At 46.5% G+C, this 72089-nt stretch overlaps 2 protein-coding genes across 2 annotated transcripts; one reads left to right on the top strand and one right to left on the bottom strand.

Moving 5' to 3' along the window:
• Positions 1-15036: 15036 nt before the first annotated feature.
• FBXO15 (F-box protein 15) lies at positions 15037-55345 on the bottom strand. The gene is made up of 10 exons (XM_060170789.1): positions 55232-55345; positions 48064-48174; positions 43925-44029; positions 40172-40414; positions 39396-39605; positions 35878-36004; positions 34618-34700; positions 33511-33653; positions 17085-17209; positions 15037-15622 (listed from the first exon to the last, which is right to left on the bottom strand). Exons 1-10 carry the CDS (start codon positions 55309-55311, stop codon positions 15353-15355), a joined length of 1497 nt encoding a protein of 498 aa, XP_060026772.1. The 5' UTR covers positions 55312-55345; the 3' UTR covers positions 15037-15352.
• A 720-nt stretch (positions 55346-56065) lies between these two features.
• Positions 56066-63488, top strand: TIMM21 (translocase of inner mitochondrial membrane 21). The gene is made up of 6 exons (XM_060121186.1): positions 56066-56627; positions 60117-60179; positions 60275-60372; positions 62627-62700; positions 62787-62892; positions 62988-63488. Exons 1-6 carry the CDS (start codon positions 56327-56329, stop codon positions 63081-63083), a joined length of 738 nt encoding a protein of 245 aa, XP_059977169.1. The 5' UTR covers positions 56066-56326; the 3' UTR covers positions 63084-63488.
• Positions 63489-72089: the final 8601 nt, after the last annotated feature.

Here is a 72089-nt window from a genome sequence, read left to right as displayed (position 1 = left end):
CAAGAGCTATGTTCCCCCAAAACAAAGCTATTAGCTTCTCTGGACACACACGACCATAAAATGTGCTGGGAGCAGAGATTTGGACACAATTTCCAGTATTCATTTGCCTCTAAAAATAACTTGCCTCGTCCCATAATCAAAGCACCGCTTTTCCAACGGATGTACCAGAGATTTAATTGTTTGAGTCAAGTCAGGAGAAGACGCGTAGCTGCATTTGCTTCTACCAACTCACTTGGATCGCACATTTGTTGACTCCCTACCAGGTGACAGACGACATCAGTGCATCCCAGTAGCTCCTCTCCTTTGATGAAGGGTGAGGCCTCACCAGCTCAGCGTGCCCTGTCTGCGGGCTCCGTGAGCTCGCTCTCCTGCTCAGCACCCACCTGTAAGCGCCACCCTTGAGGTCACTCTGCAGGTGGGCCACAGGGTCAGAGCCAGGACACAACAGCCTTCACTCCCTCGTCGGTGCGCAGGTGGTAGCTGGGAACACTGCAGCCGCAGTGCAGCCACAATGCTCTCAGCTTCCTAAAATGGAACGTCCTCAGCTGCATCCTGGCTCCCTCATCCACACGGCCAACGGCTTCCTTTCGAGTTCCAATGCTTCGATTGCGGAGGAGAAGGGGGAGGATGACGCGGCAGCATCCACGCCATCTGCAGCTGGCTGTTATATATACCAGAATCCCGACCCCAGGATCCCATCACTGGCTTCCTTTCACATGGAACAACGTCTCTGAGATTCCAGTTCAGCAGGTGGAGAACAGAGTTACGAGCCCGTTTTTAATTCAGGGGGAGTTTCGATCTGCTCACTGAAAGCTGTCCGGGAACTTTCATTTGAGCTCTGATGATTTCGGCCTATCTTCAAGTTAAATAGACGTTGGAGGGTGAAAACAGGGACTTTACTGTTGAGCCGTAGACCAATTTTATTACAGGCTGCGGCAGAGTAAATGCTGTAAAGAGGCAGGTAATAATTTGTACCCACTCCGTACTCAGTAAACACTGGTTGTGTTGGATTCGATGACTTGGGAAGGAGCCTGAACAGAAGCAGCTCTCCTCACTCTATCACAGCTGTGGTTTCTTCTGTATTTCTCGGCACTGGACCCTGTCCTCCACTGGACTTTCTAAGGAGGCACATTATTAGCTCCACTGGGATTTCTCCTCTCATTACTGCGCGATGTCAGACTGCACGCTGCACCAGTGGGACAGGAAGAACACAATTATCTACCTGGTGGCCTTGATTTACAATTCAGAACTCTCAGGAAATACTTTCCCAGAAAATTATCTTTGTTAACGTTTCTAGCGGAAGGAGGGGGAGACGGAGTTTGCGGGCACAAGATATGCTGGTACACTGAGAGGTGCATCCGGGTGCAACCAGCGGCTAAATCCACACCTACCTCTACCCCCGCTTCCCCCCGGCAAATTCTATGCAGGGAGGACCTCTGTCCTGTCGCACCATGCTTGGGCCACACCGGACGTTTTTACTTTCATCGCTCATTGATTTCTTTGGAGAACTCCACTCCGCGGGACCCAGGACACGCGGATTCTCGCTGTGTAGAAAATGCACGATTGCCTGCTCAGAGAGCGGCGTGCTCTGCCCATCATGGGACCACCGAGGAAACAGCACTGAGCTCCTGGTATCGAGCTCCCGGAACGTTCCCTTCTGGCTCCTCTACCCGACCGGCCGCATCTTCCCTAGTCAGGCCGGGCCCTCCTGGCAGCAGGAGACGCCTTGGCTCGGCCACAGCGTGGACACTCCCTCCTTGGAGGTCACAGTTCCCAAGGGAGGCCCTGGCTAGGCTGTGTGCATCCTGAAAGCAGGGAGGGTCTGAGGTATCCCCAGGTACATAGACTAACACCCCCAAGTGCTAGGAGCTTAGTGAGGGTTTCATGAATGGATGAACGAATGAATGAATGAACGCACACATGCATTCCTCTTAGATTCCTTCTGCTAGTGGCAGTTTCTCAGGTGGAAACCTACAAACGTCAGTTGTGCCCTGGTGGACTCAGGGCAGATAGAGAAGGAAGAGTCTTCCTGCCCTGACCAAGCACCATTACACAGGATCGGATATCCATTCGTGGCTTTCAAGAGGGACATTATGTTTATTCAACGAGCACTTAGCGAGTGAGTCTTTTATGAGCTAGACCAGCGTGAAGCTTCTGGGACACTGTCCCAGAAAACCAGCCAGGGTGCAAGTCATCTTACCCAGCCTCTGCTTCTCTTTCTGAGCCCTTCTTAGGACCGTTTCTTGCTGCGACTCCCCACTGCTCCCTCAACCCCCAATCTTCTTGACCGTGACCCCCGACCTGGCTCACTCCACACTCTCCCGGAGTCGGGAGCTCCGTGTAACCTCTCCTCTGCTTTGGTTCCTGACGCTCTGGTGACGACGTCGGCCGTGAGGGGCTGCCTGGAGACCGGTTCTCGAAGTGGGGAGCAGCAGGCTTGCCTGCATCCAGGAACCTGCCGGCAGTGCAGGCTCCGGGGCCCCGCTGCAGGCGTTCTGAATTGGCAATTCTGCGGTGGAGCCCAGCGAGGGCATTTTAACAAGTCTCCCGACTCAGCCGTGAGCTAGACGGTGCGAACCCCGGCTCGAACCTAACCTAACAACCCCGAGACCCTCCTGGGTGACTCTGGCCGAGAAGGGCAGTTCTGGGGCTCGGACAAGCCCTCAGGAGGGACGTGTCTGAGTGGAGACTGCAATCGGGGCGACAAGCACTGGGGACGGGAAGTGGGGACACTGTGCCACCAGGGTCCCCAGGGAATCGGCACCGACGGGAGACAGCATGTGTACGAGTGATTTGAAGGAACTGGCTCGGTTGTTTGTGGGGACTAATAAGTCCAAAATCCATCGGGCAGACCTGCAGACTGGACCCTCGGGCAGCAGCTGTGCTGCAGTCTTGGGACCGAAAGCCACCTTCTCTGCAGGCAACCTCAGGTTACTCTGAAGCGACCGCAAGATAACAAAGGGTCATCTGCTTCACTTAGCGTCAGCGGACCCTAGGTGTTAACCACCATCTACAAAATACCTTCCCAGCAGCAGCCGGGTTAGCGTCGGATTAAACCACAAGTACCCTAGCCTGGCCGCCGTGACACATAAGACCACCCACCACAGACTCCAGGGTGGAGATTTTCTGACGACCAGCATCAGAGCAGACGGTCTCATCTAAGACTGCAGTTCCCCGGGGACCCCAGTCCCAGCAAAGGCAGAAAACCTGAGGTTTCAGCATTACGTCTCAGCCCAAGGATCACATGGCCTGAGGGTAACATCAGATCAATTTTGCTGCCGACACGAGTAACTGAAGTCACAAAATAGTTATTGAACAGCTACTAAAGACACAAAATCAGGCACTGGGGATATTCAGTATGTAAGACAGAATCCTTAACCTGAAGGTTATTGAAAATCATTAGCATAATTATTAAGGAATCTGAGTTTGATGAATATTTATTAAGACATTGTGTTCTTCATTAGCCTATCTACTGCTTTAATCATTTAATTACATTAATTCCCCCCCCCCATCAAGAGAAATAGTTGAAGAATTATGCACGGGGGCAAAATCTCCTTCCCCAACATTCCTGGAGAAATCTGGGAAACAGGACAAGCACTTCTGCTCCCAAATTTCATTAGGAAGCTAAACTGTCAGAAAGTACTGCACAGCGCACAGCGTAAAAAGGAAGCGCTAGTGCCAACTTGGAGGGTGTGGCTTAGACACAAGGCATGGGTGAGGGATCTGCCGCCTCCATCCCCACAGTCCCCTCTGCCAAGTTCCGGGGCACAGACTGTTCCAAAACGTTCCCTGTGCCCACCTAGCAGCTCCACGTCTGTGCAGAAACAGTGGAAAGGGGGAGGATGGGAGGCGGAGTCTGGCCCCAAAGCCACGTCCAGTCTGTGCCTGAGGCCGGAAGCACAGAGAGGACAAGACCCAGGATCCTAAGTTCAGGGCACAGTAAGCTACCCTTTTGTAAACAGAGCCACTCCCTCTAATTAGGGCCTCACTACTCCAAGTGTGATCCCCTGGGAGCTGGTGAGAGATGTGTTAGCTCCGGACCCACCCGGACCTACTGGATCCCAAAATGCACTTTATCGATATCTGCAGGTGAAGCATCAGCATATCAGGACACACCTGAGAGCTGCCAGTGGGCAGACGCGAGGAGGTGAGCAGAGGAGAGCTGCAAGGGTGAGGGACACACCTTCTCCTTCCAGACACCCTTCCTTTCAAAAAATATTTAGAGATTTAAGCCTGTAAGCCTAACAAAACCAACCTAGAGTAGGGGTTGTGCTACTCAGAGGAGAACCTCAGCTCCTGGGAAACTCAGACACCTTGCCCCCCAGCCCATCCTCCACCCACCCCGTCCCTGACCCCACTCCGCACCCCCCCACTCCCTACACACCCCATCCACGACCGCAACACACGCACGTTTTCTGTTGTCCTTCATCACCTTCCCGGGCTCAGTTCAGCCACTGCCTCCAGTCTTCCCTGACTTGGATCAGAGCACGGCAGTTATTAAGTTAAATCTAAGGCAACAGCCGCTTCCACGGAGGGGGGTGCTGGTCTGCTTTCACCCCTCCTAGATAGGCAGGGTAAGAATTAACCTCCCGGCTCATGCCAGCCCTCGCACTGCACCGAGAGGCCCTGTGGCCCACAGTGATCAACTCTGGAATCCACTGCACCTTTCAGGGGTAGGGACAGACTTCGACAACTAAGCGAGTTTAAGAAACCTGCCCCAGGTCACAGAGCCAATGCGTGTCAGAGCCAGGTGTGAGCTCAGACCGTCCTGCGTGGGCCGGTACCCTCCAGGCCAGGCTGCGACGCACGAGGTCTCCTAAACCATGACCCATAAATATCCCTTCCAGCCCCACTGAGAAGACAAGTGCTTGCTGTTACACTTTTGCACAAAAACATGTTTCACTCTATTTATACAGGACGGCAGGAAGTATACACACCTAGGGTCATTTACAAAGGGAAAACATTATGGGTTGTCATGTGTGAAATCAACTAAACTGGGTCCTGTAACATATTAATTTAGAAAAATTAATAACAACGAGCTGTATAATGTACAAACTCTTTCGATGTTATTTCGATAAACTGTGCCCACCTGAGCTGCCAGGCGACACCATCACAGCCTGTTGTCCAGGACTCAGCCACACGCATCGCCCCTAACAACACACAGCAGTACTGACGGCACCTGGAAACACCTCCTGCCTAGCGGGTACCAGCTGGCGATGCATATGCTACCCAGGCACCGGCACGGACTGAAAACGGGAACTGCCGAGATCACTGACAAACATCAAAATGATAAGATTACACCCCAAAAGGCCTGTGAGAGACACTGTAACAATGATAGTATATTTGACTCCACTGAGGGAAAAGGAGAAGAACCCCTGGACTCAGGGGTGCAGCCTGCCCCTCATACCACTTCCCCCCGCCCTCCCTGCTCTCTGAGCCCCCATCCCACCGCCCCGCCCCCCCATCTCCGTTTCTCCCCTCTGACTCCCTCTGCCTCACCTTCTCCCTGGCCTCCACTTTCCCTTTTCACACTCTTGTTCAGAACCTTTCATTGATGGTGAGCATTTGGATAAACGAGCTCCCTCCTCAACGTGAAAATCAGGTCTGCTGAATATTGAATAGGAAACAGCTGGGGATTTCTTTCACATCTTTTTCATACTTTCTTTTCCATTTTCTTTCCTCCCTTCAGGCCCTTTTTTATGCTCTTCTCCCGACCCGACAACCTCAATCTTACACAACAAAAATCAACCCGTATTTGCCTTCCCAGCTCCCGCCCACCGAGCCCGACCCTGGGCCGGGCGGCTCTACAACCGGCTTCACCAGTCAGTGCGGTAGGTCGGTACCGCTTCAGCTTTGCATCTGCAGCCCCCAAGGCAGTGCGTCAGCACCCAGGGCAGCGCCCCGCGCTGAGTAGGTGCACAATAAATGTTTGCTGGGTTTCCTTCTTAGGGTCACTGGTCGTTGCTGAAGGGGAAAAAGCTTTCCCCTCTGTGGTTTAGGATGAATGCCGGGAGGTATGAGCAGGACCTTGCAACAGAAAGGTCCCACGGGCTCTGGGGTTCAAGGAGAACCCACGCGGCTGAACCCCAGAGCCCGCGGGGAGTCAAAACGCTCACGTTCCCCTGCCCTTTCTCAAATTTCATAGGCTTGAAGGCAGCCCTCAGTAGTCTGTCCAAGGAGCCATGTGCCGACTGCTGACACGGGGCCAGGGTTCAAGCCCGCACAGAGCATCAAGGGGGACAGTTCCCTCCACGGTCCAGCCACCCACGGATTGGTGCGGGGACACGCCACACACATGGCGTGATGCTCCCCGCTGCGATAAGGTTTTGAACATAAATCACAGTGATTAAGGTGCATGCTTATAATTCTTAATGTAACAACACCCTTGTGGAACAAATGCAATGGTGACATAAACCCGTGCGATTACTTCACCTGCTCTCTGCCTCCACAATGAAACTTTTAACCCACCTGGGGACTTTCTCCTACAGATAGCTTTGAGAATCACTTTAAAAGATAGTTATAAATGTCCCATAATTATCTCCTCGTGTAAGAGAGAAGAGAAGAGCCTCCAGCTCACGCTGGCCTGTTTCAGGGGCGCGGAGAGCACGTCGTGAATAGGAGCATCAGCTTGGCCACTTCAGAGAGCTGCCGCAAAAACAAATCCCTCCTACATGACCATTCGCTCCACTTACACAGAAGAAAAATCGGGGCAAATTAGCAATTTAGTTGTGGAACAGTGGCCAACAGAATCTTATTACAGAAAGAACATATCTTGTTCTGGAAAAATGGGCGGATGGGGTTTATAGACCTTTATGAAATACCACTTAGTATCTTATTCCATGACAACTGCAATTTCTTGTGCCCTAATCGAAGGCAAGAAATCAATATGCATTGGAAAAGCACAGGAACCAGGGGCAACAGAGGACCACTGGGCTGTAGGTTGTATGTAAATAAAAGATCAGATAATTTTTATTGCAGGCCCCATAGTCTAGTTACATCGGAATTTAACAGTAGCGTTCACATTACCATGACCTAAATTTCAGGTTTTTAAGTGTTTTATTACATTATAGCAACGTTGATAGAATTACAAATAAAATGTACTAGAATCCCATGACTTCAACAAATCAAACTGCATTTCTTTGTCCATTTCTCCTGCTGGTCCCTGCTAAATAAAAATAACTTCTGCATAGCTTAAAGCGCACTTCAGGGAAGAAGTACTCGACATTTGAAATCAATACGGAAGGTTTTAACCCCATCATTTTGACCCTGAGGCTGTTTAGACTCTGTTTATCAATAAAAACATTTTCCTTAGAATTTAGCAAAATTAAATGCCAATAAGTCAACATAATCCTTTGACCAGCTTTCTAGAGCACACAAGTAAACTGTGTGCATATTTTCATTTTCATCAGGACCAATCCCTTTCCATGTATGTTTCACAGCACAGATTTAATGCACTGATTTTGGGGGGTGCCTATCAAATTAACAGTTTTTCATCACTAAGCATTTTCTTACATGCTCATTATTACTTCCAAGTCTAATGTTCTCAGGTGATGATTTAGCTACCATCAGTCTTATTTTGGGTTTACGATTTCCACCAAGTCTAAATTTCCCTAATAATGTATGTAATCAAAATATCACTGCAGCTAAAATGGTCGAGTCCAGACACTCTGCTTTATTTATGCATACATTACATAAATAGACTTCTCTTTTTTCTCGTAGGGGTAATCACCATGACTGACTGAAATCCCCTTAGTAACTTAGATTACTCCTCAGTCTTCCTCAGCTGATGCTTTGAGACCTGCTTCAGCTTCCCAGTAAAAACAACAGAGGTAGGACCACGTGGGATCAGACTTCCTCTGTGCATCTCTGTGGGGCACTTAGAGGCCGGTGTTGGCACAGCACAGGGAAGAATACTCAGCACGAGTTATCAGAAGAGGGAGTATGTTAAGACCTCCCTGGCGGTCCAGTGGTTAAGACTCCGCGCTTCCACTGCAGAGGGTGCGGGTTCCGTCCCTGGTCGGGGAACGGGGAACTAGGATCCCGCATGCCGCGCAGCGACCAAAAAATTAATTAATTAAAAATAAAGAACACAAACACGAGTAAGGATTGTTAAAAATAAAATTAAAAAAAAGAGGGAGTATGTTTCTGAGACAATGAGGGTCATGTTTCTAAAAGAGTTAAAAATGGTGCCCGAGTTGAGTGCCCACCAGGGATGCCGGCACGTGGAAATACTGCCCAGACTGTCTTTTTTTAATAGTGGTAAGAACGCTTAATCTAAGATCTACCTTCTTAATACATTTTTAAGTACGTAATACAGTATTGTTTGTTAGCTACGGGCACCATGCTGTACAGCTGAGCTCTGGAACTCATTCATCTGGTGTATTGATAACTGGAACTTTACACCCACTGAACAGCAACTCCCCATTCCCCCCTCCCCCAGCCCCTGGCAGCCCCCATTCTGCTCTCTGCTTCTGTGAGCTTCACTATCTTAGGTGCCTCATGTAAGTGGAATCATCCAGTATTTGTCCTTCTGCGACTGGCTTATTTCACTGAGCATAATGTCCTCAAGGTTCAGCCCTATGCGGCAGGATTTCCTTCCTGTCTTAGACTGAATACCATTTCATTGTACGTATACACCACGTATTCTTCACCATTCATCTGTTGGGGGATATTTAGATTGTTTCCGTAGCTTGGCTATTGTGGATAGAGCTGCAGTGAACGTGGGGATGCAGAAACCTCTCTGAGATCCTGATTTCAATTCCTTAGGCTATATACCCGGAAATGGGATTGCTGGATCACATGGTAGTTCTATTTTTAATTTTTTGAGGAACCGCCATGCTGTTCTCCATAGCGGCTGCACCATATTACATTGCCACCAACAGTGCACGAGGGTTCCGGTTTCTCCACACCCTCACCAACACTAGTTGTCTTTGGGGGTTTTTTGATGGTAGCCACCCTAACAGGTGTGAGATGACATCTCATTGTTGTTCTCATTTGCATTTCCCTGATGAGTCGGGTTGAGCACGTTTTCACATACCTGTTGGCCATCTGTCTCTCTTCTTTGGAGAAATGTCTATCAAGGCTTCCACCCATTTTTTAAAGCAAGTAATGTGGGGTTGTTTGTCTGCTTTTTGCTCTCGAGCTGTAGGATGCCCATACTGTCTCCCAGAGGCTTTCTTATTTTGCTCTTCACACTTAGGTCTACAGTCTAGCGGGAATGTGTTTCTGGGCACGGCGTGGGTGGGTTCCTTTTCTTTCCTCCAGACTGCCACCTAGTTGTCCCAGCGTCAGCCATTAAAGTCCCCTCTCCTCCTCTGCCCTGATGCCACCTTTACCATCAACACGTGTCTGTGTGCATCTGTTTCTGACAGAGTCTGGGAAGGCTCTGCCTTCTGCTCCGTCTGTCCCTTCTTTCCTTGCACCAAGGGGCACCCTCATACTTCCCGGCTTTACGCCGAGCCTTCCTCGTGGGAGAGCAGGCCCTGCTCCTTGGCTTCTTCAGAGTGACTGGGTTAGTCTTAGTGTTCACATGGGTACATGCCAGTTTCACTGGTTGAAGGCATAACCCCTTTGAACAGCTGTATCCCTGTCGGGCAGGACTGGCTTCACTGCACGTACTTGTTTACGTGATGCTGTCTACTTGACGGCATTTTCTCAAGTGTTAGATGTCCCCGATGGTGCTTATACCTCCCGGAGCAGCGGGGCACACGGCAGAACACAGTCCGCGGATGTGGCACAAGTGAGGCCGCCGGCTTCAGACACAGGCAGGTCCTGGCTTCGTGCACCTCTGGGTGTTTAACCTCTGAGCCTCACTCCTCACTGGATGATGTCACTATCGTACCATCTACCCCACAGGGTTTCCTTCAAAAGGTACCGGTAAAGCTTGTTGCACAGTGCCTGGCACACGATAAGCTCCCAGTTTTTGTAAACGGAAGTTGTTATTATTCATCATGGTGAACTGCTCGCTTTCTCCGCAGGCAGCATTAAGTCGGTGACAGATCACAGGTGTTTCATCTCAAGTCCGTGGACACTTTTCTGAAGCAGACACATAAAAATGAATGTGTGTCTTACACCCATTTCACTGTGACTCAGTCACATGACTGTATGTCAATCAGCAAACACACATTTGCCTTTGGTGCAGTTCCTGGAGTTCACTGTATCCCCTGAGAGGCTGGAAAGTGAAGTGAGAGGCTTAACTAAGGTCAGCAGTCCGGGCTGAGGCTGAGCCAGTTCAGGAAGACTCTAAAATCCCACCTTCCGAAAGCAAATCCCAATTTCTACACATTTCTCAGAGGACGCACTCATCCTGTGTGTCATCTTCAGGGACAAAGCGGCATTTTACGTGCACCTGAAATGATACGTGTGTGAGTCCGAGTCCCCGCCTGAGCAGCCGGCTTCTCTTGCTCCGCTGAAGGGCCCAGCACTGTCTACAGCTGGCCTCTTAGCCCACTGTGGCCCCACACCAGCCCTTCCCTTTCCCAACCTCCCAGCAGTGGGACATGCATCGCGGAGCCGCTCCTGACCATGCCTTACTATGTTACTCCACAGCAGCCCCTCGCTCCTCTCGGCATCCTACCACCCACCCGCTCCACCCCACCTCGTGCTGAGCCCTACCCTGCTGTGCTCAGTGAGCATGGCTTTCAGCCCCAGTGGCGTCTGCAGCCCAGGGCTTGCCTAGCGGAAGCTCATAGAAAATCCACGTGTTACTCCTTGAAACCGCAGGAGACCACAAAAGACGCCCTGTGCTGAAGCTGGATGCCATATTATTCCATGTACAAAATACACGCGGTGTGTAAGACCAACACTTCTGCATGCGGTTTTTTAAAGGCACATTTCTTTACACTACAAACACTGGAAAAACATTTTGCACAGAGTGACCTTCCTGTGTGAACATTTTCTTTCTGCAGCAGTTATAACCATTAGACTTATAAGGAGATGTTAATAAAAATAATAGACAACTGTCAAGTCACGTATAAAAATCATCTTTGCAAAGGCCAGTCAGATCTTTGGTCTGATTTTAAATCTGACAAGATTTTACATGTGGAGTATACTTCAAATAAAAGTATGTCTCTTTGACTGCACACTAGTGGTAGGTACGTTTCTCTGTGTGTAACTCACACTTGTTTCCTTTGCCAACTGCATAAGGAAGGGTTTGCACCCGTTACTCTTCTTGAATTGATTCAACTCAATGAGCCCTGCTCCTGGATCCTTTGTATTTAAGATATCCCAGCATAAGTCCTCTCGCTTTGCAGACAAAGGGGCTTCCTGACAAAGGACTATGATTAGCAAATGCTTTTATTTCGTGTCTGATACCGTAATTTCAATACATATAATACTAAGATGGCCAGACCCCAACAGGGCTAACTTATTTATACTGAGCAGAATCTGTGGACATTCACGACATGCAGAACTAACACAGTGTCAGTATGTTAACTCTTGAGAAATCCCACCTTCCCCCATGTCCATTCCTGCAGCAGGCGGGGTGCGGGACCCACACGGCCCAGGCGGGGTGCAGAGGCTGCACACGCAGGAGCAGGGGCGCAAGAGGCATGAGGCGCTGGGGCCCCGGCAGAACGGAGAGCGTTTCCTCAGGGCACGGCACCCCACCACAGCAAACGGGAAGCGGAGAGGGGGAAGCACGGGCCGACAGGAAACTGGGTTGGGATGTAGCCTTTCTGGGTCCCTCCACTGTGGACTGACTGTCCTCTCCTTTGTTAACAGTACGTATCTTGTGGCAAGATACTCTGAGACTACATCAGTATCCTGTTTCTCATCAAACTTTCACCCACTAACTTAGCGCTGATGATTCTTGCTGTAGTTTTGCCAAATGGTGAAGATGAAAACGTTTTTGAAAACTAAAATTGATAACCCCAGAGACTGGTGTGCAGGGTTGCAAACTGCCGCCTGAAGGCCAAATTCAGCCTGGTTGGTAAATCAAGGTTTTGTTCCGGTAAATCAAGGTTTTGTGGAACACGGGCCCTTCACTTGTGTACTGTCCGCAACTGATTTCATGCTCGACGGCACAGCAGAGTAGGTGCAACAGACACCGTACGTTCCACAAAAGCCAAAACTACCATTGGTCCCTTTACAGAAAAAGTCTGCCAACCCCTGCCTTTGAGAAGAGACTGCATTTATGAAGCAGGTACAGAATGTTTTATACGGAGCTAGAAAAAAATGCGTATAAAGTAAAATCCTGGTCATCAAAATAAAAAAGAAAATTAGCTAAAAGGGTTGAAAAATAAAACTGAGACACTATTACAGAAAGCACAACGAAGGACTAAGAGACAGAAGATGGAAAAAATAAGAGACTTCACAGGATCCACCCAGAAAGGATTATAGTTGATTAATAAAAGTTACAGAAAAATACAAGAGAAAACACTGACAGATTTTTTTAACCCATAGCTGAAGTACACAAATTCTTAGATTAAAATGACCCATAATGAAGGATAAAGACCCACTCCAAGGTACCGAGCATAAATTCCAAAAGCTTCCAGAGAGAAGAGAAAAAGAACAGAGCACATGCAAAGGAAGACCAACCAAAATGGCGTCATATATGTCAAGGGCAACCACAGGATAAATGCTCACGACAAAATGTCCTCCAGGTTCTACGAGAAAATATTCTTCCTGCTACAATCTGTACCCAATGAAACTATCTAACAGACGTTCTCAGAAATTCATGGATCCCAAATGCATCTCTTGTGTCACTTTCTTAGAGACCGATAGAACGCATGCCACTGAAGAAAGGATATACAGCTGACCTCTGAACAACATTGGTTTGAACTGTGCGCATCCACTTATACTTGGATTTTTTTCAACAGTAAATACGACTGCACTCCAGTCTGAGGTTGGTTGAATCAGTTCATACTGAGGAAGCTCAGATATGGAGGGCTGACCTCACGTTATACTCAGATTTTCAACTATGTAGAGGGTCCACATAGGCACTGTTCAAGGGTCAACTTTAAATCAAGAATGAAGACAACATTCCATAAGGCAGGATTCACATAGGAAACTTCCCAGGATGTGGGCTGTCCAGTAGGGCTAGAGAGAAGTTTAGATTAAAGCAAACAAAGGCAGATCTCAGGGGATGAGCCTGGGTGGGGAGAAGTAGTAGAATTTAGAGATTATTTGACATGTTTAAGCATTTGGGGGTGAACACTGAAACAATGACCAACATATGAAAGACTGGACAGATCTTTAAGGAAAATTTTAGGTTCGTTGAAAACCATGTAAGTAGAAAAAGAAGGCAATTACTAATCCAAGAAAAATAAAAAGTTGTAAAAGAGAGAAGCATCCCTGGGAACAACATTATAGACAGCAACAAACCACAACAACGTATTTTCAACTGCAGGAATTATCTGGTATGATGCAAGAGGGGAAGCAGCTGGTGTAAAAGAGAGATATTTTATCTACTGTAAGTCAATATATGCCCAAATTGACAAATCCAGAAACAGCCACAGATTATTTTAGAAATATGAAGACAAATAACAGCTTTACAAAGCTGAACATTATCCCAGACCCGTGAAAGGGCAAGTGGGGGCCAGGCTGAGTCCTCCAGCATCACTTGGTGACATGTGGTGTGCACGCACGGCTTTGGGGAGGCGCCATGATGGTGACTAGCTCGTTCACCCCTCCCCCAACACCGCCCGATAAACCTTCCTTCAGAAGCTAGCTCAGATGGGAAGGACTCCCACCCCCATCAATCTCTGCTTCCTGCACGCTCCCACAGCTGCTGGTATATCCCTTATAGTAGTTTCCATGGATGTAACCAACAGCTACTGAGGATGGATTACGAGCCTGGCGTTGCATTACCTGGACCAGCCCACTGGGATGCAGACAAGTGCTGTAACTGTGAGCTCCCGCCTACAGGTTTCCCCACGGTATTGCCAACGTGAATTACCCGGCTCCCATTCCATCCAAATACCATTCAACCGGGGATAAAGAGAGCAGCACTCTTTCTCCAGGGCTACCTCACTTCTACTACTATTTTCTAGGACATCTAGTCCCGCCACCATCTAACCCAGTGAGTCCAAGGAGTCACCCCACACTATTCTGTGGCTGTTTCCAGTTCAGTCCTGCTGGTGATGCATGGCTTCCGCCACCTGCCTCTCGGGGCATCCTGTCCTCTTCTACCTTCACCTTGAGCTCACGGCTCAAACCACTGCCTCTCCACCCCCCAAATGCCACTCAGGTGGGGCAGGGGCTCCACATCCCCTTGTTGGCAAGACCACGAAGTAGCATCGCCCCGTGCTCTCAGTGTCTGACACGGACCTCAAATTTCTCCCTCCCCAACATCTGCAGCCCAAGACCTAGGACGGCGGGAGGGTGAGGATGGCTTCAGAGCAGGGATCCTTTTTACTCTCACGTTTCTTTGGTTGAGAACCTTTTCTTTTATTGCTGTCTTCAAGCTCTTTATTCTACACACAAACACCTCTCAAGAGAAAACTGATCAGATATTTCAATAAGAAGAGAAGAGAGATAGAGGGGGGAGGAGTTTAATCGTGTATGCCCCTGTGGGAGCAACACCGCATTTCAACGATCACTTCTGAGAACAACTTTAAGTGGGAGATAAAAATATGATAGAAAAAGATAATCGATACAATCTCAAACAAATTTAGAACCAGATCCCTGAAACACGTGATTAGGTGGATGTGACCTCCATTTGAACCCCAGGTGTCTACGGATCCTCCGAAAGCACTTCTGCAGAGGGAGCGTCCTTCCCTCCCCGTCCCACGGATGCAGAGCTGGGTGTCTGAACTGCATGTGCGTCACGCTTCGCTCTTCTAAGGGATAACAACTTCCTCTGATGGTTACAGGTGCATCTTTCCTTGTGAAGCAGGTCACCTGTCTATTTTACTTTGCTTTATTGAACACTACTGTGGCTGTTAAATGCCATGAATACAGCACTTTCTAATTTTAATGAATACCATGAAGTTCACATTGAAATGTATTTCTTTATTTGGGGCTCTAACCAATAAAGAAAAAACCCTACGTATACCACACACACACACGCACACGCGCACACACACACCCTCAAGAGAAAACTGATCTGTTTTCAGTCTGATCCGTTTTCTTGTTTTTTTTAAAGGGTAAGTGCAGAGGAGAAGCAAGTATCTTTTTTCTTTTTCTTTTACATGAATTTCCACTGTGATGTGCTATTTTCACGGTTTTAAAATTTAACTTAATCTTCTAACCTTAACTTTAAAATGACTCAGAAATCATGATTTCTAGTGTGAAATAAGAGGACATCGAACAGACTACTGCTTTATTTTAACTTCCAACAAACACCAAGAACAAAACCAGTCAGTCCAAAAGAAACAAACAGCAACAATAATTTGCCGCCTACTGCTAATGCTCAGTATTTGGTCCCAAACCAGTGGTTTATCTTTGCCACCCGCAGGTAGAGCGCCAGGCTGACGATAAAGTACTCTCCCGTCTCCTCGATCCACACCAGCTCCAAGTGCACCCTTCCCTCCGCGTCTGCGTAGTCCACACGGTACGTCTCCCCCAAGAAAGCAGGGCCGTCAGAGGGCCCGGGAGAGGGTCTCATGCACACCGGGGAACTGAAACACCAGAAGGGTTTCCCATATTCTTCCAAAAGAGTTAAGTCCATTACAGAGCAACTCTACAAAATAAACACAGATGTTCGTAAGTGTGAGGATAAAATGGCCAATTAGACCTGACTTAATAAATGTAGATGGAGCCTCGTCATGAAGGATTAAGTGAAGGAGGAGGGAGAAGAGGGAAGAGAACAAAATTACAGGAAGCGGGAACAGCATGTGACAAGCATGTGACAGTCCTCGGCAGGGGGTGTGGCGGGGAGGTGGGGAGGGCGGCCAGGTCAGCTCTGGCCATCACTGAACTGCTGCGCCTGCGCGTAGCAAGCGGCACCAACAAACGCAGAGACCGCCTTTCCAATGGTCAGAGCTGGGATAAAGCTTTGTTCCCTGTACGATTACAACACTTCCCTTCCCACCCCACAGTGGGAACTGAGTATCTGCTCCTCGATTACCAAGGAATACAAAACAAATTATATTATTTTTATATTATGCTGACCCTTTAAGTCTGCCATGTTGATATTTTGCCTTTCTAGGTCCTCAAGGTCCATTGTGACGTCAACATTTTAGCACGCGTTTTTGTAAGACTCATCTAAATCCACTTTAAAAAGTCAGGTCTGTGCTCCTGAAGACATGAAATAATATTCCTTTGTATGTGATAAATCTTTCCCAAGGTTTAAACAACTGCTCACAAATAACAGAATAAAACATCTCAGTATATCAAATAGCAAGTGGATCAAGAGAGAATCCTCAATGATACTGAAGTGCTTGCTTTTCACGCTCAACAACAACGCTGCTCTTGGCCTCAGCCATCACCCCTGTCACTGTCACAAGGCATCCATGCTTGTAGGCAGAATTAAGCCAGCTTAACTGGGGCCCTCTGCATCCACAGCAGACGCATCCTGTGGAAATCCTGTTCATCCCACAACACACAGATGGAGAGGAGTGACAACCAGGGCACCCACGGGCACAGGGATCACAGGAGAAGCGAGACTGCGTGAGAACCCTCCTCGCCGCCCCCCGCCAGTCCCCGGCCACCACATCCTCCCTCCCCTCCGTGTGGCTGGTTTGTGATAGAGGTAAAAACTGATTTAACTGTTCAAGGAAAAATCTGTATGCTGGAACTTATAACTGCAGTAAACTTTAAGTTGGTGTCCTAAGATGTAACTGAGAAGTAATTAAGATGTTTCTGAGTAAATGTTACTTGCCTGGTCCAACCTACGGCTCCACTCTTTCTCCACAAAACGAACAGCCAGAAGGACTTGGAGGGAACAGAGGCTGCAATCAACACCGCTCAGCAACGCACTGCGCGCCACCTACGCACCAACTCCACCACGCCCAGTGGAAAACGAAAGGCCCTCAATACACGTTGGATAAATCAATCAACTGATCGCCACTGGCTAAGAGGACGTGCACAAATCTTTAGACACCAGAACAATAAATCTAGGACTTTCAAAGCAGCATCATACATATATATCAACAGACACATTTATTATACAGAAACCAGGTACTTTAAGAAAAAAAAATTACCTTTATACAGCCATCAAAAATATTAGTTTTCCAAGAAAGGCCAACTTTTCCAATAAGAGGTAGGTGTTCGGTGCTATTTTTAAAACTTATCACACTGAGCTTCATATATTCATTTTCAATGTATCCTGAAAAGATCAAAGATTTTTAAAATTACTATATGCCAACCAACGCAGGACAATAAGTCAAGATCCCTCAGATCTGCTGCTCTATAAAGGAAGCCTCGTGGAGCTAAGTACTGGGTTCAGGGGTGGAAGGAGACCCTGACACGGCTGACTCGGGCGTCTGGCTGAGGCGAGGGCACTACTATATCCACCTGCATTCCTGAGACAGAGAAATGAGCTTGTCTCAATGGTGAGACGGGGAGATGCCTGGGGTGGACAGGACAGCACCCTGTCACTGATGGGGAGACAGCTACGAGGCAAGGGTTCCACTGATTTGATTAAACAAACCGCTAGGAAAATGGGAAACCAGAGCCGTGGAACTTAAGAAAACCGAGGCCGGAAACTGCACAGAAAAAGGGCATTAAATGTGAGGGAGGGGAGAGACGTCCAGAGAAAGGAGGGGTGAGAGCCAGTGAACGTGGAATGCGGTCAGGGAAGGAGCCCAGCGCACGTCTTCGCAGGACTGTATGAACAAGCAGAAATCCCACCACGTGCTGACCAGGAGCTGAGACCTGAGCCCTGCCCTCCCTGGACCAACGCAGAGCTGCCCGGGAGCAGCCTCGCCACCCAGGGCTGTCACGGCCCAGGTGCACGCACGCCCGGGGGCCTACAGGACGGCTGAGCCCCGTGCAACTGCTTTAATGCGTCCTGCAAAGGGGAGCATCACCCGTGACGAGGTCACAGGCCTTCACTCGCACGCAAGCTTTCTTCAGAGGCAACACCTGATCAAGGGTGAGATGTGAGTCACACGCAGAGCAGAGAAAGGAGAGCAGAGAAAGGCACATGCTCTCCGACCCCATGCTGCTCATTTCATGGGACAAAATAAAACCAGAACCAAGCTGCCCTGGGAGCCAGAGCCCCATTCTAGAAACTCTAGACGGTGTCCTCACGGAAGTGCGGCCAAAAGATCAGGACCAGGACACGAGCTCTGGGCGGGAGCCCCGCGAGGTGGTGCAGCTCCAGCCCTGGAAGGCCTGTTAGCCAGTCTGGTCCAAGGACAGAGGCTGCCCACATTCCCTCCTCTGCTGCTGAGTGCTCAGCGAGAACCGTGCAGCTTCTCAAGCGAGGCCTCGGAGAAGGCGAAGCAACGACATCCTGAACAGCAGATGTGGCTCTGCTCTGCCCTTGGTCACCACACAGCCACGTGCAGGACTGCCGGCTTGTCCTCAAGACATGGCAGAAAGTGGACCCCAAGGTACAGCAGCCAATAACAGCTCAACGGCAATTGTCTGAGTTGATAAACGTGAAATCTCTGTAGGAAGCGAGGACTGTTGCTACTCTGTTATCACCAGACATCCTCCCTGTAGAACAGCGAGAACACTGTGGTATCTTAAAAGGTCAGAGCTCTTCCCACTGACCCTGTGTAACTGCTTGCTTCTCTAAGACAGAACAAGGTGAAGCTCTCTGTACACGTAAGCGATCTGCACACAGAATGCATATGTGAAGGTGAATGCAAATAAAATAGGTCATGTTTTTGAGTATTTACTGTACACCAAGCATATGTTACATACTTTCTGTATAGCAGCTTAAAAGAATACCTTAGAATAGCACTATTAATTAGACACTGCAATTCTCTGAGCTCACAGGTGAGAAAGCTACACGCCGAGAGGTGAGCAGTGCCTTCCTTGCCCGAGGCCACGCGGTGGTCAGCGGAAGAAACGTGACCCAGACCTGTTCTGCGTCTGGAGTCCATGTTACAACAGATTAAAACAGATATGAACATGGGGACACATGATCACCCATTGGTTTCAATACTAGCTGAGAATGTATAACGTAGATCTAGATTCTCATGGAGTTTTGTTTTCATTTTACTGCCAATAGAGAAAAATCTAAGAATGCACAGACAGATGCGCAGGGGAGCCATTTATGGCTCCCAAAACTGCTGCTGATTTGCCCATGCTCACTACCTCCCGTTCCCAGCCCTCCCGTAAACAGGTCGTGAGTGGCCTGGCTCCTTCCCTGAGACGCGCCCCTGCTCACCTGGGTCAGAGTGAGCTGTGGGAGCAGGTAGAGAAGGGAAAACGCCTCTGACAGACGCAGGGGCAGAGGCCCAAGTCCTCGCAGAGTGGGCACGGGCAGCACTCTGGGGTCGACTACTAGGTGTGACAGGGCGATGTTTTCACAAGAGAAGCCACAGTGTGTCACACGTATACAAACGCAGAGTCTAGCTCTTCCAGAGAGATGGTGAACTACTGTATCCTTATACATTCCTGTGCTGCTTAAACCATTCAGAATAAATTCTGTTGCTGGAGACTCTAACTTTAACCTACCAACACGTAAGGCCATCCTCAAAACGCAGAGAAATACAATGCAAGGCTCACCACTCATGGCTTCCCGCGACATGCACGCACAAGCACGGGCTTCAGAGTCGTAAGGAGCTAGTTCCAAACCTGCCCAGGCATTTGCTAGAGGTATGACCATGGCCAAGCTCCAAGCCAAGCAAAATGAGACACAAATGAGAGCACTTTATAAAGCTTTGTGATTAGTGGAACAAGTAGTAAACATTAACATTACAGGGTGAATTGTTATAAATGCCAGACTAAGGTTGCTAAGCACTTTAACGTATTATCTCAACCATAATACTCCCTCTGAAGAGCCAAGCCCACTGCCAAGCAGAAAGATGTACCATGTTCATGGAATGCAAGACTCAACACCGTTAAGGCATCCGTTTACCCAAATTGATATATAGACTTAATACAATCCAAATCATAATCCCAGCAGGCATTTAATAAATAATTTACAAATAAATAATAAGATGTGACAGGCTGATTCACATGGAAATGCTAAAGACCTAAAACAGCCACACAATCTTGAAAAAAAGAAAAATAAATGACTCCAAGACTTACTATAGAGCTAAAGCAATCAAGACAGTGTGGTATTACCACAAAGATACACAAACAGATCAACAATATAGAACAGACAGGTCCAGAAATAGACCAACACTTTTACAAGCAACTGATTTTTGATGAAGACATCAAAATAATTCAATGAGAAAAGAAAGCCCTTTCACAAATGGTGCAATAACAACTTGCTATTCATATGGGAAAATAACATGAACCTCAACCCTTACCTCATACTTCACACAAAAATTAAATTAGGGATGGATCACAGACCTAAATGTAAAAGCTAAAACCATAATCCAGCTGGAAGAAAGAACATCTCCATAACCTGGAGTAGGAAAAGTTTTTAAGACAGAAAAAAGAAAATACCATAAAACAAGAAAATAATAAATTAGATTTCATCAAAGTGAGAAACTTCTGATCACTAAAAGATACCACTAAGAAAATGAATAAGCAAGCCATAGACTGGAAAAAAATATTTTCAAAACATATATCTGACAAAGGACTGTTATCCAGAATATATAAAGAGCTTCTATGGTTGAGAAATAAAGAAACAAATACTGATTTAAAAAAAAAAAGAAAACACCACAAAAGGATTAAAGACACTTCAAAAAAGATACGCAAATGAACAATAAGCACGTGGAAAAGTACTCAGCACTACTGGCCATTAGGGAGAAACTACTACTACCATACACCAGATGCGCTAAAATCTAAAAGACTAATAACATCAACGGTTGCCCAGGATACGGAGCAGCCAGAACACTCACACACAGACGATGGAGTGTGAAATGGTACAACAACTCTAAAAAGAAGAAGTTTGGCAATTTCTAATACATAAAAATTTCTTATACATAAAAAAAAAAGACTGGCAACTTTTAATCCATAATTAAACCTGCTCTAATTCGACTTCCCAGTCCTAGGTATTTAGCCAAGAGAAATGAAAACATATGCTCACAAAAAAGACTTGCACAAGAAATCTATAGCAGCTTTATTCATAACAGCCCAAAACAAAAACAACCCTAATTCCCTCTCTATCAACAGGAAAACTGGTGAGCAAATTCTGGTATACTGGGCTTCCCTGGTGGCGCAGTGGTTGAGAGTCCCCCTGCCAATGCAGGGGACACGGGTTCATGCCCCGGTCCGGGAAGATCCCACGTGCCGTGGAGCGGCTGGGCCCGTGGGCCATGGCCGCTGAGCCATGACTGCTGAGCCTGCGCGTCCGGAGCCTGTGCTCCGCAACGGGAGAGGCCACAGCAGTGAGAGGCCCGCGTACCGCAAAAAAAAAAAAAAAAAAAAAAAAAAGAGACGTCGGAATGGGAGCGAGAAGGAGGGAAAGAAGGCTGCTGGACACATCCAGTCCCACTGACACGGACCAAGCCCACCCGGGAAACTGCACTGGGAAGAAGACCTACCCCTGGGTTTTTCAACATGAACCCTTCTTGCTAAGCCAGCTTTAGGTGAAGTTTTCTATGTAGAAAATTAGGTTCTAGGTAGCTTTCAAACAAAAAATAACTTTCCCATCTATACAGAAGTGTTGTTTTAAAATAATTTTTGAATCAGAAAACATGAATACATTTATAAGTGGAAGAGGAGCTGATGGAAAACTGGTTTGAAATAATGAACAGATAAGAGACCAAGGGCTAAATAAAGGTCCCGGAACAGGCAGGAGCAGGTATATTTAGGAATGGAAACTGGAAAATCTTTTGGCAAGACAGTGAGACATCTTTTTCTCTGAAACAGGAAAAATCAAGCCTACAAACAGACCGTGCCACCGTGGAGATGCGCTGGCAGGTGAGGGAGGACGACCAGTCTCAGCACGGCGGGTCGTGAGCCTGGAGAACGAGGAAGATGAGTGTGACTGTGTTTAAACAGCCTTTCTGCGAAATACAAGGCAGGACTAACAAGACTTGATTAGAAGATTTCTGAGTAGCAACAAGGGATGAGTTGAAGTCTGACAGCCCCAGTGGACATGCGTTTGTGACTTCCTGCAAGGAACTGCCGGGCATTCACGAAGTTAGACTCTCAAACAGAGTCAAGAGTCCACAAATGCAAAAGAGGAGGAAGAGGGCTCATCACATAAAGGTTTGAGGCGCCTCCTCACAGGTCCCATGTTACCGCCGGGGCTGGCTTCAGGGGCCACAACCTGTGTGGATACGAGGGACCCCTCCTGGTTTAATGTGCTGCTGTCAGCATTTTGAACTTAATAATTTTCTACCGAGGAGCGCCGCGTTTCATTTTGCACGGGGTCCCCACAAATCACATGGCCTCTTCTGCTTCAGGGCAAGGACCACTGACTCCCTGCGAGCACTGACATAAAACGTATGGAGATCAGCGTTCTCCTGCTCTGTGAACAGAATCTGTAATGCTGATTTTTCATAATGAGTCACCAAAAGTACAAAGCAGGAAAAAATGTACTAACAACCACTGATGAAGATGCTCTGAAGAATTATCTGTTCTACTTTTTCTAGATAATCACCACCTAGAAAGTACTGTATTATTTCTAATGCCTTCCCGTTATCACAAATGCTTAGAGAGGATAATCTGACCTAGAAACATAGAAAGTAATTAGTATCAAGGGAACAAAACAGGGAACAAAAAAGTATCTATTTTTGGAATCACAAAAATAAAAATGGGATAACATGCTATGTATGAAAAGTATCTTAAACAAACACCAACAACTTTAAAAGTAGAATTTCTTAAAGAGAGGTTATCTGGGCTAACCAGTGTCTGCTGCTCAAAAGTTGAACAACCCTACTTTTTTCATAGAATAAAAATAAGTTTCTCAGGTCCATAACTTCTTTCAAACCCCTCAATATTTTCTATTGTGTTTTACAGAATAAGGCACTGAATATTTATCATTTAATCAGTACTTTAATGAAAAGCATATTGCAGAATCTCTATAGGAGATAGAACAAATCTAACAACAGATAATGGAAACATAATCTAAACATATTCCTTGACAATGGCAGCACAAAAATGAGTTGAGAAAGGTGAAGGACCTACATAAGAAAACATTTCTCCTAAGGGCAGAGAAGAAAATTTAAAGAAATGGAGAGATAGTCCAAAACCCTAAATAAAAACACATCAATTCCTTTCAAATTAATGTCCACATTCAATACAAATCTGATCAAAATCCAAATAAGACACTTAACATCTGGCCAGGTGACTATTAATTATATCTAAAAGAATAAGTGGATGGAAATAACTGAGAAATGCTGGATGAATGCTCACTAGTAAGAAATGTTACATCGGAGGAGGGACACATTTTCATAACACAGTTCACAAGTAAAGCTTGAACTGCCTTCCTGCCTGGTGGAGATACAGGGAGAAGGGGTGCCAATCCTCAGTAGAGAGAAAGAGCCCCAAGCGCAAAGGGCACAGGAACCTGCAGGCTGCGTGTAATCTTTATGTTAATCAAAAGGAAGTGTGGGTTTAAAACATGAAGAGAAATAATGTAAAGGAAACAAAGGTGAATATTCGCCTGATCCTGGCAAGTGAGTACTTTCTACGTGAAAAAATTTCGGAAGAAACAAGGAAGAAAGGACTGATTACGTACAATTAAAAACTTTGGAAGGATCCAAAGCAACATATACCAAATTAAAAGGCAAAAGACAAAATGGAGAAAACACTTGCAGCAAATATAACTCGTATAAATCTTGTAAACATTTAAAACAATGGAACCAATCAAACACAAACAGATGGAAATTCAATCAGGAGAGAAATGTAAAAACAAGACAACACTAGCACATGCCCACCTCCTGGAAGCACTCCTTACTTCCTCTCACTTCCTCACTTTAGTCCTCAGGGAACCTTACATGGAAGGTTCTCATGCTACTGCACCATCACACACTTGTGACAGGTACTCCGGAATCTGGATCCTACGAAGACGCCCCTGAAATAGCCTACCAGATAGCTGCTACAGTAGCCATAAACTTCTGCTACAGTCAACAGGCTTTTTTAAAGAGCCAACCTAACATTCAACATTTGCAAATTTAAAACAATCAGATGTCATTTGCACCTCTCAAATCATCAAATATTTTTCAAATTAATGCTCATGATAATAGTGCTATAATCATGAAAATGGAGACCTAAATGCCCAACAGAAGGAGACTGGGTCAATAAATCCTGATAAAACCAAACAATGGGTTGTCACACAACTTTTCAAAATCTGATTTTTCCAAAGAGTACTACTTAGTGACGTAGGGAAAAAGCAAGCGCTGTTCACACAATGTGGTCCACAAATATAAATACAGCTACAGATTTGAAAATGGACCAAAATATAAACAAGAGTTGTCCTTGGGTGACTTTCATTTGCTTCTTTAGAAGTGTCCATATATTCAGAATTTTCAAATCCCATAATAAGAAAAAGACATTAGTTTTTAAATGCATTTTTATAACAACTCAAATAAGTGACAGAAGCAGCATACCTTGTTACTTAAAAATTCTTTCCCACTACCAAACGCAAAATAGATAGCTAGTGGGAAGCAGCCGCATAGCACAGGGAGATCAGCTCGGTGCTTTGTGACCACCTAGAGGGGTGGGATAAGGAGGGTGGGAGGGAGGGAGACGCAAGAGGGAAGAGATATGGGAACATATGTATAATTGATTCACTTTGTTATAAAGCAGAAACTAACACACCATTGTAAAGCAATTATACTCCAATAAAGATGTAAAAAAAAAAAATTCTTTCCCTTTGCTTCTTTACCATCACTCCCTCTCAATACTGATAAAAAGACTACAATCTGCTGTACTATGTAAAACCTTTTTCCCTCAGCTTCTGAAAATTGGTAATAATTAGCCTGATACAAAGATCAAAAAATATGCATTCTTTCATACTTTGCACTGCTCATCATGCTCTTTTTCAAGCTCTATTAACACTTCAAAGACACAGCTGGACTACTTCCCGTCTGCTGAAGCTTCCACTGGGCTGCACCCATTCTCATCCTGAGACCGTCTATTCTTAGCAAGGCCTGCTGCGAGGCTGGCCCTTGGCTGGTGTCTGGGGATGGATTCCAGGAGTGCCCCCGCCTCACCATCCCTCGCTGACAAGAGTGGGTCACCTGCCTGAACAGTCTGTACCAACAATGTGGTTCCTGCTGAGCACCTTCCCACCTGGGAGTCTGGAGTCTGGGCGAGCCAGGCAGCAGGCGCCCATGTAACCAGCCCCAAAAGGAACCCTGGGTGCTGAGTCTCCAACACACTTCTCGGGTAGGCAGCATTTCGCAGGTGTCCTCACGACTCCTGTGTGACCGCACATCCTGGGAGTGGACCCTTGGAAGCCTGCACCTCCTTCCCCTAGACTTCACCCCTTGAGGCTTTTCCCCTCCACTGACTTTGCTCTGTACCCTCGGGCAGTAATAAATCTTAGCCATTAATGAAACCATACCTTGAGACCTGTGAGTCCTCCCAGCGGATCAATGAACCTCCCAGCAGATCCACTGGGTCTTGGGGACCCAATGCCAACAGTCTACCCACATTTGCAAAAGAACAGAGATCATAATGTGCACAGGAAAACCCACAATGCACTTTAAGAAGCTTACTTCAAGTTTCCATTTACAAATTATTTCTCTTATAAATCCAATTCAGGTAACAAAATATGTCTTCACTTAAACATCCTTTTAGTTTAATTTTAGTGGCAATACCCAAAGAAGCAGGTAGCAAACATGGACAGGCTCAGGAATCATGAAACTTCCTTTGAAAAAAAAGGTAATACTGTTCCTTTTAAGAAAATTCTTAATGCAGCCATGACTCGTCAAAGTGACAGAACACATGAAAATACAAACAGAAAACATCCCAGGTCCTTGGGGGGAGGAATATGACAAAGTTCCAAGGAGAAGCAGTCAAAGAAACCTTTCGGGAAAGAAGAAAGGACCTGGATTCTCTGTATTCACCGTCAGCAGCGCTGAGAGGTAGGACATCCTCTCCCTGGACAGCGTCTGACTGAGGAGGATTATGTCTAGAGCTCGAGCTCTGCACTGGCAAACTGGAGGACCAGGCAGAGCCGCCAGCACGGAGCCTGCTCTGACCTGAAAGGCAGACAAGGTGAACAGTACAGCAGGAGTGGTGTCACCACGTGGGAGCTGAGCCCACCAGAGAAGTGTGGGAATTCACAGCCCAGAGGCGTTGGCTGTGGCCTCACAGCGCTGGCCAAGTGTGGGGTCCCAGGGTGCTCATCCCCCAAGGGTGAGCTCTGTGTCTCAGGGATCTCACTCCAGCTCCAAGAACCAACTAGGGTCTTCTGGTTTGATTTTAGTAACATGTATTGCAACTGCAACAATAAAAATCCAAAGAACCTGGTAGCACAGTACATGAGACAGAGTTAATAAAATAGAAGAGAGGGATATTTTATTCAGAGAAAATACTGTGACCAAGAGGCAGAGAGCATAAAGTGGCCAGTACTCACTCTGAGTGCTTCACTGCGTTGCTCTGCATGAATATAAACATGGCGTGAATCTTCTGATTATCTGTAGTCCCTGCATATGAACTGACTGCACAGTCATTTCTGGAGATCATTTTAGCCCATCGTAGGCAAATTATTCTACACAATGCATTCTATACTGAAACTCTAGAGAAATATATACATTTCCTCTAAAGGATGAAGGCATGCTCAGATTTATAGACATATCATGGTACAACTAATTAAAATAGCTACGAATTGCTATAAGTCCAATATTTATCAGAATACCTGACAAGAGAATCTGGAACTGCAAAAGATGTGCACGGTACCTTGGGCAGCTGCTGCTTCAATGATCCCATGCTTTCTCAGTCACTGTAGTTTTACTGTGTGTTTAACATTTGGTAAGACCAGTAGCCCTCTTATTATTTTCAAAATTTAATCAAGACCTGGATGGTGGTCACACAGTTGTTTGTTTTATGATAATTTGTTTTATGCGTTTCTCCTTGTGTCATTTAACAATACAAAAAAAGTTTAACCACGCAGGTGGCTTCAGAGTTACGGGTAATGGTGTACTTCTTACACTGTGTGGCGGCTACATGGGTTTTTTAATTGCTTGTTTTTCTGTAGTCTAAACACACATCGGACAGAGAAAAGATGACACTACCTCACACTTAAAACTTTAAAACAAAAATTTTATCAACCATGCCATATTCATGTGTATTCGTAAATGGATTTTAGAGTCAACTTTTCAAGTTTCATAATAAATTCCCTTCGGGATTTTTTAATAGAACTGTAATGAATTTGTGGACTAAATTGGTACAGCCTCAGACGTTTTATTTAAAGATGGAATGCTGGAAGCGGTCCTACGAAATGACCAAACTCAGGCTCTGTCCATCAATTACGTCGTATTTAAAGTTGTACCTTTCCACTCCCTCCTAACTGGGTCTGGCCCACTCCCCATTAACCCGTCTGAGCGCCACCACTAGTCGCTTTACGCCGGCCCCAGCCCCCCTTGGCCTGCCCCTCCTCAGAGCCCTCCGGGAGCCCCTGGAGCCACCCTCCCCAGGGCCTGCGACCTGGCCCAGCAGGCTTCTCTGCACCCGGCATGGAGGGCAGGCGACACGCGTGAGACGTGCGCATCCGCCGCCAGCACACCCCCTGCATCCCGCCAGCAACTGTCAATGCACGCACCAGACACACAGATGGGCCTGGTCTCCTCTCCTTCCTGCCACTCCCCGTAGGCTGCCTCCTCAGAGCCAGGCGAGGATGCCCCCAGCTCTAGGGATGTGATGATAGAACATTTATCCTTGATGGGGTACAGTGCTGTCACCCCCTCCTGCAATGACATTGCTGGAATTTACTAAATATACTCCCTGGTACCACAAGACAGTTTCTCAAAAACTGTAGCAGGCGTTGGAGTCTGTACTCCGGTGAAATGTGACAACTCTGATGGCAACGGCGCCCCCTGCTGACCCTCATCGCAGAACTACACGCAGAGGAAGCACCTGAGTCTTGCGTGAAGTCTTAGGGTGAAAGTGTTCCTCACTGTGAAAACAACAGATGAAGGTGAATTATTCCCACAGAAGTTTCCTGTCCTCCTTCACTTTACCTGGCCTCCTGTGTGTCCTAACAACCATCTCACCTTCTCAGGGGTGTGTCAGCACTCCAGCAGAGAAGGGCCCCACCTGATACCTGTACAATGTCAACACCTTGAAAAGACAGAGTCACACACACAAGAAGATCCACTCTAGAAGCACATCACTGCAAAGTACGGTGGAGAGGAGACAGCGGCCAGGCTCGGGTGCAGATGGAGCTCCGCCATTCAAGAACTGGCCTACGGTCCACTCCAGCCGCCCTGTTAACAACACGGGAGAGATCACAGTGCCCAGCCCACAGGCTTGCCGTGGAGATTAATACAAATATGAAACGTTCAGCAAGCACCTCTGATGAGTGCCCATCCGTGTTCTCCGTCACCATCGTCCTGTCCTCATCATCATCACGGGCACAGCTTAGGCATGAGGAACACACACAAAGCTCTATCAACATGATGCTGTATTTGCTGAGAACGAGGAGAAGGGGAATCCTCTCCTCTGAAGTCCTAGCACCTGCCTAAGACAGACCTCAACCCAACCCCTGGAGAACAGAGATCGTGTCAGGTAGGAAATGCTGGAAGTGAAGGGCCCCGAGGATGCAGGGCTGGAGCCCTGGAGAGCGAGAGAACAAGTTCTCTGCCAACACCAGCCCCAGGCACACGAGTTTGTGCCCTGGGTATAGACAGGGGGCATGTCAGCAGTCCCCTCGACAGTGTATACCGGGAAAAGGGATCGATTTCATCCTCTATTTTAAATATCAGGATAAAGGTAAATGGGTTAAAATACAGAGAAGATAATTTGGGCCAGTGAAAGGCCAAATTTTCACACCTTCACAAAAGCGGGTGGGCTGTTTCCAGGCAGAGCAAATTCAAGCCCAGGAGGGGTCATTCTCTAGATCACCTCACCAGTCCTTCCTAACTCTGAGAGTCCAAGATTCTGGGCATAAAGACCACTGAAGAGGGCTTCCCTGGTGGCGCAGTGGTTGAGAGTCCCCCTGCCAATACAGGGGACGCGGGTTCGTACCCCGGTCTGGGAAGATCCCACATGCCGCGGAGCGGCTGGGCCCGTGAGGCATGGCCGCTGAGCCTGCGCGTCCGGAGCCTGTGCTCCGCAACGGGAGAGGCCACAACAGTGAGAGGCCCGCGTACCGCAAAAAAAAAAAAAAAGAAAAGACCACTGAAGAAAACCTGAAAATTAAACAATCTAAGCAGTCAACTCAAAAAAGCTAGAAAAAGATCAAAATAAACCTAAAGAAAACAGATGATTTCTAGAAAATCATATAAATACTAAAACTGATTCAATTAAAAGTAGAAAACCTGATTATAACAGAATCAGAAACAGATTTAAAACATAAAAAATAAAGGAAAACTGTACCCTGAGTTTAAATGGAAAATGCTAAAAACCAAATAACTGAAACCAGTACCTTAAAAATAAGCATACATGTGACAAGAGCAGCTTATCTTAGGGATTCTAGGATGTTAACCAATAGAAGATACATTAATGAAATTCACTATAATGGTGTAAAGGAGAAAAAAAAATCATATCATCAACAGTTGCCCAAATGTATTTGATAACATTTAACAATTATTCCTGATTTTTTTCAAAAAATCCAACAAATCCAGGAATAGAAAGAAACTTCCTTAACTTGTAAGAACACATAACAAAAACCTGGAACAAACATACTTAGTGATAACGTATTTTATTAACTTAATTTCCCATTAAGTTGGTAATACCCTCATAAGAGGGGAATTTGCCAGTGTTCTTCAAAATTACATCTGCATTTACCCTGTGAGCTAACAACCCTATTTCTAAGCAAGTCTCCCAAAGACATGCTACCGAAACATGAAGCAATGTGTGAACAACACTATTCTTTGTATATTCGCTATTCCACCACCTGTAAGAGCAAAGACTGGAAACCACGGAAAAAGACATTAACAAACTACCTACCTATGGATGTTTTAAAAAGAGAGAATGAAAAAGATCTGTATCTCATTCTAAAGACTAATCTCCAGGGCTTCCCTGGTGGCGCAGTGGTTAAGAATCCACCTGCCAATGCAGGGGACACGGGTTCGAGCCCTGGTCTCCACATGCCGCGGAGCAGCTAAGCTCGTGCGCCACAACTACTGAGCCTGTGCTCTAGAGCCCACGAGCCACAACTACTGAACCCTGCACGCCACAACTACTGAAACCCATGTGCCTAGAGCCCGTGCTCCACAAGAGAAGCCACTGCAATGAGAAGCCCGCGCGCCACAACGAAGAGTAACCCCTGTTCGCCACAACTAGAAAAGCCCGCACACAGCAACGAAGACCCAACACAGCCAAAAATAAATAAATAAATAAATAAACAAACAAACCAACATGCCCATTAAAAAAATAAATAAAGACTAATCTCCAGAATAAATTATTAATTGGGAAAAAGGAAGGAACTTAAAAGGGAGTATAGTATGCCTCATTAAGAAAAAATGGAAGAAATATGAATATATTGATATATAGCATTATGTATTCAAAAAGAAACATTTAAAGAACAAACCTTAGCTAATATAAAGGGTTAACTTTGAAGGGAGGAAAGGAAGAGAAGTGAAGGGACAAGAGTAGAAGTAAATGTCTCTGAACTACATTGCTTTGTAACTTCAACTTTGGACCATATAAATGTTGTATGTAATTTTTAAATGTAAAAGTAGGAGCAAAGGAATCCTGAAAAAATAAAAAATCAACTGAAACAAATCACTCTAATTGTATATCAAAGAGACAGCATACCCACAGACAGCAGAATTATTTTAGGTGACTTAACTTTTTCTAACATGACATATCTTAAACACATAAAGAACCACAAGGAAAATCTTAATTAACATTCAGTAGGTTATTACTAATAATTTCAGTACTGTTTTTGAAATTATTATATATTTTGATGTTGTTCGGCACAAAGACTTTGAGCAGAAGAAAAGAAATATAAGTGTATAATAAAAAAGGTTAATTGAAAACCCCAAGATCTTTAATTTAAATGAATGTATGATTTATTTCTACGTATTATAAAATCTACAAACCTCATAGCTCTGCCTACTGAAAACCCTAAAAGAAATGAAAACCCAAGAGCAATGTGCATCCCCAGGATGCAGATTATGGTCTCTAAATACCATAGTGTAGTGGGAACGAAAAGGAACCAGAGCTCCTAGGGAAAATGGCCAACTCCAGGTCTGGGTAGGAAACAGACAAAATGAGCCTGAGGTATCTTGTCCTGTTAGAACACAAGCAAGTTACCAAAGATGACCACACTCATATCAAAAGAACAGGAGATGAGATGAGATGACAGCACAATTTGAACATCACAGTAACAATAAAAATAATAATGACTTCAAGTGGACTAAAAAACATAACCTCTATTTTTTTAATCCATGAATTCATAATACCTCCCCCCCCAAAAAACTTGCAAGTTATCTTCAAAGACTATTAGAGCATTAATCACTATGTTGTAAATTAATGAAGAATTAAGCATGTACCATGCCTTTCCAATATTAATTATATTTCGTGGTAATTAAATAGTTGATAATAGAAAACCCTTCTTTATAAAAGAATGCTAATAACAGATGTAGAAGGAATGACAGAATTAGGGGATCATCATTTTACAATCTCTAATAAAATGATGGATATAAGTACCCATCATCTGGTAAACATTCATGGAGAAATTTACAATAGAAGAAGCAGGCTGAAAAATCCCTGAACCCACTGATCAACCTTAACCTATTTGATATTTAGGCAAATTGCTTGAAAGACGCAACATACCAAAGCTCACACAAGAAGAAATACATAACCTAAATAGCCATACATCTGTAAAAGAAATTGAAACTGTAGTTTAAAACCTTCCCACGAAGCAAGCTCCAGGCCCTGATGGCTTCACAGGTGCATTCCACCAACCACTTAAGAAATACTGCCAGTTGTACCCAAAATCCTCCGGAAAATTCGAGTGTTAGGAATACTTCCCAACTCATTCTATCAGATCAGCAGTGGCCTGAGACCAAAACCACACAAAGACATCACAAAACAATTAGGAGATATAATATCAGAAATAACAAAGATGAAATACTTACTAACAATCTTAAGAAATGTGCAAAATTAGTACGAAGAAAATTCTGATACACTCCTACAAGACATAAAAGTATTTCTGAACAAACTGAAAGACACTCCACATTTACGGGTAGGATAAATCAACGACGAAGATGTCAGTCCACCCTAGGTTAATATACACATTTGTCACAGCTCTATCAGAGGTGCCAACAAGCACAGAAAAATCTAGAATCTTCCCGAGACAAATGCAAAGACGGCTCAGAGAAGAAAGAAAGGAGGCTATGAAAATGGCACAGAAGCCAGCCTGATGTGGATCCCACTGACCAAACTGGGGACTTCACAAAGAACAAACTTAGGTTCACAAAGAATAATGTCTGTAATTGATTATAAATTACCGAGTAAATAAAAACCGAAGAGTCCAAAGTGACACTAAACAAGAAAGAGAGGAGAGAGTGCACTCAAAACCGTTTCCCACCACAGGAGGCGACAATTACATCACTTTCCTAATCTGAAAATTGGTGGTTAAAAGAGAAAAGATGCAAGCGTTTACCCTGCCATTACAGGAATCCACCCAGTTGATGAAGGAAAGCTCTTTACAAAAGCTCAGCTAATAAAAGTGGACACAATGACATAATTTTAAAACCACCATTTTCTAAACTCAAAAAAACTGATTTGGGCAAGGAGTATTAATGGATGTCAAATCCATTAGCTAAAAGAATTTTGGGAACAGGATATTCAGAAACGAAGTGCATAGTTTCCCCTGTAAAATATTCTTACGACAAATGTTAAACTTCAGTCTATGCAAGTCTCTACACCAAACTTCAAGGTCATGGGATACAGAGGAAAGAGAGCAAGAGGAACCAGTCAGAGAAACCAGAGCAGGGCACACTGCATTCCCACTTTTCCTCCTCTTGACTGGTGTCCCTTCTCTCCTCTGTCCGCCCCAGTCCGCGTCTCGGCTTCCGTGAGCGTGATAAACACGGTGCAGGACAGAGGGCTCGCTGCCTTTACTCTCATCCTGGACGGGCTCGACACTGGCCCTGCTGGCAAATCGACCAAACTCCTCTGAGAAAGAAGAGCAGAAGTTGGGGTGGGAGAGGGGGGATGCGGTAGGGCAAAGCAATAAGTGCCAGGAGAAAGGCTGAGCAGAGAATATTCCAGAAGGCAGAGCAGGGGTGACGGTGATGATGGAGACGGAGCCAGCAGCTGAGGAACTGCACAAGTCCTAGTGATCAGGGTCTGGGAGGACGGAGGACCAGGACACGGTTAAGGGGCCAGCCAGGGGGCAATTCTTAACTCAGATATAAAACGTGGTCCCCTCGCCTCTCCAGCCTTGGAATTCCACTCTGAAACAAAAGACTCAATGAGTGTTACCTTTGCTGGTGGAGAGGTTGCCAAATGTGCCACACAGGCAGAAAACTCCCCCGCTGTGCATATCAACGTGGAGTTGGTAGCCACTCAGTCCACACTCCGGGCTGTCATCCGAAACGGGGGTATGAGGAGGCAGCTCGTAGGGGCTAAAAAGCAAAACAAAATGTACCTGTCAACATCAGAGGTAAAATGCTTGAATTGGAAATACTCTTTAAAAAACTAACACCCCTTCAAAGCACCAGCTCTCATCAACCCTCTACAGATTCCCAGTCACGTTCAGTGCCACAGACGCAGAAGAATGGCCCCCCGTTCCTTCTACCAACTTCCATAGAAACGGGCAGAAGCGTGTGTTCCCTGCGCATCCCCAGACCACCATGACAGAACATGGTTCTGAAATCCACCCGGGGCAGCAGCTCCGCTCTGCTCCGCAGTGGTCTCGGCATCCAGGGGGCTGAATGCGCAGCAGGAAAATGCACCCAACAACAGACCTACAGCTCAGGGACTCCCCCAGAAGAAGACCCAAAGCCACAATGAACGAGCTTTCATTCAGTAAGAAACGCGTTACTATATAACGTAACAAACTCAGAAGCACTGGGGAGCATTTCACGTTAAAAAAAAAAAAAAAAAGGCATATGGGAGTCTCAGGCCCAGGGGAAGGGTGAGAGGAGCAGTGAGCCGGAAAGCATGTCCCCCACCTGATGGCCCGAAGTCCATTAACAGACACACTGTCCCAACCAAACAAAAACACATCTGCAGGTCAGGCCAAGTGGGCCACAGGTCTGCCTGCCTTTCAAGACATGAAAATGCAAACTACTGCAGAGAACCTGCAGCACCTCAGTGCACTAGCATCTGGCAGTAATGAAGCTTCCCTGCCCTGTAAATCATACTCCACAAGGTGCGTCACCCTGAACCCAAGCAAATAAGGCAAACAGCTACTGACGGATAATCCAATGTTTTTAGCAACAGCTACATAATTTTGTCTGTTGGCTTCTGTCTACTGATTAAAGACAGAATGTCTTTGTAGCTATTCTCAGGATATTAAGATGGTATCAACTCCGGATCCTTTATGCTGACTGTACAAAATTTAATACACCGCATACGAATACATACACAGCAGCCGAGCCTAACGTGCTCCTCTCCACAAGGTGATGGAAATGAAGATTTGCCATAACAAAAGCCAGTTCTTCCTCCCTCTGAAAAAGAATACATTTTTCAACTGAAATATTTTAATTTTTCATAAGGTCATTGTGAAGATCGCAGCACATTCATCTTACAGATAGATGTGGTTTCTTACAATCTAAGATTCCTGCAGTGCCAATGCATTATCACTGTCTAATAAGACTTATCTGTCACATTGATAGCAGGACCACAATGCACCCAAATACACAGAGCGTGCCGTACCGAAAGGATGAACACCCTAGTATTTATGAAACATCAAAGTGCTGTCTGACATATGACGCCTGTGGAAATATATTTTGTTAGTTCCAGGTCGTTTCAAAGTCTTTTCAAAGATAAAGAGAAGGCTGGTAAGAACTTCACAAGGTTAATCCCACACACACTCAGCAGCTGTGGCAGGACCTGTTTGACTTGGCAAACCCAGTGGGAGGGATTAGACTCCAAGTCCACTCGTCAGCAGGTCGGGCAGCAGGAGACAGGACAGGATGGCACAGGAGCCGACACCCGTTTCTCCCCGGGCACAGCTGCCCTGCCGGGGGAAGGTGACCCAGACGGCAGCCTGAAGCTGCCCTTCTCCAGTGGCCGATGGGACGATCGGGTCAACCAGAGTCCTGGCTTCCGCTCGGCCAACCCGGATGGACCAACTCAAGAGCCCAGAGCGAGCCAAGTGCTGCCTGGCCCCCAGTCACCTTGTACAGAGGGACTGAGGGAGAAAGACGACCCGACGGCAAGAGCGGGACGAGGGAAGAAAGGGTCCGGAGGCTGGTGTGGGGACCTGGGTTCTGCCTGGCCGTCGTGTAAAGATGTGAGTGCTGTCCCCAGAGTCAACTTGGGAGCTGCCATCCTTACATGGCTCCAGGCGAGATGCATCTGAGGGCCCCAGGTTAAACGCACAGGAGACGCTCTAGCAGAGGAAGGGCGTGAAAGGAGCAGAAGGATGGAATGTGGACCAGCTGGAGGAGGAAGGGGAAAGTCCCAGGATGTTAAAGGGGTAACGTGAACCAAAGCGCCCGGGCGGGAAGGGCTCATGTGTCACAGGTGAGGGTAGAAAGGCAGACCCGCCGCAAAGGCGCAAGGGCCAGGCAGCGGGGAACATGAGGTCCGTAGGAGGGTGCAGTCGCTGAACATCTAAAGGACTTAACCCTTGACCCCATGCACGACGGAGCAAACGTGGCAGGTACAGGCTGGGCTTACCTTCCAGAGCCCCACCACAAGGCCCGGGTGCAGGCAGAAGATCCGGATCAGCCTATCACAGCCAAGCATGGTGGACTCGGTTAAGTGACTCAGGTTGTACTTTGCAATTAAAGAATGCCACCGAGGTCTTTGAACATCATGCCAAAGAAAGGAGAGAGAAAAATGAGCTCTGGCTTCCCCCATGTTGTCGATTCTCTTTGGCACACCTAAAAAGACTATTAAGAACATGCCAATCATGCACACATTGCTAATGAGGAGAAACAACTTGTATAAATAAAAGGCAAAATGGATAAGTCCAAATTTCTTACCGTCTATCTTATTCTCCCCACCCCCACTCTTACTGTCAACTCTATGGCCCCGTCAGCAGTGAGCTGAAGAATCACACAGGTGAGGGAGAGGAAGAACTGTCTTCTATCCTCTTCCCCTCAAAACCCAGCACAACGCTACAATCAGCAATAGATTCTCAATGTATGGGATGCATAAGCAAAGATGAAATCCCTCAAATGACAAAAAAGTAGGGGGTCTAGTAGGCTGCCTGAAAGCAGGTTAACCTTCTAAAGTTATTATCAAGAATAGCTCAGAGACAGTGAAAACTGTAACGTCGGAAAATAAATTTAAACCAAAATCCTGAGTGTTTTCATGAAGGAGATACAGCATGAACTGGATTAGAATTAGCGTCTAAGAGTAAGTAACTCAAATGTGTAAGAAAACACAACTCAGCCCTACTGTTCATGACACGTAAAATCAACAGAATGAAGCATTCTATCTGCTCTATCATGGTAGGCGGAGAGGTCTGTCATTCCCAGGCAATTCAGGAAACCCTGAGGGAGAGGCAATCTCAGTGGTCAATTAGCACAGCTCAGCACCAGAGGAAAGTCTCCAAGGAGCTGGCGCCAAGGGTGCGCCTCCAGCACCTACGACACACACCAGCAGGTGACAGGTATTCAACTGTTCGTTAAGCAGAAGTTCAAAGCCAAGGCATTCCGCCGTGCGCTGTCTCAAAGCAGAGGGGGCTGTAAGCGTGGAAACCAGATGCCTGGCTGCCAGACCATCCTGGCCCCTCACTCAGAGAGCTTCTCGCGCTGAGAACTACACTGGTCAGGGAGAGGCGTTCGGTGAGCGTGCGCGTGAGGGAGAACCTAAAAATATGCTCAGCACGGGAGAGCAGACTCGGGGGAAGCTGAACGCCAGGTTGGGAACCGGAGCTGAAACCTTAGCTTCAGCCCTACAGACCGCCTCAGCGTGACCTTCACCTGTGTCCAGGGAGACGGCCCCACCTTCGAGGAGGGAAATGGAACGAGAGAACCTCCCCAGAGCGCACGCCGCCGCAGCCATGGCTGTGGCACCATGAGCGTGGCCACGAGGCGCCGGGGCTGGGAGAACAGCCCTCAGCGTGCCCGAAGCCCGCACCTCAGACGCGAGGCTGCAGACCAGCTGGACGGCCTCCACGGAGAACAGGCTGGTCTCCCCTTGCCTTGGCCTCACAGGTCCGTCCTGGTGCAGAAACGAAGGCTGACATCTACCCCACGTTTCTCAGAAGTTCGGGACGCAGGGCGTCACCTGCAGAATGGAAAACGCTGGCCACAGTGACAGCGCAACGTGTCCGACCGGGAAGGCACACATGACAGGGACACACAAACTGCAAATTACATAGATAAGGCTTTCACTGTTTTAAAAAAAAAAGTCTCACGGAGGAAACAAGAAAGACCCAAATCAGAATCAGTGAGTCTCTCCTCTGCTGTCACACAGACGCGCACGAGGACTTGTTTCCGCACGACGAAAGCATCTGCTCACAAACTTGCGATAAAAGTGCCAATCAAAAGAGATTCCTGAAAAACACTTTCAGGGTTTGCTCACCACTGTTTATCAAGTGCGGTCTGAAGTCCATTGAGTTTTAATGTATATAAATTAAATAAAATGAATTTTCCCAATGAATTTTGGCATTTCTGTCACTGTGCAGTATCTAGTATTCCTGACCTGGATGACAATTTCAGGAACACAGTATCTTTTTTTTTTTTTTTTTTTTGCGGTATGCGGGCCTCTCACTGTCGTGGCCTCTCCCACTGCAGAGCACAGGCTCCGGACGCACAGGCTCAGCAGCCATGGCTCACAGGCCCAGCCGCTCCGCGGCATGTGGGATCTTCCCGGACCGGGGCACGAACCCGTGTCCCCTGCATCAGCAGGCGGATTCCCAACCACTGCACCACCAGGGAAGCCCAGGAACACAGTATCTTTAACTGAGCTTTACAATTCAACACTATCCATTTATGAACTTTCATGATCATTTAATTGATGTCAACAATTCTGTCCTAATCCCTGTAAACAATATCTCATGATATCAAATAACATAGTGTTCAAACTAGTACAGAGGTTGCAGACTCATTCTCCAAATATAATTTCATGGTGCATAAAACCTAAAGACCGCATTAGAAAAATTCTGGGGTCCGTCATGACACCATATAGAATTTCAGAGATTTATGCAAATAAAGGTACCATTCAAATGTGTCTGTACGCAGGGGAACCAGGAAAGAAGGTGGTTCTTCTGTGGAGATGCAGACCCTAAAGCGAGATCTCAACACCTTCCATGGCAAGGGCTGGGAGAGAAGCCCGCGGTGGGGCTGCAGCTCACAAGGCGGTAAGAACAACGCCCGCAGATGCCCTGCAAGGTCACAGGGGCCTGAAAGAGGGAAGGAGGCAGCCGGGGGCAGGAAACCAACACTGGAGAAGGAGAAGGCAGCTACCTTCGCGTTTCCATACATTTTATGTCAGGAGGTCAGGGTGCTATGTGTGCCACAGTCCAGCTTTTGGAAGAAAACAACTAGTGGTGAGAAAAGTGAGCATGAGAGAGTTCTTGGGAAAAGCAAAAGCCTGATAATGAGTATGAACCCAGGGCAAAGCCATCTCATGACAGAATAATAATAAGTACTCAGTAAGCATCAGCAATACGACACACACGCATCTGATTTATGCATTTGATGATGAAGTGTTTCGCTCTTCTTCACAGCAGCCACGCATGCTGAACCCTACATCACGACTGTCATCACCCCATTTTACAGACGAGAAAAGAGAGGCACAGAAAAGTCACCTGCACAAGACTGCAAATCTAGCCAAGTTCAACACAGAAGCACATAAAAAAAATTAATGACTTTATGATCTAGTGTTTAAACTATGATTACTGTATCCCTTACTAAAGAAGGAAAATATAATAGCTTTATATATCTTTGTGTTAACATGGTTAAAACTAAAAACTTCCAAAGGCCGGCCATCTGTCATCCGGGAAATTATTATGAGAATATCATTCCCTAAGTTATAGATAACCAAGGTATGAGGAGCCTAAGCTCAGGCTGTCATCAGTGTGAGAAACCCCTGCTTTTCCGATATGATAGTGATCCAGAATGAAAGGAGGGCTTTAAGATGCAATCAAGTTACCACTGGTATTTTTTAATGACAAAAGGAAGGCCAACTGGCACTTACATATACGATGTCCTCACCCAGAGGTTCTGCTGATTAGTACTTACCCGTTTTTCATGGGGGTTTGAGACCGGTTCAGAAACACTGGCGTCACCCCACACAAATCTAAGGTCGACAGTGTGACAAGACGTGGCCAGTCTTTGCCATACCACATGGCCGTGACTGATGAATCATTGAAGGAAAGATCAACGTGGTCCAGGATGTGTTCTTTTCCATTATTTTCTTTCAATATAATTACCCAACCTAAACCAGATATCCTGAAGAAAGAAAAGCAAACAAAAATGTCTGCCTAGCAGCAAAAAAAAACACAAAAAACAAAAGAACTGCAGTCTATCACACGTCAACTCTAAAGCACCTGGTACCCTAAAGGCCAAAGCCAAAGTTCCTAGAACACGCTCGACATAAATTTTCAAGTCACAACAGTTCTCTTAGGACTTATCTCCTCACCTAACAAACACTCACGGAACAGCTGCTCTGTTCCAGGAACTGGTGACACATAGATAAAGAACACGAAGGGCTCTGCCCATGGAGGGATGTCTTGAATGAATCTCCTGCTTTACTACAGCTGACGACCAGGCTGCTTCTGCTTTTCATAAAACCTCTGAACCAAATATACGCATAGGAAAATACTATGTATTTTATAGATACACAAAAGCACAAAATATCCAACAGTCCCTCACAATACAAACCACACATCGGTCCCATACACACAATACTTGGAACTTACACCACCCTTCTTCTTTAAGGTGATGGTGCATCTCAGTGTTTAACGGCCCTCTCATGACCACCACACGCCCACCCCCAAGAAGCCACGCCTGCCTACCTGAGGGCCTCTTTGGTCTTAACTGGGAGGCCTGTGTAAGGGTGGAGAGGTTTGAGAACCTGAGCTAGAGCTGCTTTTACAGACGCTATTTGTTTTGTAATATATTCTTTCTTCCAATATCCAGCTTCTTTATCCCCAGCTGACAGTGAGTTCATAGACACGGCTGTCTTCTCTACTGAATTAACTTTCCAATTAGATCGTTTAGGTGAAAAGGCAGTTGAGTAGATTCTGATCCAAATAAAGCTGGGGGAAGAGAGGAAATATGTTAGCTGTCTTAAGAGACACTGTAATGCACTTGTAATTGGAATGTATTAAATTAGAGACATGCAATCATTTTTAAATAGTCTATTTCCATGAACAAGTCAAGCTGAACACTTACAGTTGTTCATATGTTAAAGTGAACTGTAGTGTGAGGTAAGCGTTTTAGATTCACCAACCCTAGAAACACATACTAACAGGAAAAGCTTGCTTCCCAGGGCTGAGTTACAGTGAGTGATCTCATATTATTTGGTACCATCCCTAATAAGAACTGCCGTCTTACACCAATAATTGAAGAGAAGATCAATTATAGAAAAAAGCAGGAAGTGTATACAATATGATTCCCTATCTTAAATGCATAAATGTTTTTGAAAAGAGCAGAAAGGAGTTTTAGATAGATAGATAGACACAGATATATACACACACAGAGACATGTCAACAGTAACTGACATGTTTGTAATTGTACGTTCTTTTTCCTTTCTATATTTTAATTTTTCAACAATGAACATGGACTGCTTGCACAAAGAGAAAAGAAATAAAGATGATTAATGACAACTAACAGTGACAGTTCACGTTTTTGAGCACCAGGTGTTGAGCGCTGCTTCAGCACTTCATATGCATTAACTCACTTCATCCCCCCAGCAAACCCATGAAGCTGCAACTACTACTGTCCCCACTGAACCGATGATGTGACTGAGGCCCAGATGCAAAGTGCCCTGGGCCAGATCTGTATGTAAGTGACAGAACTGCCACTGAATCCACGCAGCCTCACCCCCTGAATGTCACTGCCGCTTCAACAGCGCAAAGAAATGGGTTCAAACAACTGTATCCGCATTCAGAGAGCCAATCAGTCACAACGCTGGAATTCGACTCCACACCCTTGGTTGGTTACAGTAACCATCCTAACACTCCTGTGATGAACCATTTTCACACACATTATCTCACTTAATTCACGGTCAGGGGAGCCTCAAGAGAATGAAAACGTCTTACGGAATTAAAATATTACATATATTGTTCCCCTTGATTCTTTATAAAACACAAAGTTCAAGTTTAGGATGCTTCTGACAGTCCACAAACCCAAATACATTCATTTCTTGATCACAAAATGCTCCACCTTGTTAAAAAGCTAAAGCAGATCTAAGGACAAGAGCATATTTGTCTAATCTGACTATCAGTCAAGCACAGAAGAACTTCCGTCAGGCTGTTCAGGACATAGGGCCAATTTAATGTTCTGATAAACAGTGTTTCCCAGAGGGCTGGAAAATACCCCCCACGTGACGATCCAGATCCAGCCCGATGCAGGCCTCCCTGTTACCCCACGCAGAGACTGCTGCTCAGGCCAAGGGCTGCCCTACGCAGGGCAGGGAGGCAGCGCCACCGAAACGGCAGGGCGCCAAGGGAGACCCCACCCTTGCAGCGGGTCTCCGGAAAGTCAGCAGTGTAATCGGCTACAGCAGGGCTCCTGTCCTCTCCTCAGACAATGCTTAGAAAGTACCACTAACTTCCCAGAAACATTCATCGTTTACCTATCCAGTTGTTAATACATCCTTTTATGAAGTCTGGCTATGAAAGCACACTCTTAAAAATACAATTCAGGGACTTCCCTGGTGGCGCAGTGGTTAAGAATCTGCTTGCCAATGTAGGGGACACGGGTTTGAGCCCTGGTCTGGGAATCCCACAGGCCACAGAGCAACTAAACCCGTGTGCCACAACTACTGAGCCTGCGCTCTAGAGCCTGTGCTCCGCAACAGAAGCCACCACAATAAGAAGCCCACGCACAGCAACGAAGAGTAGCCCCGGCTCTCCACAACTAGAGAAAGCCCACGCGCAGCAATGAAGACTGAACGCAGCCAAAAATAAATAAAATAAATAAATTTGTAAGAAAATACAATTCAACTGACACAATTAAGATTCTCCTCCAAAAAAGGAAACAAACCTTATGAAGGCTAACTTCCTAAGAAGTTCAGCTTTTCAGAGGACAGCTACTTCCAAGAAAGTGGGATGGGCAAGTATGCAAAGACTCTCGCTAGAGCTGAGCCCACACATGCACTGAGAGGCCCGGTGCCTGCCCCGTGTGGGTCTCGGATAGAGGCGATAGAGACTAAGAAACTTATAATTTATTAGTTTACCTAAATAGTCTGAGTTCTATCCTTGAGTAAGGTAAGAACCTGCAAAAAAGCTACAGTTTTCAACATTTAGTTGACCCCTTCCTTGAAAAATGCCTCACTGCACTTTGCTTTAGTGAATGTCTTCATCTCTTACTAAGGGTCTTTAAGAAAGAGACACACAAAACTTGCCCTACATTCATTCTAGAACTATTTCAGGAATTGACACTGCGTGTATACTGACACAGACGTGTATTCTCTAATACAGGAAATATCTTTTTAAATTAAGAGATAAGAAAACCGCCCTGCCCAACCAGAGAATAATACGTGTCCCCTTCTTATTATGAGAACTTGGCTGTTCGTTAGTACAACCTGGAGAAATTTTAAACACAGATTCTAGAACACAGAGTTAAAATCTGCAGAAATGTACATACCGGGGATCCAAATATTTTTTTGAACTCTCCCAGCTTTTCTAATGCAGCCACTCCATGGACCGGCATCTGAGAACCACTGTACAGATGTTTCCTGCTCACTGCGTTCCAACGTTCAACAATATCACAGCCCTCTATCTGTTACTCTCCGTTTCCTCACCCTATTAAACCACCAGTGAAATCTGCATTCCCCCTTATCTTGCTCTTTTCCCTGGTTGATACGGGGGTTCCATGTGGGATCAGTATCTGTCTGATCTTTTGATGTTCAAGGACAGAGGGACCTCAAAGCCAAGACACCACAAACCTCACCAGAAGTTTGCAGGATTCCACCGTCTCGCTCCCAAGATAAACTTCTGAGCTGCAGACAAAGATCACAGCGACAAAACAAAAGAAGGGGTTTCATCCCTCTTTTCATAGATCTCCGCTAGCCCAGGGACGCTCCACTGGCCTCCTGCTTCCAGGGCAAAGGCTCCCTGAGCGCATGTTCTCTCCTATCCCGCCCGCTTTACGCTTCCCCACCAAGCAAGTTCCATGGCTGGCCAGTTTCGGTTCTCCCCACACATACCTAAGGAAGCCCCTTCCTTGTCTTTCTTTAGGGTCTGCTCTGCAAGGCCCAGGCTGGGGTTAGGCAGGGGCAGGCTCCACATTGCTGCTGCAGACTGTGTGGGTAAGTCTGCCTGCCTCGGGGACAGCAAGCCCTCCCGGACAGCAGACCAAAAGCCACTTTCTCCAACAGTTACACCAGCAACAAGCTTCACCTTTTTCAGTTCATGCAAAGAGATGCAGAGAAATGCAAGCCTTTGAAAATATCACACATTAGACATATTTCTACTCATGTATAAAACTACTCTTGAAATTCTTTTAAATTCTAAAAAATGGTTTAAAAGCTCCTACTAGTTTTCACGACTTCCATCAAAACACCATCAAACACGACAGAGAGATTTGGTTTTTCTCCTTACTTGTCATTGGCCAGGTGATAAAAGCGCCTGTTCACACATCCGGCGCGCAGCAGGGCCACCGCATCCAAGTAGGACAAGATCTTCAGCAGGATTTCTGAAGGCAAACTGAGAGAGGGAGGAATCAGAGAAACATCCAGAAAACAACTGGCCGTGCATCTCCAAATGGAAGGCAACAAACAGACGCTTCCTGCACAAGAGGCACACTGCACCCTCGTCTTCAATCATTTCTCGACTGATACGCTCTGCTTGTTACAATTCTCATGACTTAAACCAATGCAGAGACCCAAGGGTACAAACAGCTAATTTCCTTGGTATTTTTAATCAGGTTTTCACACTGAAAATGTAAATGAAAGACAGAGGACGCACTCGTGGCTACAGGCAGAACTCAGATATTACTGCAGGTGGGTTTGGCTCTAGACCCACCACAATAAAGCGAGTCACAGGAATTTTTTGATTTCCTGGTGCATATAAAAAGTTATGCTTACACCACACTATAGTCTATTAAGTGTGCATAGCATTATGCCTAAGAAAACAATGTACGTACTTTATTAAAAAAATACTTTATTGCTAAAAAATGCTAACCATCACCTCAGTTTTCAGTGAATCATAGCAGTAACATCAAAGATCGCTGATCACAGATTGCCGTAATATAGTGATAATAAAAAAAGTTGGAAATATTGTGAGAATTACCAAAATGTGACACAGAGACAAGAGGTGAACACATGCTGTCAGAAACTGGTGCTGACAGACATGCTGACACAGGGTGGCCACAAACCAGCTGGTAAAAAACGCAGTATCTGCAGAGCACGATCAAGTGAAGCGCAGTGAAACGAGGTCTGCCCGTATTAATAAGAAAAACACAACCACCCCCGCTTCCAAAACATACGAGCGGAATAGGATACGTCAGCTTGTTCTCCCCCAGCCCAGGCGACACCCGCACCCTCCTCCCGCAAGACCTCACCCCTGTGATGCTTCCTCTGGGGCTTCGAGGAGACGCCAGGCCCCGGAAAGTTCTCTGAAGTGTCCTTTTCATTTCATTCATCTGCCTAAATAAATAGGATGTTGAGATGCATCCTTAATCTCCCATCTATTTCTATGATCTTAGAATTTTACAAAACACTGTCAGAATCTGAAACGCCTAGAAAGCATGACTGGTGTTAGAAGTCAGGAATGGGCACTTTTGAACCTCAGGCGAAAGGAAAAATGAAAAAACAGCTACAGGAGATTGTACTCGGTGGCGGGGGGAACGGGAGAGAGAAAGGGACAGAGGAAGGTGAGGGGCAGGACAGTCAAAGAAAACCTCCCCGAGAAAATGTGACTTGTGCATGCTCGTTCTCAGGGTGTGGGAATTCACGGTCCACACTGAGGACCCTCTGCAATCCCCACTCACGCTGTCCTTGCTCCCTGTTCCCACAGAGAAAGCCCAAGCCCTGCGGAGCCGCGTGCGGACCCACGCTCAGGTGCCCAGGCCCGTGTGTGTCCAGGGACCCAGCCCTTCCAGCCCTGCCTCCCCTCCGGCCGCTGCTCTTCCCCAACATCCGTATCAGCCTCCGAAAACCCTCCCCCGAAAGTGCACCGAGACAGTGCTCTCCTCGTCCCCCATCTCCTCTCACTGCCAAACTTCCGTCCACACCTGCTGCCTCCACCACCCTGCCTCCCACTTCCTTTTGGCTTTCTACATTCGGTGTGAAATATACACACACTACATGCGAAATAAAGTGCAGCCCATTGCCCGCCACTGGCCTGGAACAGCTGCAGAGGCGGCCCCGCGCCCAGCACCGCTGAACCAGCCACCCCTGTTCTAGCAGCCAGCCCCTCTCCCGGGTCACACGCCACCCCCCTCCCTTTCTGGGACCTCGCTGGTCTTTCCTGCTCCCCGGTGGTTCAAAACGTCCCGGGCCCTCTGAGCTCAGCCCTGAGGCCCCTCCACTGCCACCTCCACACTCTCCCCGGCGCCACCGGCATCCTCGCTGCCTGTGCCCAGTGCCCAGCTGTCACTCTGCCTCCCACCCCCAGCACTCTCCAACCCCACAGGCAGCACCTCCACGGACACACCGCTCAAGCCAACAGTCTGGGATTCCCGCCTCAGGTCTGTTTCCCCAAACACCCACGTCTGGTTCATAAACGAGTCATGTCACTTATGCCCCAAATGTACCTCAACTTGGCCAGTGTCTCTCCATCTCCCCTCCTCCTAGACAAGGGAGACAGGTAAACAAGTAAACAAGGTAATGTGAGAAATCAAATGGCATCACACCTCCGTGCTTAAAATCCCACATCATGGACTTCCCTGGTGGTGCGGTGGTTAAGAAGCCACCTGCCAGTGCAGGGGACACGGGATCGAGCCCTGGTCCGGGAAGATCCCGGATCCCACATGCCGTGGAGCAACTAAGCCCATGAGTCATGACTACTGAGCCTGCGCTCCAGAGCCCTCGAGACGCACCTACTGAGCCCGAGCACCACAACTACTTGAGCCCACGTGCCTAGAGCCCGTGCTCTGCAACAAGAGAAGCCACCGCAGTGAGAAGCCCGTGCACCTCAACGAAGAGTAGGCCCTGCTCGCCACAACTAGAGAAAGCCCGCGCACAGCAACGAAGACCCAACGCAGCCAAAAATAAAATAAATAAAAGAATAAATTTATTTTAAAAATCCCACACCGTGAATAAGGTCCACACTCCTCCCCATGGCCTCTGGGCCCCTCCCCCTTGCCCACCGACCCTGCTCCTGCAGCAGGTCCAGGGCCCCTCTCTGCCCACCTGGCTTCCCCTCTAGATGCTCTTCTCCAAGCCCTTTCATCTCAGTTTTCAGTTCTCAGCTTAAATGTCAGCTCCTCAGCAAAGTCTTTCCTGACCATCCTAGCCCACTAATCTGGATTATGGAGTCCATTTGTTTTCTTGATAGCACATACCCCAATTTATAATCCATTCCTTGTTTTAATCTGTGTTCCCCCCACAAGACCGTAAGCCTCATGAGAACACGTGTGAGCGGCTCGCCACCTGCATTCTCCTCCAAGCATAGCATCTGGTACAGAGAAGGTCCTTGGATATTGATTAGAGGGACCAGCTGGATGCGTATCTGTCCTACTTCTCCTATCAGGTTATCATATGACAGATTCTACTCCCAGAGTATACAAAGTTTAAATCAATGTCCTTAATTAAATCTTTCTTTTTTGTCCTTTTCTTTCTTTTCAAAATCAGAGTGAAAGTATGTACACTGTTACCTGAGCTAGTTATGACATGGTATTAAAAGCCCAAAACTTGAAGTCAGGCAATTTACGTTGGAAATGCGTAGACCAGGTGCACCCCCCGCCCTGCACTGTAAGACGGTACAGCAGCGCCAGGCTTCCAGGACTGCACACAACACTGAGCGTACAGCTGGTGCTCCAGCAACATCAGTACAGTACGAATCCACAGCATTTCAGCGTCAATCTCCAATAATACATTTTTAAAAAAGTTTCTACAGATCTTGCTGCTGAGGGTCACAGTACAGAACCTGCCATAGCAAAAGAGGCTCCCAAAATCCTGAAAGCTAAAAAAGTCAGAGATCTCGTAAGCTTTCAGAAGAACACACTTTAATCTTCTTTCTCGTTTTTCAAGGGTCTTTATCAAATGGGAAGTGAATAATTCTGAAGAACCTTTTTTAAAAAGGAAAACTAAATTTACTCGTCACTTTTAGAAGTTTAGCTTCATGAAACTAGTCTAATAATGACAGGCTGATGACTCATAATCATCCTCTCCGTGTTGTGCATTCTTCCGACACAGTTCTATTCTTAGAGAGCTCAAAAGAGCAACCCCATGGGCTTCCCTGGTGGCGCAGTGGTTGAGAGTCTGCCTGCCAATGCAGGGGACACGGGTTCGAGCCCTGGTCTGGGAAGATCCCACATGCCGCGGTGCAACTAGCCCCGTGAGCCACAATTACTGAGCCTGCGCATCTGGAGCCTGTGCTCCACAACAAGAGAGGCCGCAATAGTGAGAGGCCCGCATACCGAGATGAAGAGTGGCCCCCGCTTGCTGCAACTAGAGAAAGCCCTGGCACAGAAACGAAGACCCAACACAGCCATAAATAAAAAATAAAATAAAATAAAAAGAGCAACCCGGTATATGCAGCCCCCCCCAGAGCAGCAGACCACCTCTGCTCCTTACCCGTCCAGAGACACAGAGCAGCCGGTGCAGGATTTCCCGCAGAGCTCATCCAGCCGGGCATGGTGACCCAGAGCGGCGCAGCCCGCGACCAGCCTGACACCTCGCCCGGTTCTGAAAACAAACATGGAAAATACAAAGTATAAAGGCGCCTGTCCATTCCCCTCTACAAAACATAAAGGATTCATAAACTCCAAAGACTACTCACTATGAAACTTCATCTACAACAAGGGAGGGAGGGAGGGAGGGCAGCAGGGAGGATGGTGAGACATTCAGCGTCCTGAGTAAACCTGAAAACTGGACTCACTCTGACTGACGTGTTTTATTATAGGCTGTCAGCATATCAAAGAGCTGCTATAAAGTGTACTGAATGGAAATAAAAAGGGAAAAGATAAAATGCATCAGCTGTCCAGTTCCAATAACACAACAGAAACCTAATAAAGATAACATCCACAGAGTAAAAAAATGTAAATTTGTGAACCAGAGCTGCCACCACAGTCTCCGAGTTTGCCGACCTTTGAGGAATAACGGCTGGTTCCAGCTCTGGCAGTCGCAGCCACAGGAGGACCACACACTCATCCTCAAACTCGCTTACCCTTTACATCTCACATTCAATGGAACACGTTTTAATTGGCTTTTTTATTTTAGTGGTAAATAATAAACGTAAAATAATAGTGAATCTTTTAAGTCAATGGCTTTTAAGACTTAATGAGATCTAACATTTTATGCAGTTAGTCCTTTTCAGAACCTCCCAAAATAAATTTTTATTAAAATCAGTCCTCGAGACCAGCAGTACTCAACAGCAGCTGGGCAGGGATCTGAAATGCCCAGAAAGTCACCAAGCTCAGTTTCCCACTTCTAGGCAGCAGTGCACAGAGAGCGCTCCTGGTGGGCACACGACTTCTCCTGGGAAGATCTGAAAGCTTCCTTTTTACCCCCTCCCCAATACACACACCGATAACTGCCCCACCTCCCGGCCAGCATGCTATTTCAGAAGTGACTAAAATCTAGAGTGCGTGTATCTGTATGCTTAGTTCGCCAGCGCTACGGCTCTGAGGATGTCCTTTGTTCACCAAGGGTTTTACCACTCCCCCACCCCATTCTTCCCACCAAGATGACTTCCTGGATATATTTAGACTATCACTCAAAAAGGATATGGGCAATGATTGGGGGCAAAAGGAGGCGGGGGGCCTAAGAACTTGGAAGTAAGGGCAACAGTCTCTCTGGAAGTGGAAGAATGAAATCCACACGGACAGATCTGAACAGAGGGTGGCCCTCAACCCCAAGCATAACCTGCTCTTAGGAGGCACGGGGAGTGTAGCACCCATGGACTCGGAGTAGCCTGGTGCCTGCCACGGAGATGGACACGCCAAGATGTACGCATCAGCAAGCGCTCAAGTCGCCTGGCGATGCCCCAGGTGATTCTGACCAGCCAGAGGATGAGCTTCTCTTCCCTTAACAGATTTTTCTCTTCAGAAACAAGCATAATGGCTGGCATACAGTAAGCCCTCAATAAACATGAGATATCCTCTGCACGCTGCCACCTCAACCCAGGAGAGGCTGAAAACGGGAAACCATTCCAGATCCTGCTGCTCCCCACGCCTCTCCATCCCAGCTTCAGCAAAAGGCACTCAGGTGCTCTTCATCTTATCTCACTTCCTAGCCAGATGCAGAGCAGTAGGGAAAGGGCAAGGAGAAATGCTAATCTGGAGAGCTTTGCAACGCCCTCTCCCCCTTTGACCAGAGAACTCCACCTGTGCTGTAATTTTATACTTCTGTTGTTTCAGCAAACATTTCCACAGTAGAAAAGCTTTAAGTCCATTGCCCTGGCTCTAACAGTAATCAGAGGTAAACTACAATTTCCTAATTGTATTAATTTCCTAGGGCTGCCTTAACAAAGTACCTTAAACTAGGTGGCTTATTGTCTCCCAGACCTAGGGGCCAAATGCCCAAAATCAAGGTGCTGGGAGGGCCATGCTCCCTCCCAAGACTATGGGACAGAATCCTTCCTTGCCTCTTCCAGCTTCTGATGGTTGCTGACAATCCTTGGTGTTTCTTAGCTCATGGCAGCTAAGCTAACTAACTCCAGTCTCTGCTCTCTCCCTACAAAGCCATCTTCCCTCTTTGTGTGTGTGTCTTCCTATAGAACAGCAGTCACATTCAATTTAGGACCACCCTAATCCAGCATGACCTCATCTTAACTAATTACATCTGCAGAGACCCTATTTCCAAATAAAGTCACATCCTGAGGTTCTGGGTGGACATGAATTTGCGGGGGGAGATGGGGGCACTATTCAACATGATACACAATTTTTTTAAGTATTTTTAAATGATTTAAAAGCATTCCTTATTTTAAGTGGTTAACTAATCCTGCAAACTCTATATGACCTGTGTTACAGATTCAACGAAAATATCTGCAGGAGACAAAGGTTTCTGACACTTAGGCTTTAAACAAAAGGAATTTCTTGTACCCGTCCATCAAATAATAACAATATCTACCCAGAGTCCCCAGGTGGTGACCCTTAGACCACTACAAGTGTGAAGGGTCGTGCCGAGAAGTCTAAGAGTCTAGACACACACTGATGAAGACTGATGAAGGACTCTCCCTGATACACTATTTTTTAACTTAAATGAACACTGCTGTGGTTGATCAAATATAAATTTGTCTAGAAGCATCAGTAAATTGATAACACCTTTTTGCCATTATGTATTTCCTCAATCAAAAGATGCAAAAAAAAATCAAAACTATTACCCTAAACCTTTCCAAGGGAACTGAAGAAAAGTAAATCAATACAATCTATTGATCAGTTTCAATCTAGCAAGTTAGCAAAGACCAAATAAATGATAAGGACAAGGGCAGCTCCGCTGCAGACAAACAGGCATTCTCCTTCACTGCTGGGACCACAGATTGGTGCAAACACTATGGACAGCCAAGTCCTTAAAAGGCACATGTTTTTTTAAGCCAAGAATCTCACATCTAGAAATATAACCCAAGGCAAAAAAATGAGCCCAAAGACTTCACTCAGAAATGTCCATCTCAAAGCTGTCTGCACCTGGAAAAGTATCAGAAACTGTATAGACATCAGTTAAACCCCACGACCTCTGTAAAGTGAGCCACGTTCAGCCAATAAAAAGGGACAGTTTCAATACAGGTGGAAGTGTTTGCACAAAAACAAGTTCGTGACATCTCCCAGATGTCTGCACGGCCAGCTCCCTCACCTCCTGGATACAGGCCGCCATTCAAATGTCACTGTCTCCCTGAGCTCTTCTAGCCATGCTCTCTAAAAACTCCAATCCATATCCCGCGCGCACGCGCGCGCGCACACACACACACACACACACACACACACACACAAACACACACACACAATGCCCCCCCCCAGCACCTACCGCCATCCGACACCACTCATTTTGCTTGTCTACCTTGTTTGCTGTCATTGGGGTGTAAGCACCATGCTGGCAGGTCTTTTGCACGAGTTTTGTTCCCTGCTGACTCCTCAGCACCCACAACATGCCCAGCATGCAGAAGGCATTCGATAAATATCTGCTAAATTAATAACATCAACTGAAAAAGGCTACATCAGTATGTACTACATAATCTTATTTTGTATTTCTCTCTTAAGGGAAAATGTAAACACATACATACAAAGAAAAGCGATCTTCGAGGGAAGATAACAAGGTATTAACCGGTAATACATCCGATTCACAAGACTATGGAATTACAGGTGGTAGTTTTTAAACGGGAGCTGGAAGATTGAAGGGACAGAACACCATGTACTTTCTAATGTTTCTTAATATACTGAAAATGTAATGAATTATGGGGGTTTTGTTGCTTTAAAACTGAGAGCCCATATACAAGAAAGTTTGGGAGCACAGTTTCACAGCACCATCCTTTAGGCTGGAGCCGTGGTTTTCAAAGGCCTACACAGCATTCTGGGTACCAGGCCCCCCGAAATCTTGGAGCACAGCCTGCAGAAAGCACAAAACTTCTTTGAAGTCTCTTATTTAATATTAAAAGTTAATGCAAATATTGCATTCTACTGGATATCTTATCATAAAAATGTATTATATGACTCACCAGTTATTTAACATTTTCCCCCAAAGCTGTTACATTAATTTTCCACGTCAGGAAGGCGCCCCCTGCCCACTGGCTCCTATCTGTTCGAAAAGTACAGCCTATTTGTTGCTGTTTTGTTTTTCCATAATTAAAATAGATCTCCTGAGTCCCTCCTTTCTAGAGCAGAAGACTAAGTCTCTAACGAGGCAGCCAACACTGACTTCTTCAAGGTCCCAAGCTAGAGGTCAAGAGCCCCAGGGCCCTCCCCTCCTGACTGTCCGCCAGAGCTCCTTCCACCGTGTTACTATAGTTACTATACATCTTATCAGTATGGATTCTGGTACCATTGAAAGCACATCTCCATTTCTCCATAAAATAAACTAACTGCACATTTTTAGGGGCCACACAATTAACAGTCAGTAAGTTCCATGCATGTGCTCATGGAGCTTGATCCCTAGCAGGGCCCTGTGGGGCTCCTGGACACAAAGCCTTTCTGTGCCCCCCATTTCTTTGATTATAGGAAATAGCCTTCATCCAGCCTCCTCGACCTTCCCTGAGTTCCAACCGGCAGATTCAAACAGTTGCTAATTAGGGAAGGGAAGGGATACAAGACAAGCGAGAAAAAGTCAAGGAAAACAATAGTTCAGCCTTGGGGCAAGGTCCTGGTGCCCCATCAATGGGTACACACATCTTTGAGCTGTTCTGCAGATGCTAAAACGTCCTCCAGGTGGGAGAAGTCAACCATTAACCAAGGCATGCTGCCCACAAGTACCCACCGAGACACCAGACCAGTTGGAACCAGGTTGATGATGCCGACCCCCACTTACCTCACCACCAACCAATCAGAACAATGTCCACAAGCTGATTACGCCCTCTTTAAACCATTACTATAAAACTTCTCACTACCCTCTGGAAGGGGGTCACAGTTTTCGGAGGCGCTAGCCCCCTGTGCTCCCTCTTCGCCTGGCAAAGAAATAAAGCCACTGTTTTTCTTTCCTCCTAAATTCTGTCTCTGTATTTCTACTCGGCACTGGTGTATAGAAGCCAAGATTTTGGCAACAAGCTCTGTACGTCTACAAAGTTAAGTACACATTTAGCTGATATAATTAGTAAGATGACATTTAGTTTAAAACCGCCTTTTTTCAAGTGACAAACTTTACCTGATTGCTTTGAATTAAGTTTGGTATTTTAAAAACCTACTTTCTGGGCCTGATTTTTAATATCTGACAAATCAAAGAAATTAGACCAAGTAGAAATTAAGCCAACTTGATATGCTTTCTGCTATATTTCTTACAGTTTAAGGTATTTATTTATACAAATTCACATTTTGGGTTAAAAAGGTTGACACATATCACACATTTTGTGTGATTCCTTGTTAAAAACTAATTCTTCTGCACCGAGACATTAAAAATAACCACCTACGTAGACCATAATCATTCTTAGGAGCTGACTTTTCTTTACCAAAAAGAACTTACATCTCACCAAATCACAGGTTGAGGTGCAGACTCCCAAGCCAGGCATAATTACAGGCATTCTAATTACATCATTTCAACAAAAAGTTCACTCAACTTTCAAAGTAATAAAAGATTCATCATATAACAGTCATTTCGCTTCCACTAAAAGCACATTATATATAAAGACTACTTTTAGTAATAGTGGCAAATTAATGTAAAGTTCAAGCTTCCTATTTTAAATTCCTGTCTTTCTCTCCTACATAATAGAAATTTTGCAGGCATTGTCACCATTTTGTCATGAGGCTTGTGATATGTCTAGCATTACAGCTATTTTCAAGAACCAACTATTACCGTAATACCAAGGGAGAGGGCCCTGCTTCTGAAACCAGTGTAAGTAGGGTTAGCGGATCCCAGGATGGACAGAGGACATAGTCCTGGAGATTCAGGGGAAAAAATATACCTTAATTAGTTGAGCTGGTAAGTAACAGAATACTTTTCTATGCTTAAACATAGGCATCTGGTTTGCTAGAAGGCATATTATGCCTGACTTTTTATATCTATAAATGGAGAATACCTACAAGGAAAAAGATAGTCCTCAAGAATGCAAACAGTCCTTAGCATTATTCCTCCACTTGGTAATCTAACTGGGATGATGCGTGCAGAGCTGGGACCAGCTCACGATAAAAGAAAGAGGGATTTAACAAGGCATCACGACAGCACGTGGTATTTCTGACAAACTGGATCACTCGCTTTGAGAAGTGAGCCATTATCCTTGGAGTTAAGCTGAAGTTCCTTTTGGAAAGCAGCTGCCGGCTCCCACTACCCGCTCCTTCCCCAGCTCACTCCTCGAAGTTGCCTTCTCTCACTGTGGAAGAGGACCACCCTTCAGGCCCATGGTACCCCAAGAGAAATGGAACCGAGACGAGCCTCCAAACACCAGAACAAAGAACACCCCACGCCCCCGCGCTTGGGCATGAAGACGGCATTAGAGGATTAGAGGTAGAGCACCAAGGGGTAACTGTCTAGAAGGTATCCCTCCAGGTTTGCTTAGAAACTCAGACCAGGCCTTGACGTCGGAGGTGCAGCTCCCAGACCAACCTGCCTAACAGAGTTACCTGGTTAGGGGTTGAGTCCTCCGTTCGTGAACTGGGAGCGGGAGAGAAAACCGATAATGTCTGATAAGAAGAATCTACTTCTCTAAGTTATAAAGTCATAAAAAAGACAAAAGGTGACTCCCGGTCCTAGAATTAGGAAGCAACTTTGGGAACGCGTTCTGGAGGGGACCCTGCCAGCGAGCCGCGGGTGGAGCGCGGAGTTGCGCACCAGCCCCCGCAGGTGAGCGCGTTCACGCGGCGGTTCACCGCGAGGGCTGCTCAGGGTCGCGGGGCTCGCACGCCGCCCTTCCCCGCAGGGCCCACTAACCGAACGGAGGAAAGAATACTCCCGGGAAGCTCCTCTACTTGTATCGTGACTTGGGGTAACCCCACGCTTCCAAGTTTTAGAGGCTTCCTCCCGCCGTCCTTCCAGAGCTTTCCCGCGCTAAAAGGAGCGGCGAGCGACCCGCCACGGCGGAACCAATGAAAATAAAGGGAAAGGGAGGCGGGGGAGTGAGGGGCTTTCCTCGCAGGGGCTCCCCGGGCGCGCGCCCCCCGAGAGTCACCTGAACCCCGAGCCCCCGGCTGCCTTCCCCGCTCTCCCGCGGGCCGAGCCGTCGCCGCCGAGTGGCGGGGTCCGCGCCATGAGGCCGCGCCAGGGCGGTTGCAGTTGCCGGCCGCGTCCGGTCGCCATGGAGACCCAGCGCATAGGCTGCTCGGCGCGCTCCTCCTTCCGGCCGTCGCACCGCCCCGGGCCACGCCCACCCTACGCCAGCGCGCGCCCCATGCGCGTGCGCAGAAGCGGGGCAGGGCCGAGGACAGTACCGCTTTTCCACGGGCTCCAGGGGCGGTTCTAGAAACTTCCGGGGCCCGGCTTCTACGCACGCCCGACGTGCTGACGCCGAGGACGCCTGGCCGCCGCGTGGACTTTGTGGTGGCTTTGTCCCTTCCCACCTGCTGGCTCTGGGGTAGTTTGCACGGTTTCCTGTCTGGTTTCCTTAGGAAGAACAAACGCAAAGGCTACATCATCTGCCCATAAGGAATATGATAGCGACAATCAGAACGAGAATTTCTGTTTATAGGGGGCTCTCTACGGGTCGCAGGAACAAGCAGTTTATAATTGCTAAATTGACTTTTGCAAGTTCTATTTGAATTAGCGCCAGGGGCACAAACCCCGCCACCACCAACATGGCCCCGCCTTCTTGTCGCGCCAGGTACTGCGGCGCGTGCGCAGGGGCCCGCGCAGGGGAGTCTGGGAGGCGGCGAGAGGTCAGCGCGCGCTCTGGTCGCCTTGCACTGTGGGAGATGTGGTCCTTGTGCCTTCCCCGCTGCGGCAACTCTGGGAGAAGTGACGCCCTCAAACTACTATTCCCAGGACTCCTAGGGGTTTCCCCGGTTGCTTTGCAAAGGCCTGACGGGGATGGGGTGAATGTCAGCATAGAAAGTAATCAAATCACTTTAATTCCAGTAAAAAGAGGGCCGAAGGGAAGGAGGACATCAACTCTTTTCGGGAGACTTTATCTTGATTTACGTTGCTGGAGCCAGAATTATCGGTGTGAACGCGAGGACTGGAGTCCGCGTCCGGCTGGGTGTGTGGTGGGTAGTGAAGGTTTACTCGTCACAGCTGGCATCTTCCCTAAGCGGAGCGGCTTTCCGGGAACATGATTTGTACTTTCCTACGAGCTGTACGGTGTACGGAGAAGCTGCACAGGTCCTCGGGGGAGCGGTTGTTTTTGGCACACTTTGTACTTAACAAAGCGTGCTTGAAGACTGAGCCCAATTGGAGATGGGAGCCGCAAGAGCAGAAGAGAACGGTGCGACCTAGGTGTCTTTTGGGAGTCACCCAGAAAACCATCTGGACGCAAGGACAGAGCCCGCAGAGAGCGAAGGAGGACGGCAGCAAACAAGTGTCTGTGCACAGAAGTCAGAGCGGGAAAACCGCCATCTCAACGTCACAGAAAGGTAAAAGGGAAGTCCCTGTAACGGTCAGTCTTTCAGCAAACGTGATGAGGGCTGCCAGCGCCCTTTTACACAAGTTCAGTGCTAAGAATAAACAGTTCACACAAATTAAAAGGTAGAACCGTTAAACACAGTTTAGAACCAGAGAATACAGGCCCACAATTTTCTTCACAGATCTGAACTCAGATTTGAAAGTTGGTTTTGATATAACTTTGCTGAATTATGTCTATAAAATTTTTCTCAACTTTTCTTAGTTTGGTGACAGCTATATAAAACTTAACCATTGTTTAGAACTTTATAATAAACAAGTAGATTTCCCAGATGTTAGTTCATCTCATTTGAGCCTCAAATTTACTGTTTCAGACAGACATTAGTACTCATTAGTATGTATAAGGCATATTTCCCCAATTTCACACAACTAAAAATTGAATGCAGATTTTTCCAGTCTCAGTTTTCTGATATCCAGGACAACCACTCCTGTATCTTTAGTCTTTCAGAATAGCACTGCCTCTGGCATTCCCCCTTAGATGTGATACTGCTTTTGATTTACTATTTTGGTCAGTAAGAGGCAGTTTCACAGGCTTTCATTGGACTTTACCCATTATGGTAGCTTTTAATCTGCCTCAAGGGAACTAAAGTAGGGACTGTTGTTGCCAATTACTGAGAATGTCCATTCCAGTTATACGTTGGGAATCAGGGAAATGACTGCCACGTAAGTCCATGGCCCAGCTGTGAACCTTTTACAAGCCAGGCTCTTTATTATACAGCCACCATACGTACATAACAGAGGGACCATAATGACTCCTTGGGGTATTGATGTCAGCTCAGACTCTGTCCAGCAGACCTTGAAGTGTTTGGGTGTCCCCCTTTTCCAGCATACAGTCACCAAGTGAATGGCCGTAGGGCTCAGGTGAAGGACGAGGGGAATCACATATACTTGCTCAGTATAGAGGCTGGTCTTCCTTCGGTAAATGGATTCCAGGTCTGAAGACTGATTCACGTCCAGAAATTGAGCCGTTCATTATCATGGTTGCTCCCACCTGGCTTCAATGCCACGGCCGTCCCCGTGGCGTCAGGGCGCTTTGTTCTGTAACGATGTGAAGTGTTTTCCAGGCCCTCCTACAGGACAGTCGGCTGGTGGATTTTGCCCTCGGTGTATTATACCCACTGTAGCGTGCCCATAGTTTGCCATGGCAGTTCTGTCATTTTTACTTCACTTAATGTGGATCACGCTCATCTTTGCAAGAGCGAACGTAGCCATGCACCAGCTCCCAGGCTGCTTGTCAGACTTGAGTTTTTGCTCAGAGGAGAGTACTGCCCCTGTTGATCTCCTCTCACTTGTCCAGTTCTGTATTCTGTGACCCTTCACGCTGCCGTTAGGATACAGCCGGCTCTGCTGGTGGGGCTTCCAGCCTCTTTGGGGATGGCCTGTTTCCTCTTTCCTCCCAGTTATGTTGTAACCTGGCCAGAGCACATGTCTCGCTAGATGGAAGCCCCCGCCAGGTCTTCAAGGAGGAAGAAGAGCTAGCCTTTAACTGGGAGGCATGAGCTGCTGCTTCACGCCGGAGGGTTCAGGAGAACCTGTGGACTCAAGATTCTGGAGTGCGTCAGCCTTGATACCCCCTTGCCAAGCTGCAGGCTCCCTCTCTTCCCAAGTCACGACCTTGGCCTTGGCACAAGAGACCTGGTGGGGTGAGAGTCCAGCCTCTCTGCTACTCTTTTGCCCTGGGCCTGGTCCTCAGCTTTTTCTGCCCTCTCTGGGTGCAACAAAGGAGTCTCCTGTTTTGCTGTGGAGGAGGCGTCTGACTTTCACACTTGACCTTCATTGGTGATCAGTTACCTCGTCCTCTCACTACCTTTCTCCAGCGCATTGGCAGCCCGCTACCACAGCCATCCAGTCCGAGTCCTTATAATTGCTTATTCCCCCTAAATTCCCAAAACGCAACACCCATCAGTGCACTCCCTCCCACCGGTGCTCCAGGCCACCAGCGGTGAGAGCCGCGGCAGTTGTGCGACCACTCCCTGCCGGGCCTCAGCTCCTCCTGCCACCAGGGACGAGTCCTCGAGGCCAGCCGGTGGCCAGTGATCCAGCTCCAAAATCCCAGTTTGGAGCTGCTTCCTAGGACCACTCCTGTAGTCCCGTCGTAGGGCGAATTCCAGGGAAGCAGACTCAGTGGGGTCTGTGGGCAGGAGGTTTGGGGGCCTCCCGTGGGGAGGCTGGGCTGGGCTGAGGGAGAAGCTGAAGCACGGGGCGTTTGCGATAGGGCCTCCGCCGGTCCTGCAGGAGCTCGGGGGCTGGGCTGGCCCTTGCAGTCCTCTCATCTCAAGGTGTGGGGCTTGGGCACCAGCCAGGCACTGGGTGTGGGGAGGGCCAGGGCCTTGGATGCAGGGATTCCGCCAGCCAGAAGCCATGTCAGCTCCCCGCACCGGGGGTGACGGGAGCCTCGGTCCTGCGGGAAGCACGTGGGTGGTCACCACAACACCCCTCATTGCAGAGACAGATGGCAGGAGGGGTTCTGTGTGAAAGTATACGGTCTGAAAGGGTCAAGAAGAGGAAGGTAGACGATGAGCAGCTTCTGCTGAAGAATAACATGATGCTTAAACTTCGAGAACGCGTGGGCTGAGTGATACTCGGTGCGGGCTTTGCACGTAGTACATACAGTCGATGTTTGTGGTTGAATAAACGGGGAAGAGCCTTCCCGAGAGCCTAAGCGAAGCAGCAGTGAGTGTGCCGGGCAGGAATCGGGAGCAAAGGTGTTGGGGCAAAGGCCTGATCTGGGTCACAGGGAACGTCGCGGCTCCTGACCAGCGCGGGGTGCCGTGTTCTCAGCGTGCCGCCGGGCTCACAGCGGGCAGTTACTGCTCATTAAGTGTGTTTTGTGACCTCGGTAGAGAATAGAATGAGATGGGTTATTTAAAAAAAAAAGATAGTGCAGTATCTGTGCAGGTTCTTCATTTTCTAAAGCAGTTCGATTCACAAATCTGCCTGGCCAAGCAAAGTCCTGTTCTAAATTCAGTTCTGTTTTGTTGTTTCACAGCCAGCAGGGTGGCAGGCTGGGAAGGTCACTGACTGTTGAGGGTCGAGGCCCATTTTGACTGCAGCTGACAAAGCCAACAGGTCTCTTACTGTGTGAACAGCAGACCGTATCCAGTGGTGCCTAATCAAGGACTGTTGTTTCCACTCAGAGGGACTGGATCACTTGTTCAGAGGGTTTCCTCATCTTAGACAATAAGGAGGCATTAAAATCATAACGCCACCTAAAGTAAAGATTCGATTCCTAAGCCCTGCTCCCAGAATCCTGCCGCGGTTCTTTCAGAAAGTTTCTTCAGGTGGTCCTGATTCACAGAGATTTGACAATAGCTGCTCCAGAACATGTACCGACCCCCTCATTAGGTCCTGAGCCCACGTCTCACCTGCTAGAGATCCTGAAGCCAGAAGCATCCCTGCTGACGTCCGGCACACATGTAACCAGTGGTGTTTTCTCTTTACAGTGAAAGAAGCTGGAAGAGATTTTACCTATTTAATAGTGGTGCTTATTGGAATCACCATTACAGGTTGAAAACACAGCAAGTATAAAACCCCTGAATATCTTTTTCATTTTCCATTTGTCTCGCTCTCGCTTTGCTTGAGCTTTTTCTTTGATTTTCAGGTGGCTTGTTTTACACGATCTTCAGAGAACTCTTTTCTTCATCCAGTCCTAATAAGATATATGGGAAAGCCCTAGAAAAATGCAGATTAAATCCCGAGGTTAGTCCTCAAGATTGCGTTACACAGACTCTGATCAGGGAGAGGAATGTGGTGGTGGGAGGGGCAGGCAGAGGTCACGTGCTAGTTCTGAGACTAGTGGATTTATATAATAATAAAACCGTAGTGGTTGGATTGTGATTACGTTATTAGCTCTTTGTTCTGTACTTGAAATGCTTTGATTACGAGTAGCACCCAAAGGTCCATGCGGCGGTGTTTCCATCCTAAGGGTACAAGAGAGTCGTTGTACTAGTTGTCATCAATAATAAATGTTTAGAATATACCAGAGTATTAAACTCACTAGTCTTTTTAAAACCCTGATTCATGATCTTGTGATCATAATAGTAACTGTTGATGCTTATTGAGAGCACATTATGCACCAAGCACTCTGCTCAGTGTTGGAGCACATCGTCTTTATTGAGTCTCACAAGAACCACTTGTGTTGGGTGCTACTATTATCCTGTTTGCAGAAGGAAACTGATATTTAAAGAGATTAAGTAACTCCACTAAGATGACTGAACCGGTAAGAGGGAGAGCCAGAACCTCAATCCCAGTTTGGGTGATTCCACACTTAGGCTCTTAAGCACAGCCTGCCTGAGCCACGCCCTGGAGGATGCAGATGTGGAAAAGCCGCCTCCATTCTTTTAAGGATCCCGTCCAGAGGAAGCTTTTCATAAGGCTTTCCAGTCACAGAGAGAAAGTGCGTGTAGCCCGTGCAGTTCCAGATTTTACTCCTGGGTGGAAAACGTTGGCACTGAAACATCTTACTCATTGACATCTTAATTCTTGTACTTTGAAAGAAAGTGGCAGGTGGCATCATAAATATCAGGGCTGCTTCTCACACAGACCAGGGAGTAAATGTCAGAGAAACAGCCGTGAGGCCCCTGGGGAGGGGAAGCTTTGGAACCCGCAGATCCTCTCAGCATCCATGCCCTGCCCTGGGTTTCCCTGGGGCACCACCTCCAAATGCTCCATGAGTGTCTCTAATCTTGTCAGGGTGCAAACGGCAGGAGCTAAGGCCTCTGGCATCTTTCTTTTTCCTGGACTCAGGGCAGTCTGAGAACTGTGGAGGAGAAGGCAGAGGGGGAGGTGTCCCTCTGAGTAAGTTGAAACTCAGCAGGGAGTAAAGGAGGTTCCCATTAGAGTTATTGGGGGTCCTAATTACCCCTGACAAGAAACCCTTTACAGGTTCCAGAAATAAACACGAGCAGTAGCATAATTACATGTCAGGGCGCATCTCTAAGAAGAGAGGAAGAGTTGCTGTGTTATTCACAAACTCGGTCTTTCATAGATCTTCAGCATTTTGAACAAAACAGAACTTCACAGAATAAACACAGAGAGCGAGGTATTATTAAGGTCATAACTTAATTTGCCGCCTAAAAGAGCTCTATGAAGAATAATTAAACTTCAACAGTTCGATTTTGTTAGGATTTATTAGGGGCCTGTTGTTTGCCAGGCACTTTGCTTGGTTGAGAAATAGAAAATACTTATGTTTTGATACAGACATGTTTAATCTATTAAATTATTTGAACAATCGTTTCAGCTACACAGTTCTTAAATATGTCTCATCTTACATATTAGTCTCTATATGTGCCTGAAAATTTTGATACTGAAGATGCCCAACAGACCAAATAAGAAAAATTTCCAGAGTTGAAGCAATATTTGTTTTAGTTTGATATCACATTTCTGTTTTTTTGAAAAGGTTCCGAAGTATTTGCATTTTAAATTCAGTAAAAATTACATTTACACTTCATTGTGAGTTCTCCCATTGGGAATAATGGATTCCTACCTCTAGATCTGGTTTGTTTTAAATAAATCATTACTTGTTTTTATTTGTGTATTTAATAACTAAAAAATTATTTTGATCTCATAGCTTTTAGTATTAGACCCCATTGGGTAAATTTCACTAAAAATGTTCAGACATTTAAATATTTGAACACTTTGTTACATCGTGTTTCTTTTTGTAAAAGGGGAGTAGAAACAGCTCCACTTCAGCCTAACTGTTCTGAAACTACAAGTAACACCATAAAGTTACCTATTTCATTCTCTGTGCATGAAAAGTTTGAGTGTTAATTATGGGATGATTTTTGCATAATAACTCTTTTCCCAGTTTTCTTATCATTGGAGATATCATTTTGAAAGAGTCCCAGGCTTTTTTTTTTTTTCTAAAATAAACCACTCAGTTTGTCAGAAAATATTTCCCTAGGAAGCTTAAAAAAAGTAGCCCTGACTGAGGAAGCGTCACCTTACTTTGCAGGTGCTAAGTGTCTTCGGCGAGCCCCTTAAAGGCTATGGGGAGATGACGAGACGTGGCAGAAGGCAGCACGTCAGGTACTGCAGGCGGCTTGGATTTGAGAGCTTGGGGTGATGTTTAAGTGGGAGGAATTCAGGCTTGTGTGTTTTCATTGTCTTGACAGTTTTATTGAATACGTAAAAGATGGGCTGAAACACATGCGTGTGAAATTCTACATCCAGGGCTCCGAGCCCGGGAAGCAAGGAACTGTCCATCTTGAAGTGAAAGAGGTGAGATCGTGTGGGGATGGGGTTTCTTGAACGCAGACTCAACGTAAAGTGCCAAAGAGCAGGGCAGCACCTTGATACTCATTGTTTTTTTCCAGAACCCAGAAAGTGGCGAATATGAATTTCAATATATATTTGTAGAACTTGAACCATATTCTAGAAGAACTATTGTCATTGAAGATAATCGATCTTAAGACAATTAAAAGAACAAGCAACCACGTGTTTCCTTACGGATGTGGAAAAATGCACATGAAGGCTCTGATCTTCACAGCCCTCTTCCAGAGTCTATTTCGAATAAAACAGGAAGGAGTGTAGCTCATAAAAGTGAAGGCAACTGGGTAGTTGTTGCATTTAGACAAACTGAATTAGAGGTTTTCTTGTACAGTGAAAAATCATGAAATAGAGCACACCTTATGTTAAATCATTGAATTGCTGATCATGAGCGGTGTTTCTGCTGTACTTAACATCATCTTTTATTATAAGAAATTTTTGTTATTAAAAATTTTACACCACGTAAATAAGAAAATAGAGGTATTTAATGCTTTTTCATGTTGTATAACTGTAAAAAGTCTGTGAAATAAAATTGAAACTAACAGAAAGATGTCAGAAGCAGCTTCCTTCCACATATTTTGGAATCTGACTTGAGAAACACTTGAAAATATTTGAGAAATATAGGGAACCAAGTGATACACTCTCCAAAATTATCATAGATAGGTGTACGCGTTGCATGTTTTTTATTTGTTGTTTTTCTGTTTTTTCTTTTTGCGGTACGTGGGCCTCTCACTGTTGCGGCCTCTCCCGTTGTGGGGCAGAGGCTCCGGACGCGTAGGCTCAGCGGCCATGGCTCACGGGCCCAGCCGCTCCGCGGCATGTGGGATCTTCCCGGACCGGGGCACGAACCCGCGTCCCCTGCATCGGCAGGCGGACTCTCAACCACTGCACCACCAGGGAAGCCCAACGTTGCATGGTTTTTAGTAATCTAGTTTGTCTCATGTTTCCCCCTCTGTGAGTTGGGGTACTTGTGCACGGTAGGACACGTGCACGCTCTAAGTTGGGTGGACCTGGGCTCTCACCAGGTGTGTGGGCCTCTGCAGGTACCTTAGTGTTATCAGACCTCGTTCTGTCCCATGTACCCAGAGCCAAGTACAGGATACATAAGAGCAGAAACCTGGCAAGTTTGGGTGGAAAGATGATTTTTAAAATACTGTGGTATGCAATCTCAGTTACGGTCTTAATGGTTGTCTCCCTGCAAAATTCATATGTTGAAATTCTAAGCCCCAGGGGGCGGGGGGGGGGGTGCTTTGGGAGGTGATTAGGTCATGAGGGTGGAGCCCTCGTGAATGGGATTGGTGTCCTATAAAAGGGACCCCACATTTTCTAATAAAACTTTTTTTGTTACGACCAAAAAAAAAAAAGGGACCCCACAGAGCTCCTTCACCTCTCCCCCAAGTGAGGACACAGTAGGACATCTGCAGCCTGGAAGACGGCCTGAGTGTGTCCTTAGCCTAGTCTCAGCCTTAGAGTTTATCTGCCTTATTACCCTAAATCCTCAAGCCTCCCCAGACTATGCATTAGTATACAGATAGGTCAAAACCCTGTTTTCTGCTCTTCTCCACTATAATAACATTGTGTTCTTTCAGTAGCCTAACTTGTATCTAATTTTACCATTTCGGCTACACCTTTTTCTCCTTCCTGCATACATTAGTTTTAATCCATCCCCTACTCCCTGTTCCCACCACCCCTGTGTGCTGGGTGCTCCCAGAGGCCTTCGGCCAGGAAGTTAGAATCGGCTTCCACACCAGTCTCTGCCCCTTGTCTCTCCCCAACTAATCTCCCTCCTCATGGCACAAGAGCCGCTTTCTAAACTCTGGTCTGATTGCGCCCTGTGCCCACTCACATCCTTCAGTGATTCCCAGATGCCCTGAAAACGGTAAATCCCATCAGGTCCCAGTACTCTGCCTCAGTCCCCTCCCCCTCATCCCCCCTCCCCCAAGCCTAGTCCAGCCACCCTGGACCAGCTCAGACTCCACGGGGCCACTCCTTCAGACCCTTAAGTTCCAAAGTTTCACTGGTAGACTGTTTTAAGAAGGTTATGTGTGTTTTGCTACTAAACATTCTCAGGCACTTGGAATTTTCTTAATGCTTAATCAGGCCAGTCTTTGGCAGGGTAGGATTTTTCCTCCCCTCAGTGGCAGTTTCAAAAGCCTTCTACAGCATTCCATAAAATTCCTTGGGGTCACAAGGCATTATTTTTGCCCCATAATTATTGACAGTGCATTTACAGCACACAAAGAAGTAGACTGCCAAATCTCCTGCAGTCCCGGCCGTGTGTCTGCAAAGCCAGAAACACCTCTTTTTTTTGTGGTACGGAGGCCTCTCACTGCTGTGGCCTCTCCCGTTGCGGAGCACAGGCTCTGGACGTGCAGGCTCAGCGGCCATGGCTCATGGGCCCAGCCGCTTCACGGCACACGGGGTCCTCCCGGACCAGGGCACGAACCTGTGTCCCCTGCATCGGCAGGCGGACTCTCAACCACTGCGCCACCAGGGAAGCCCACCAGAAGCACCTCTTGCCAGACATTCTCTCCTTAGGTCCTCACAGGTATAGGGGGCTGACTAGGGGCTCTAGTTTTACTGATGGGGAATATGGGGCTTTATTGTTCGTTGGGAACCAGGAATAGGATTTCTCACTCATCCATTCAACCTTTTAGAGTCTTGTAACACCTGCTGGGTCCACCTGATGCAGAACAAGAGCGAGGGGTCGCTACCCACTAGGGGATTGGGACCAACCTCTTCTGATTCCCACTTTGTTTCACCTTCCTTTGCGCCTCCCAGACCCTCATAGTATCTCAGAAAGGACATATACACTATATGCCAACCAAAGCAGGGGACAGCGACAATAGAGGGAGCACGGCTAGGGAAATGGTCCAAGCGAAGGTCATGGGGCTGGCGAACACTGGACTCATCATACGAGAAAAGTCAGGACGAGACCTCCAGGAACAGGAAGCCTGGGGCCAAATCACGCTCCACCCACTGAACCGCGTAATCCGGGATGAACTCACCCCCTCAAGATCCTCAACTTATTCACACCTTGGGCCTTATAGGGTAATGTTCACAATGTGGACTTATCTTCCGGGGCCCAGCATTCAGGAGCAGCCAAGAGCATCTGCTACAGCAGCAAGGGGCTCGAGCTCATCCACTCTGTGTGACCTCGGAGCCTGGGATACGGACGGGTTGGTCTGACTCACGTCCTAAGCATTTAACCTGATGCTGCCTTTCCCATTTCTTTACCTCTTTGCAATTCAGTTTCCTCGTCTCTCAAATGAGGACAGTAATAGCACCTCGTAAGGTTTTTATAAGGATCCCATGTGCTGGTGCGGAAGGCACTTCCTCAGCAGCCGGCAGCTGGTTAGACTGCAGCTATTGGAGGATCTCGTCTTCCCTTTAGGTTTAGATGGTAGACAGAGCAGGTACCATTTTCATTTTGGTACCGTCAGTTCTTAGAGTATTTGGACGATAGTAGGTTTTCAAAAGTTCTATTAAAACTAAGCCTTAGAAGCATCTATAGATACCTCTAAAACAGGCAACACAATTCTCAGAGGGTGACTTTAAAAGCTGCTGAAGTCCTAGTATGCCAGCTCTAGGAAACAGAAGACTGCAAAAATTATGGCTGCAGTCTTGTCACAGTCCAGAGCATTCCTGCACCAGTAAAACAAAATAACAACCAAAATAACATAAATCTAATGCCTTTAAAAGATTGAAATTCCTCTAGGAGCAGGGTTGGAAAAAGGAAAACAGAATTCCTCTTCAGAACACACACACACACACACACACACACACACACACACACACTCCAGCAAAAGATGGTTCATGGAACAACCAACTTGTAAAACCACTTACTTCATAATATGATAAAACAAAAATGCAAAGAAAAGAAAGTAATATTTTGATCAAATAGTTAGTAGAACCACAGTAAATAAATGCTTTGATTCATGTCTATTGATTTGACCCTAAGGTGTTTTGTGCACTTTTAGAAAAGAACGTTTTTGTGGTAAAACATTTCTTTGCAGTGAAAATTGTGTAACTATTTACTCAAAAACTCCAACATAAGCAGCTCAGAATAACCATTGGCATTAACCAGACTTGTTGGATATTCTGCAATTATCCACGGACTGTGCAAGGTGGCATCCCAGGGCCACCCCTCTTCTCACCACAAGGCATGTGATGCTGCCAGCACTCAGTGATTTACACAGAGCTTGTAAGGAAGGTGCCCCCCATCTCCCCTGACACCCAGACAACTTGCGGAGGTCCTCTGTCCCTCTTCCACCAACATCCCATCTCCAAATCCCCCACCCAACCTAGAAAAAATTAGTCAGTGCTTCTAGTTTACAACCATCATACTAATAAGATCTCTGGTAAATTATAAAATGCCTCTCCTTCTCCTCTTTCTGTCCTCTCCCCTTCTTCATGGAATTAATGGCAAACTTTTGTTAAAAACAGTTAACAGGGGACTTCCCTGGTGGCGCAGGGGTTAAGAATACGCCTGCCAATGCAGGGGACACGAGTTCGAGCCCTGGTCTGGGAAGATCCCACATGCCACATGCCGCGGAGCAACTAAGCCCGTGCTCCACAACTACTGAGCCTGCGCTCTAGAGCCCGCGAGTCACAGCTACTGAAGCCCGTGAGCCACAACTACTGAAGCCCGTGCGCCTAGAGCCCGTGCTCTGCAACAAGAGAAGCCACCGCAATGAGCAGCCCGCGCACCACAACGAAGAGTAGCCCCCGCTCGCCACAACTAGAGAAAGCCGGCACGCGGCGATGAAGACCCAACGCAGCTAAAATTAATTAATTAATTTGTTTAATTTAAATTAATAATTAAAATAATTTATTAATTAAATTAATTTATTTTTTTTAAAAAACAGTTAACAGCAATGCAAAGACCTCATGAGATGTTTAACATGTGTCATTTCCATTGATTAAGATCTGAGCCATTTAAAAAATAATAATAAAAGGAAGCATGCCGAAACGAAAAGTTAGTTGAAAAGGTCAAATTCCTCAGCTGGAGAATCCTGACTTTACTGCAGGCAATCGGTATCAATCGGGGCATGTATTGCTCACGTTGTATTTGATAGGTGTTGTAGCATCGAATTACGGGAAGGAGGCAGCACAACAATGAAGAGAAGAATCAAATGACTTGTCAGTAATGATGCTTCGGTCCAGGGGAGCCTCGTTTATGAGAACCCACTGTTCACATTCACGTACTGTTCCTGCCACATGAGAACGTGGCAATGGGAATGTTCATTTATTTAAGCAAAACTGTCAGCACTGTTTCAGAGAGAAGTAAACAGTATAAAACAAATGTGTGCTGAGCGAGGCACATGGATTTCTGCCTACAGAGGAGACACTAAAGGACCATGTACTGACTTCACAAGGACCCAAACGGGCACAGATGATGAAAACCAGCTATTACGTTTTCCCAAGAAGCCACCGTGTGTGATGGGCTGCCAGTAAATGCTGCCAATTTTGTTTAGAAACGATTCAGATAAAAACCATAAACCTATTAAGCTAAGTGTCACAGTCATTGGTATCAATTGTATTTAACCTACACTTGTACAAAATGGACATAATACATAAAAATAATATGTCATTTCAAGTAGTTTCAAATAATCGGATTGTAATAGGCTTATTGTTTTTCATGTCAGAGTTATAAAAATGTTAATTTTTGTCTTTATCGAGCATGACGGCATCATTTGTTTGTGTTATTATTAATACTGATGTATTTTAGTGCTAATCTATGTAACCGGGGCATGCCAATGCGTGTGCCCAGCTTCTCATTAGTGATGCCACCTGGCAGCTACCACTCTTGCAGGGCTCGCCTTACGCTCTAACAGTGGGGGACAGGAGTGCAGCCCGTGGCCTGATTGCTTCCGGCCTTTGAAGCGTTCTTGATTTGGTTCCTGTGGTTGTAGCCCCGAGGACGTGTTCTAAGTGGGCTGCTGACACTCCTCCTATACAAAGAGCACCTGCAGACTTCTAGAGGCTGGACTAGAGATTCGGGATTCCAGGGAGGGAAGCACACAGGGGCCACACACTCCAATAACCAGGCGACTTCGCACAGAAGCTCATGCCCTGGGGAAATGGCAGGATGCAGTCTCTAACTCTCGTTTAAAACCCATCAAGCCTCAGTTTCCCCCACATTCTTCCTCAGTGTGTCCCCTTCTCTCCATCACTCTCCGACTCTCTGTCTCTATTCTCTCCAGCCTCCCTCCTCCCTCCTCCATTTCTCCATCTTCTCCCTATTTGCTCCTTAACAGACTGTAATAAAGACTTACAAACATCTATGTTCCTTCTTCCTGATTTAAATTGGGCAAGATAGATCTTGTGGGTGTCACTGGATCAGGAGAGGTGAGGATGTGTCTCACCAATTGGAAGAAGCATAGAATTAGAAATGTGTCATTTCATTAAGTCAGTTAAGTGACACCGGGAATCCCACCGATCTTGCTAACGATCTTGCACCAGGACCCCATTTTATTCTCAAAGCAGCTGCTCAAAATTTTGTTTTCTTATTTGCAGTGAGTAGGTCCAAGGACTCAATCTACTTTTCTTAAAAAGCTATTTCGTTTTATGATCAAGCATTTGGGCTCCGGACTCAGAAAATCTTAACTGAGTTTTAAAGTCCCAATTTTGCCCACCATTGTGTGATACGTAATTTACTTCTCTGTAAAATGGAATAATAATAGTGCCTATCTCACAATTTCTTTTGATAATTACGTGTAAAGTGCTTAGAAAACACCTAGGAAGAAACATATCAAGAAGCACACAAGATGGGCTTCCCTGTTGGCGCGGTGGTTGGGAGTCCGCCTGCCGATGCAAGGGACACAGGTTCGTGCCCCGGTCCGGGAAGATCCCACATGCCGCGGAGCGGCTGGGCCCGTGAGGCATGGCCGCTAAGCCTGCGCGTCCGGAGCCTGTGCTCCGCAACGGGAGAGGCCACAACAGTGAGAGGCCCGCGTACCGCAAAAAAAAAAAAAAAAAAAAAGAAGCACACAAGAACTTCATAAAGAACAATTTAACGTTCTACTGAAGGATATTAAAAGAAAAAGACTTGAATAAAGGAAAAGGCATCCTCTATTTTGAGGACAACATATGAATTCATTAGTATAGATCATCTCACTGTGCTGCACATACTAAACACTCAGTAAGTGAAAGACACATTGAGATCAAGAGTGACAAACCCCCACAGTCCCAACTAGCCCTGTAGCAAGCGCCAGCATATAGAAACAAAAATGTAAACAAAGGATTGAAAACTAAAGCAGACAGATGGCAAATACGCATATGAAAAGATGCTCCACATCCTATGTCATCAGCGAAATTCAAATTAAAAACAAATTGAGACACCACTTCACACCTAATAGAATGGCCAAAACGCAGAACACTGACAACAACAAATGCTGGCGAGGCTGTGGAGCAACAGGAACTCCATTCATTGCTGGTGGGAACGCACAAGGGTGCAGCCACTTTGGAAGGCAGTTTGGCGGTTTCTTACAAAACTAACCTCTTACAAAACGTATTCTTACCACACAATTCAGCCATCACGTTTGGCATTTACCCAAAGGAGTTGAAAATTTATGTCCACACAAAAACTTGCCCACAGATGTTTACAGCAGCTTTATTCATAATTGCCAAAACGTGGGCATCCTTGTCTTGTTCCTGATCTTAGAAGAAATGCTTTAAGCGTTTCACCGTTGAGTATGATGTTAGCTATGGGTTTGTCAAATATGGTCTTTATTATGTTGAGGTAGGTTCCCTCTATGCCCACTTTCTGGAGAGTTTTTATCATAAATGGATGTTGAATTTTATCAAAAGCTTTTTCTGCATCTATTGAGATGATCATATAGTTTTTCTCCTTCAATTTGTTAACATGGTGTATCACAATGATTTGCATATACTGAAAAATCCTTGCATCCCTAGGATAAATCCCACTTGATCATGGTGTATGATCCTTTAATGTATTGTTGGATTTGGTTTGCTAATATTTGGTTGAGGATTTTTGTGTCCATGTTCGTCAGTGATACTGGCCTGTAATTTTCCTTCCTGTGTGGTATCTTTGTCTGGTTTTGGTATCAGGGTAATGGCAGCCTCATAGAATGAGTTCGGAAGTGTTCTTTCCTCTGCAATGTTTTGGAAGCAACCAAGATGTCCTTTAGTAGGTGAATGGATAAGTGAACTGCGGTACATCCAGACAACGGATTATCAGTCAGCACGAAAACGAAATGAGCTATCCAGCCATGAAAAGACATGGAGGAGCCTTAAATGCGTCTTACGAAGTGAAAGAAGACAATCTGAAAAGACTCCATACTTTATGATTTCAACTGTATAATGTTCTGGAAAAGGCAAAACTATAGAGACAATAAAAAGAGTGGTTGCCGGGGTTGAGGGGGTGAGTTGGGGGGTGGTTTGCGGCAGGCACGGGGGATGAATAGGTGCAACACAGAGGATTTTTAGGGCAGTGAAAACACTCCACAGGGTACTGTGATGGACACATGTCATCATACATTTCTCCAAACCTACAGAATCTACTCCAAATAAACACTAATGAGAACTACACCCTTTGGGAGATAAGAATGTGTTACTGTGGGTCCATCAGTTGTGACAAATGTACCATCTGCTGGGGGTGTCGATAACAGGGGAGGCTGTACCCTGCGTGGGGACAGGGGTTTGTGGAATATCTCTGTACCTTCCCCTCTACTTTACTATGAACTTAAAACTGCTCTAAAAAAGTAAAGAGTTGATTTTTAAAATAAAGCAGAAAAATGTCAAAAATAGAGAAGTCAAATTCTGAGGAACTAAAGAAAGGAAGAGCATCTATTAGGGGGTGGCATTGCAATAGACACCTTTTCCATGAGCCGGGCCCAGCGGGGCATGAAGTGACCAGGGGCTGTTGGCCATCAGAAGGCTGAACCGTAAGGTCCCTGGAGGGAAGCAGCTGAAGGTGGGGTAGGAATGTCCACGTGGTCCCACCTTAGCTGAGGGTCGGGTCTGCATGAAGGATGCGCAGCGGCGAAGCTCTCCTTCTCCCTGCCGCCTCCTCTCGGCCCTTCCACGCCCCCCCTGAGCTCCCCTTTCCTTCCTTCCGCTGCACCCCCTCTCCCGCTCCCCTTTCCTTCCCTCCACTGCACCCCCTCTCCCGTCCCCCCTGCCCC

The sequence above is a fragment of the Lagenorhynchus albirostris genome, chromosome 14 (genome assembly GCF_949774975.1).
Source record: "Lagenorhynchus albirostris chromosome 14, mLagAlb1.1, whole genome shotgun sequence".
Lineage (NCBI taxonomy): Eukaryota > Metazoa > Chordata > Mammalia > Artiodactyla > Delphinidae > Lagenorhynchus > Lagenorhynchus albirostris.
Note: the sequence above shows the minus strand (reverse complement) of the source record. Positions and strands in the feature narration are given on the sequence as shown.

Coding starts and splice junctions, on each gene's coding strand:
- FBXO15 (XM_060170789.1), bottom strand. CDS start 55,311: ATGGCGCGGACCCCGCCACTCGGCGGCGACGGCTCGGCCCGCGGGAGA. Junction 40,415..43,924: donor TATCACCTGGCCAATGACAA/GTAAGGAGAAAA, acceptor CTCTTCCCCCAG/CTTTATTTGGATCAGAATCT. Junction 34,701..35,877: donor TTGTGGTGGGGCTCTGGAAG/GTAAGCCCAGCC, acceptor ATTCTTTTTCAG/AGGGAGGAAGAACTGGCTTT.
- TIMM21 (XM_060121186.1), top strand. CDS start 56,327: ATGATTTGTACTTTCCTACGAGCTGTACGGTGTACGGAGAAGCTGCAC. Junction 60,373..62,626: donor AATGCAGATTAAATCCCGAG/GTTAGTCCTCAA, acceptor CTTACTTTGCAG/GTGCTAAGTGTCTTCGGCGA. Junction 62,701..62,786: donor GGCAGAAGGCAGCACGTCAG/GTACTGCAGGCG, acceptor TTGTCTTGACAG/TTTTATTGAATACGTAAAAG.